This window comes from Papio anubis, chromosome 4, assembly GCF_008728515.1.
Source record: "Papio anubis isolate 15944 chromosome 4, Panubis1.0, whole genome shotgun sequence".
In the NCBI taxonomy this organism is placed as follows: Eukaryota; Metazoa; Chordata; class Mammalia; order Primates; family Cercopithecidae; genus Papio; species Papio anubis.
This window is the reverse complement of record NC_044979.1, coordinates 174,354,382-174,426,470: the sequence shown is the minus strand read 5'-3', so window position 1 is coordinate 174,426,470 and position 72,089 is coordinate 174,354,382. Positions and strand designations below refer to the sequence as shown.

Below are 72,089 nucleotides of genomic sequence, written 5' to 3'. Positions count from 1 at the left end.
CTCCTTGAATTTGCCCTGTGCCCTGAGGTGAGCGTTGACCTCTCCTCTCTGACAGGGAGAACCAAGCTGCCGCCCCAGCTGCCTCAGAGGTGTGGGTGGCTTAATGAGTCAATGCTGGTGAAGTTCTTTGAAGACACACAGTGCTCTGTAAAAGCTGGCTCCCTCATCTTGCCAGTATGCCTTTGTTTCCGGCCCTTCTGGCAGGAGAGGGCTCCATGTCTCTTTATGGTGGATGCCTCATTGGCTCCACGATGCAAACAGCTCTTCTCACTTACATTCTCCATGGGCGAGAACGCATGAGGAGAGACAGAGATGGGGAGAGAGAGAGAGGGGTGTGTGGTGTGTGGTATGTGTTTTTTGTGTTGTATGTTGTGTGTGTTGTATGGTTCCTGTGTTGTGTGTGTTGTGTGTGGTGTATGTTGTGTGTTGTATGTGGTGGTATGTTGTGTATGGTTTGTGTGTTGTATGTTTTGTGGTGTGCATGGTTTGTTGTAGTGTCTGTAATGTGTGTTGTGTTATATATTGTATGTTGTGTTGTCTGTAGTGTGTTGTGTGTGTTGTGTTTTGTGTTATATGTGTTGTGTATTGTGTGTAGTATATTGTGTGCTATTTGTAGTGTGTGTTGTATATTGTGTGTGGTCAGTTGTGTGTGTTGTATGTGTTGTATGTTGTTTGTGTTGTCTGTTGTGTGTGTTGTATGTGTTGTGTTGTCTGTTGTATGTGTTGTGTGTATGTGTTGTGTGTTTGTGTTGTGTGTGTTGTGTGTGTTGTCTGTTGTGTGTATGTGTTGTGTGTGTTGTGTGTGTTGTGTTGTATGTTGTGTGTATGTGTTGTGTGTGGTGTATGTGTTGTGTGTATGTGTTGTGTGTATGTGTTGTGTGTGTTGTATGTGTTGTGTGTGTTGTCTGTTGTGTTGTATGTGTTGTGTGTTTTTGTTGTCTGTTGTGTGTGTTGTATGTGTTGTGTTGTCTGTTGTGTGTATGTGTTGTGTGTGTTGTCTGTTGTGTGTATGTGTTGTGTGTGTTGTATGTGTTGTGTTGTATGTGTTGTGTGTTTTTGTTGTCTACCGCTGCTGCGTTCGTGCCACTCCAGCGAAATATATGTTGCTTGTGCGGCCTTTGTCTGTTGTATTTGTATGTGTTGTGTGTGTTGTGTTGTGTTGTCTGTTGTGTGTATGTGTTGTGTGTTTGTGTTGTATGTGTTGTGTGTGTTGTCTATTTGTATGTTGTATTAGCCATGTGCTTGTGTGGGGTGCATGTTTGCCCTCCCTGGCAGCAGGGCTACTACGCTGCTCACTGCCTGCCCTGGGCGGGTGGCGGGCGGTCCCTGATGGCGGGACAAATTGCTGGAGTGACTCTTAGCAGCCTGAACTTTGTTCTGGGGCCGCCCTGCGCTTCCTGACGTTGCGCCAGGAAGGAGCCAAACACACGCCGCGGGAATCAGTCAGGCCGACATGGCTGTCTGCAGCTAAGAGGGTTTAATTTACCAGAAACAGCCCCAGTCGCTTCTCTTTCTCCGGGCGTTTCTGCATGCTCGGAACCCCCTCCTTCAGCTGTCCAGTTTCTGGCTCCTCTTCCTGCCGCGCTCTGAGGCCAGCTGGGGTCCCCCCAGGTGACTGCTTATCGCTGGACCCTGACGCTGTGCCGCACCCGAATTCCTCCGAATGGAGCCTTGGCCAGAGCAAGGCGTGCCGTGTAGAGGAGTGGATCTGAGCCTGGCAGGAGATCGCTAAGACCTTTGCCCTTCACACAAACACGGAAACACGGGGTGGGTGCTGAAGAGCCAAGCAAGTGTCCCCCATTTCCTTCCAAGGCAGAGCAGTAGCCCAGGGAGGCCCAGTTCCCATCCGGCTCCAGGTGAAGGGCAGAAGAGTGGGGGAGGTCCCAGGACCGCAGCCCAGGGGACACTCAGAATGCGCTAGGAAGGACATGGCAGGCAGGCCCTGTAGGTGGAAAAGCAACCCCCGGCTGCCCAGAGAGTGGCCCCTCCAGGCCCTCCCTGCCGTTTGCAAAGCTCTTCAGCTGGGAGCAGAGGAAAGGGTTTGTTCTTGACCTCCTTCGTTTCCCTTCTTCTCCACTGTCCACGAGTGAGCTGGAAGACACACGGATGTTGTTGTTAAAAATGAAGGTATAATTCACATGCCATAAAATTCACCATTTTAACCATTTTAAGGTGTACAGTTCAGTGGTTTTGAGTGCATTACATTGTTGGGCGACCATCATCATGGTCTAATTCCAGAACACTTCTGTCACTCCAGAAAGAAATCTTGTACCCATTAGCAGTCACTCCCCATGTCCCTCTACCCCCCAGACCCTGGCACCCACGAAGGTGCTTTCTGTGTTTGGAGGGATCTGCCTATTGTGGCAAATCCTCTAAATTGAATCATGCAATATGTGGTCTTCTGCCACTGGCTTATTTCACTGACCATAATTTTTCAAGGTTCACTCACGTTGTAGCATGCGTCAGTGCTGCATTCCTTTTCATGGCTGGACCGTATTTCATTGTATGTCTGGACCACATTGTTTCTCTAGTCGTCAGTTGATTACTTGCTTTTCAGGGCCCACTTAGCCTTTCTTCCCAAGGGCAGGGGCTCTGTTGTCCTCTGTTTTGGAATCTTCCAGCAGACTGGATGCAGTGTACCAGTGGTTTCCTTGCTGGGCAAATAACCGAAGGGTCCTTGGGTATGGGAATCTCTGAGTCCTGATCTTTGGCTCTGCTGCAGAGCAGATCACTGTATAATCTTTTAGCAGCCCCTTTACCTCACCTGGCCTCAGTTTCTTCATCTGAAATATGAAGGGCTTGAAGCAGATGGTCTCTAACACTTCTCCTGGCCCAACACTTTAAGATGTTTCAGCAAAGCTGTGAACAAGCAGCCTTCTGTGACCTTTCTGAACAAGGCAGAGGGAAGCAAGCTGTAGGCTGACATGGTTAGGTGATTCCATAACGAAATTGCTCTGTAAACAATAATCCGGATCAATCGACAGAAGGCATTTGCAACAGGTTCCCAGATGACAGAAAACTATAGGAATGACAGGGAAGGAATGATGGGGCAGATTAAAACAGAGAAATGTAACAGGGACAAATGTAAAAGTCGGACATTTTGCTCCGAAGCTCAACAGAACAGCTACCTGCTTGGGGGCAGGGGTGGATGTGTCCAGGCAGTGTCCTTTATAAGAGTTTTGGTTGACTCCAAATGAACCTCATTATGAGTCACCATAGGGACAGGCTGCCAAAAGGCCAATGTGACTTTAGACTAAATCAATAGAGGTCTACTGGCTGAAACAAGGGAGGTGACATGATTGAATCCACCCCTGGTGTATGCAGCTGCTACATTCTGAGAAGGAGGCCCCCAGTAGGAAAAGCTAGAGGGAGGATGGATGAGACATGAAGAGTTCCAGAACCATGGTTTGGTAGTAGGAGGGGATCAGTGTTTGGGTCTTTAAAAAACAAGACAGAGAGAGCTGTTCACATCTGTGAAGCAACATGGCATGAGAAGGGGAGTTGACTTCCACCATGGGGACCTGCAGGATGACTGGGGCTGGAAGGTGGTCAGTTGGGACCCAGGACCAGGAAGAACTTCGCAGCAACAAAAGTCACAGAAAAGGGAAAAAAACTCCTGGTGAAGAACACAGACAGACACGGGGGACACGGGGCTCCATTCATGAGGGGCGTGACCGGGGAGACCAAATCACGACTTCGAGAGTCGTTTTCATCTTTGAAATAAAATGAACCGGGCTTAGATGGGATGGGGCAGGGAGATGAGGAGGGACCAATCACAGAAGAGTCGTAGGTATGTGGGGTCAGCCTTCACTGGGTCCTGCCAGCAAAAGAATGGCTGCCCCTGTCCCAGTTTAGGGTTTAAATGCAAACTCTAAGTGTTTAGTACCTGAAACTCCCAGAGGTAAATGACTTTCTGAGGCAATTGTGCATTAATCTGAGGCAATCAGCTATCTCTAAATCCACCTAAGCCCTCATTTGAATCAGATCGGTGAATCACAGCAATTTGATGTCACTTTGAAAGCTGGTTTGTTGCCAAAACACCAGGCTGGTGCCCTTGATGACAGCCAGGCACAGGGCTGGGTTCTGCCTGGAATTGAAGAGGCTGGTGGGTGGGGGTGTCTTTTGCACCTTAACAATTTTGACAGGAGGGAAGGGAGCCCTGTGGCTGCTTTTTGGTCTTAGGTCAAAAGGTCTTTGGTCTTCGGTCACCTAAGTTAGCACAGATGCCTCTCTTCATCTAGGTAAGCCTTGGGCTTTCTTCCGCAGGTGAAGTGTGCGGCCAGTGAGTCAGATGACCTGCCCCTTCTGGAGGTGGCTGGTGCCATTCTCAATGTCAGTGGTCGCTTCTTACAGATCCTGATGGATTCGGGCCTCAGGTGGCCAAACAGGGCATCCCATGGCCCTGGCCAGGTTCTGTAGAGGCAAATGCTCAAAAGGGAGTGTCTCTGACACCATTGTCCATGCTCCTCCCTGCCTTGCTTGATGTCAACAGAAGACAGGACCCAGCGGGGCCTGAGCGACAAGTGTGGCTGCTTATAGGAAGCAGGGCTTGCTCTGAGAGAGCTGCCTCTTGAAGGACTGACACCTACAGGAATTATATGCTGTTGTCTCTGGAAGTCTGCGGATGCCTGGTCCTTAGGGTGAAAAGCAGCCGGGGAGGCTGGAGCCACACATTCCAAAGGGCTTGACGGACAAAAGCACCCTGAATTTAGGAAACAAAAGACAGGCGGAGGAGGAAGCATCCAGCAACCCCCTTGTAATCTCAGAAAACTGACTCACACCTGTGCCGGCCACAGCGCTGCCACGGTACATGGCTCAAGGAAGCCCAGGCTCTCCTGGGAGGTTCTAGCCATTGTTGAGCCCCTGAAGGAAATGTGTCAGGCCCGCCCTGCCTCGTTTTCTTGGTTTAGCAGGCTGGAGCTAGCTGTAAATGCTGGTCAATTCCAGTTGCCACACACAGGCCTCACTGTGATTGTAGCAGCGGCCTGGGTGATCTCAGAGCCCCATCCCCTCATCTGTCACGGGAGAACTTGGCCCTGGAGCACACTCCAGATATCTCGCTCAGAATGTAGCTCCCATGGGCGTCCAACACACAGTTCATGTTCCTGACTGTCGGCTTTGGGACACTCTGTCGGCTTTGGGACACTCTGTTGGCTTTGGGACACTCTGTCAGCTTTGGGACACTCTGTCGGCTTTGGGACACTCTGTCGGCTTTGGGACACTCCCAGGATGTTCCTGCAAGCTACTCACTGTGGCCCTCAGCGTCTGACCTGTCCAGAACTGCTGGTCTGCAGCGGGGCCTGTTTTTTGGGGTTCCTGGGGACCCCCACCCCAGGGACCACCCAGTGGCTGAGGGAGGGAGAATCGCTCATGAACTGTGGATGATGCCAGCACAATGTCAGATGTCATCACCCTGCATGACCTAGGTACTCACCTAAACATCAGCACAGAATTTTGGGTGAGGGGGTCTTTCTGGCCACCCTTTCACTCCTCAGAAACTTCTACTGCTTGGCGCTCCTTCCTCAACTTGTCTCAGAAACGGTGGCGTCAGCTAAAGGGAAAGCGGGAAGACAGGTGCCTTCTGCAGGGATCTGGCGTTGGAACCTCCGGCCGGAACGTTGAAGCGCTGCTGTCACAATCACCTCATTCTGTCCCAGGACTTGCTCTTCAGCCTTCTCCAAGTCTGTTTCTGAGCTTTGTACCCCGTTCCCACTTCCCATAGCCTTTTTCCTCCTGCTGAGATAGGTGAACCGCCAGGAATGTAAACTCAATCTTCTCCTTTGGGGACTATGCTGCCTGCTACCAACAGCAGTCATCCCAGCACGTGGGATTTTCAGTGCTGAAACCAGGACAGTGATTCTGAAACTTTTTTTGATCCCAGGTTTCTCTGAAAATCTGAAGACCATGGGCCCTGTCTCCAGCACAGCCTCCATAAGCACAGACACACGCCATTGTGCATGCAATTCTAGGCGTGCTGGGATCCCCTTCCCAATCAAAGAGAGGACTTAGGGACCCATGGACCTGTACGGAGACCTAGGCTGAAGATGGTAGCACATAGGGAGGTGAGGGTGATGTCATGGTTAGTTGCATAAGCTCTGGAAGCGGACTGGCCATGCTGCCTAGCCAAGCGCTCCCACTATACAGCTGAGAACCCTTGGACAAGTTTCCTAGCCTCCCCAAGCCTCCCTTTCTGCATCTATAAAATGGGAATCACATCTGTTTCATGGGGCGTAAAAGACTTAATAATGACACATAGTGTGAAATACAGTCTCTGGCAGAACGACGACACGCACTCGCCTGTTCAAAATATGCATTGAGCTGCCATGTGCCAAGGCCTGTCTTGGGCTAGAGATCCCTTTGGGAACAAGACAGAGTCCTTGCCTTCTGAGTGCTTACATTTTAGTGGGTTAAGGCTGTGGGGGCCACAGGCTCTTGACCTCTACAGTTTTGCTGAGGGGCGTAAGGCAGATTGATTGATGGGAGAAAAGGCATAAAACTTATTTAATGTGTTCATGCAGGAGTCTTCAGAATGAAGTCCCAACTTCCCAATGAGTTACAGAAACTCATGTACCATTTTGGGGTTGCAGAATGTATGGGGGCTTGGATTCTGGTAAAACAGGTTACGGGAACGGGAAGAAGAGGAATTCTATTGAGGGACAATAAATGATTGCTAGGGAGAATGACTGGATGGGAGAACAGAAATAACCGTGTAACGTCAGGTCACATCTTGGTCTTCTTTTCTGCCATAGATAAGAAGATAAGTGGGAAGGAGAAGAAAGAATAATTGCTCTCCTTGGAAGGTCTGGATCTTAGACAGATAAAGAAACTTCAGCTTCTTTGGGAAAGACGGGGTGTTTGGGGGAAGGTCAGAGAGACCTTAAGGCTTCCTCAATTCGGCATTGGGGTATTGGTTTCTGAGTCTCAACAAGGCTAAATAAATGGTCGTTGTTATGATTACTTGTTATTTGTTGGTGGTGGTTTGATTTGGAACTTACGACGACATTCACTTTCAGGTCCTGCTTAACGGCCCGTTTCCCATCAGCATGATCCTCTGCAGGGCCAACGATGGGGAACTTTTTGATAAAAGGGAGAAGGCGCCTTTCACCCTTTATCAAAACACTGTAGTAGCCTCAGTGCTTAAGTGTCATCATTTTTGTTCTCGCCGATATTTTAAAAAACCAATTTGAGGGCCCATCCTCACATTTCTAATGAAGAGTTTTCACTTCTTTCTCTCAATAAATTATTTAGTCCTCCTGTGGACTGTTGCTGAACTGTGATTTTACAACCAAACCATTCTTAGGCCGAGACGGGCGGATCACGAGGTCAGGAGATCGAGACCATCCCAACATGGGCTAACATGGTGAAACCCCGTCTCCACTAAAAAATACAAAAAACTAGCCGGGCGAGGTGGCGGGCGCCTGTAGTCCCAGCTACTCGGGAGGCTGAGGCAGGAGAATGGCGTGAACCTGGGAGGCGGAGCTTGCAGTGAGCTGAGATTCAGCCACTGCACTCCAGCCTGGGCGACAGAGCGAGACTCCGTCTCAAAAAAAAAAAAAAAAAAAAAAAAAAACAAAAACAACCAAACCATTCTTATTTGTCATGAGTTGGCAAGGAGACCTTACATGGGACCAGTGTAGACAGGAGGAGACAGGAGACCTGTGTTACTGAGGCGCGAAATAAACGTTCCAGCCACCATTCACGCCATTTCAGTTTAGAGTCTCAATTTTCTGCATCTTTATCCATATTCTGGTTCAGTTTTTCTGCACAACCCCTGAAGGGAATGTGGTCGCCTGGGAGAACAACTGCCAGATCCCAGTTTTGAGTGTGGGAGCTCCAGAAGCCAGCAGGCAGGCAGGGCTGGCCCAGTGACAGGAGGGCTGCTGGAAAGGGCTTTGGCTTCCAGGCCTGGGCCCCGCCTTTGCTGACGTGAGAGCCCTGGAGCAGGGCTGCTGACGTGTGCACCGCCTGGGCTGGCTGTTTACTAGACTGTTTGTTAAGGGCTGTACTTCCAGTAAAACCTGAGAACACACCGTGACATCCTCATTTACAGCACTGAATGTGTCACTTGGGCAGCACGTGGGCCAAGAAAGGGAGAGTCTAGGAGAGGTGAGATTAGCTGACTGTCGGGTAAATCACCTGACACGAAGAACCGGGAGTTAATTGATCACCGTTGGAGGGCTGCCCTGGAGCACACAGCAGGCTGCACTTGGGAAAAGTCCATTTGAACAAGAATTTCTTCTTGAGAAGGTCCGAGTAGCCAAGGCACCTTGATCTAGGAGTAGGAACTGGTCTCAGGTCGCTGACTGCCAGGGTGGCCTGGGCAAATCATTTCTGCTCTTGGAGGCTCAGGGTCCCCACCCATGCAGTGAGGGCGTGCATGCACTGATGCCTTCATGACTGGCAGCACAGCACCATGTTAGGCACGGGGGCTCCAGAGCCTCATCCTTTGTCTTCCTGGCTGTGGGGAAGTAGAAAAGGCCTTACTCTGCTAAGATGCGTCTTCCCAAGTAAGCAGGGCATTTATGTACCCGGGACTGCTCAGGGCTACGGTGGGGTTTTGTGTGATGAGGCACATAGATAGCAGAATGGCAGAGGCGGCCAGGCACGGCGGTTCACGCCTGTAATCCCAGCACTTTGGGAGGCTGAGGTGGGCGGGTCACTAGGTCAGGAGATCGAGACCATCCTGGCTAACATGGTGAAACCCCATCTCTACTAAAAATACAAAAAATTAGCCGGGTGTCGTGGCAGGCACCTGTAGTCCCAGCTACTTGGGAGGCTGAGGCAGGAGAACGGCAGGAGCCCGGGAGGCGGAGCTTGCAGTGAGCCGAGATCACGCCACTGCACTCCAGCCTGGGTGACAGAGCGAGACTCCATCCCCCACCCCCACCAAAAAACAAAGAGAATGGCAGACGCCTAGGGAGGGCCAACACAGAAGCTCTTAGTGTTATAGGCCACTAGTGAGCATTTGTTGGGTGCTTTGTGGATAACCAGAGCTGTGTGCGGGGCAGGGGCCTTCTGCGGCGCCTTCCTTCAAACCTGTGGTCTCATAGCAAAAGGCCACTGGCTCTCTTCCTCCCTCCTGATGGAAGTTACCCAAATCCATTTTGCTAAGTCTCCAAAACATAATCACTTTTTATTTGAAAGCATTTCCCTAAGGGAAAGATCAAGCTGTCCATTTGGGATGAAAGAGAACAACAATAATAACAATAAATTTCTCTCTACCCAGTACTGTGGACTTGCAGCATTTTCCAGTATGTTATCGCGTGGAGATGCCGCTGACATCTCCATAGTGGGGGAGGACAAGAAAACTGAGGCTCAGGGAGGTTGCCAAAGGCCACGTGGATAATAAGGGGCAAAGAGGTTGCTAAAGGACTCTAGCTGGTTCTAAATCCAGCGTCTTTTCAAAGCAAAACAATATAGCTTATAGCTGACTCTTCAAAACCTGAAAAAAACACAAGAGGTTTGTGAGTTGTCTTCCCATTCTCCCGTGTGGCTGATTGAGAAGCGGTAAAGCCAAACAGGATAGGTGTGCTTTCTCTGGGAGGTGGGGGTGTGTGTGTGCTTATGACCATGGCCGCCCCCACATACCCCCACGTGTGGAGAACATCATGGTGCCCTGCATTTGCATATTAAAAGGCTGGGATGACAGGGCCAGTTTTTTTCTGCAGGCTACGTGAGTGACATGCCTGGTGAAACCAATCCCCTGAGCCCTGTGCACATCAGACATCACCTCCTCCAGCCTATTCATATAAGCAGCCATTTTTCCGTGGCACATGGGGTCTCCTCTCTTGGCTTCGGAGCTCCCCATTCCTCTGTGTCTGTACATGGGAGCTTCTTCCTCCTTTCTTCTCCCATCTTTCTTGCCTATTAAACTCTCTGCTCCTTAAAACCACTCCATGTATGTCCAGGTCATTTTATCTAATTTGACTGCAGACGAAAAACCCTGGTCTTCCTCTGCTCATCAGAGCTGTATCACCTGCAAGGGCCAGGATCCAGCACTAGGGCTGCCCTTTATGTTTGTGCACCCTCCTCTAGGAAGACCCTCCCCAGCTGTAAAGGGATCTATCTATCTATCGATCGATCGATCAATCGATCGATCAAGGTTTATTATAAGAAATTGACTCATGTGATTATGGAGGCTGAGAAGTTCCGCAGTCTGCTGTCTGCAAGCTGGAGACCCAGGAAGGCTGCTGGTGCAGTTCCAGTTTGATTCTGAAGGCCTGAGAACCAGAACTGATGGTATGAGGTCTAGTCCAAGTCCACAGGACTGAAACTGGAGAACCAAAGGTATAAGGCACGGTTTGAGGACAGGAGAACCCAATAACCCAGCTCAAGCAATTAGGCAGAAAGAAAGAATTTTCTCTCCCTCCACTTTTTTTGTTGTTGTTCTACTGAGGCCTTCAATGGATTGAAGGAGTTCCACTCATTAAGTCAATTAACTTCTGAAGTCTATTATTGTCATTGCTTCCCCAGGTAGGGAAAATGAGACGCCTGGGGACGTGGCTTACAGTGAAGTGTGCCTGGTCCTTTTAATTTTTTAATTTTTTTTGAGACGGAGTCTCACTCAGTTGCCCAGGCTGGAGTGCAGTGGCACTATCTCGGCTCACTGCAAGCTCCGCCTCCTGGGTTTACGCCATTCTCCTGCCTCAGCCTCCTGAGTAGCTGGGACTACAGGCGCCCGCTGCCACACCCGGCTAATTTTTTGTATTTTTAGTAGAGACGGGGTTTCACCGTGTTAGCCAGGATGGTCTCGATCTCCTGACCTAGTGACCTGCCCACCTCGGCCTCCCAAAGTGCTGGGATTACAGGCGTGAGCCACCGCGCCCGGCCGCCTGGTCGTTTTTTATTCTCTTGGCCAAGCTCCTTCCCTCTGCCAAGGTGCCGGTGGTCCAGGTGTCGGCTTTCAGATGTTTAGGTGTGGAAGGCACAGAAGGAAAGACTGCTTAGGGGGACTCTTGCTCCCGTTCCTACCTGCACCTTCTGGAGAGCTCTTCCCTCTGTACATTCACCTCAGCTCAACATCGGAATCCCTGCTCTTTCACTGCACACACACTGACCACCTCTGCAGGCTAGTGGTCCTAGGGGGTTTCACGCACTGCGCTGTCTCCAGCAGAGGAGGTCCTGCTACAACGCCGGCACTGTTAGCCCTTTCTGGGCTGTGCTCTGTGAGCCCTTGAGAGGACAATAAATCGCTGTCAAAATTGTGGAATGATCCCATTCAATTCTCATCAAGGAACAGAGAAGACATAAAATTCAGCAAATGGAGGAGGGAAATTTGCTTATTAAAGGTATTTGTGATGAGTGGAGTAGACAAAAAAACAAAACAAACAAACAAAAAACACAAACACAAACAGCTGAGCTTTAACTGGAAATTACCAAGCAAAAAAGGACAGGACAGCACCATGTGAGCGGGAGGCTGGTGGCACAGCGGGCTTTGCCCCGACGCGCACACGGGTAACAGGACCTCGGGAGGGAAGAGGTCGCCGGGACAAGTCCCATCAGGCTGCGGGGAGTACTTCCCGGACAGATGCTGCTGGCTCCTGGAACTGACTTGCCTCCTCATGCACAGGTAGGCAGCTTATCTCGGGTTTTGTTTTGGCTTCAAAATCTTTTAATCTCCCAGGATTGTTTGAGTGGATCAGCCCCTATTTTTATTCTTGGATAGAGAAGTGAATCAGAAATGCAGCCAACTTCATTGGACTTGTGGAGGCCTGTCCCCGAGCACTAAATTCCTTGCAGCTTCAAGCAAGTTGACAGAGCTGAGACTGAAATAAAAACACCAACAGGACTGGGCCTGCTCCTGACCGTGGAGTTTGGTGCATAGTAGGCATTCAGCAAGTATTTGTTGAAAACAAGTATCAAGGAATACTATTAATTCCAAATTGCTTTCTCTGTGCAGTGCGGACTGCACACAGTGGAATGCAAGGCAGTGTCAGCCAATAGATTGTTTTCTGAATTGGCAGGGTCCTCTGCCTGTAATTTTGCCAAAGAAAAATATTTGTGGGTGTGGCTACACGCAGTGGCACTTTCTAGGCTTCATGCAGGTTTGAAAACCTTCGTTTTCCTTTCCTTATACATGGCCACTACATTTACCTTCCACCTTCTTTCTGAGGGAAGCCCCAGGAAATGTAGGTGCCCTGTGGAGCCTACAGGCCCTTTCAGTGTTCCTGATGCTTATGAAAATCCACCCTGGATTTTGTGGAAATGGGAGTTTGGATTGTCCTGAATGCCTTAGTCTGGGAGCTGGGGAGTTTCTGGAAAACAGCAGGTTGTTTTGTGGTGAGATTGTTTTGAATTAAGCTGTCAATACCTCCCCACAATGAAGGTTAGAGGGTTAGAATGCTGGTAAGAAAAGATCAGGGGTAATGTGTTCTAAGTGGGGACAAAGACACAGTGACTGGCATTCTGGGTGCCTGGGGCAATGTATTGAGCTCGATATGATCCCAGGGGTCCTGCGGGGAATGGTCTCAAAGAGGAGTTGGCTATGATTATGGTGAAACGCAAGCCTACTGGGTTCCCCTTGATTAATGGTCCTACCCAAACCAAAGGTAGCCACTTTGTGGGTTGACTGATGACCTACAAGGGGCCATGGGGTAAGAGCCCTAAGCATGGACCGTGGTAATTAGCAAGTATGGTCACATTCTTTCTCCTGGAGACACGAATGGAGTCAGTTGGTACAAGAGGAGAAAAAAGAAGATGCCTAGAGAGGAGCAGAAATCAACAGACAGTAGGGGATCCATGCCAATGGGAGTGCCATAGTGAAGATCCAAGAATTCCTGATGTTAATGGGCAACAAGCTAACATGGAGCCCAGAGTCAGCTTCAGTCCTAAACAACCTCCCAAGTCTGTCCTCTATGGAGCCTGTACTACATTAGGTTCTGTCCTACCCCTATATAACTTATTACTAGATGGCTCCTTCAATAAATCATAAAACCCCAGTTCTTAAGATGACATGAATGTGCCTATTCCTTTCAAATGAGATGAACCAATGTATTTACCATACATGAAAAACTAATGCCAATGACCTAATCCCACGTGACTTTTCTGATTGATTAGAGTCCATGTTCACTAAAAGAGTCACTCAAAAGGTTTCTAATCTATTTCCTTACTTGTTGGCTGGGTAAGTGTTACATTAGGGAAATAGAAGAAAAAGGTGATTAGAGGATAGAGCTGGGGCCGTTGGCCTTGTGTAGATACAACTATTCACAGATTTCATAGGATAGGAAAATGTAGGGTTAAGGGTTACCTTCCAAATTGTTTCCCCCTGTTTGCCATTGTAGCTTTTCCAGACCACTTAATTTGATTTTCAGTGTTCAAAATCTTACTTATAAATCTCCCTTGAGTGGAGAGTTGGGTAGGTGGCAGGAAGAGATGAAGAGAGAATGTTCACAATGCTAATATCATGGTTATACAGTTGACCCTTGAACAACACAGGTTTAAACTCTGTGGGTCCACTTCTGGGCAGATTTTTTTTCACCTCTGCCACTCTTGAGACAGCAAGTCTAACTCCTCCTCCTCCTCCTCTTCCTCAGCCCACTCAACATGAAGATGACAGGGATGAAGACCTTTATGATGATCCACTCCCACTTACTGAATAGTAAGTACGTTTTCTCTTCCTTATGATTTTCTTAATAGTATTTTCTGTCCTCTAGTTTACTTTATTGTAAGAATACAGTGTATAATATAGATGACATACAAAATACATATCAATTGATTGTTCATGTTATTGGTAAGACTACTTGTAGGCTATTAGTAGTTAAGTTTGAAAGAGTCAAAAGTCGTATATGGATTTTTGATTGTGTATGGGGTCAGCACCCCTTACCTCGGCATTGTTCAAGGGTCAGCTGTATTTATCTAGAGAAGCATAGAACATAATACATTTGTTCACTTGATAGACATTTGTTGAAATACCTGCTGTGTGACAGGTCAAGTCGTACGTGCTTAAGAGAAGTTAATAAAACGAGTAAAGACACCGGCCATAGAGCACTTACATTGTAGCAGGAGGAGCAGGCAATAAACTAAAAATAATAATATAATAGATAATACATATAACACAATAAGGCAATAAACACAAAAAGATTTAAAAAGTCACAGTATGTCAAAGGTGATGAGTGCACTGGAAAGAAAGGAGGGCAGAGAAAGGAAGGAAGGCATAGGCCTTGCTTGTGAGAGGACAGATTGCAATTTTAAATAGGAATGGTCAAGGTTGGCCCTTCTAAGAGAATGACCTTTATGAGAAAGTGTGCAAGAGGTAAAGGAATCAGTCATTGGGGTATCTGGGAAAGGTGGTTCAGGTAAGTAGAACAGTCACTACAAAGGTGTTAAGGTAGGAGCATCTGACATGTTCAAGAAAGAGCAAGGAGGCCAGTGCAGTTGGAGTCTTAAGGGAGGGAGAAAGTAGGAGGCTGGGGCAAAGGAGGAATGTGGGGAACAGACCATATAACGTCTTGGGAAGAATGAGAAAAATCAAAGATTCCCTTGAACCTGAGCAAAAAACCAAAAGCAAAAACAAAAGCCATAATAAAGATATTGGCATTTGATTAATTTAATTCCTTATTGAATTAGTAATTCTCATCTTAAATGGATTAATTTAATTCCTTATTGAATTAGTAATTTAATTCCTTATGGAATTAGTAATGTGGGGGAGGGAAACTATATATCATATCCCCTACCCCTGCCACCAACCAGGGAACATCTTTATACCATTCCCCTCCTTTTAACACCACTGCCTTATGGAGTCACCTGTGCTAATGGGCAGATACTTACTGTGCTCCTTGCAAATATTAGGGCAGGGAAAATGTTGAAGACCAATGTAAACACATCAGGATTAACTGACATAATTATTGCCTAATATGTGTGTCTTCATCCATTTGGGCTGCTATAGCATAATACCTTAGATTAGGTAATTTATAAACAACAGAAATTTATTGCTTACAGTCCTGGAGGTTGGGAAGTCCAAGATCAAGGCAGATTTGTGTCTGGCAAGGGCTTGTTCTCTGCCTTGTTGCTGTGTCCTCACATGGCAAAAGGGCAAGGAGGCCCCCTCAGGCCTCTTTTATAAGGGCACTAATCCCATTCATGAGGGCAGAGCCTTCAAGAGCAAATCACCTCCAAAAGGCCCCACTTCTTAATACTATCACTCTGGGCATTGCATTAGTTCGTTTCCACCTGCTGATAAAGATATACCCGAGACTGAGTAATTTATAAGGAAAAAGAGGTTTAATGGACTCACAGTTCCACGTGGCTGGGGAGGCCTCACAATCATGGTGGAGGGTGAAAGGCATGTCTTACATGGCAGCAGGCAGGAGAGAATGAGAGCCAAGCAAAAGGGGTTTCCCCTTATAAAACCATCCTATCTTGTGAGACTTTTTCACTACCACGAGAACAGTCTGGGGAAACCACCCTCATGATTCAGTTATCTCCCAATGGGTCCCTCCCACATGTGGGAATTATGGGAACTATAATTCAAGATGAGATTTGGGTAGGGACACAGCCAAACTATATCAGGCATTAAGTTCCAACATACGAATTTTGGGAAGACACCAACATTTGGATCATAGCAATGTGCAAACCCTTTTCTAAGGCAATTTTACATTTTTGTCATTTATATTCCTACAAGGTATCCTGAGCAGAACTACACCAGATACATGGTAGAGTTTTGTTAAGGGGTGTGTCTTAATGTAGTTACTAAATATCCCAGTAGGGCTTTCCATGTGTTGGTTTCAAATCAAAGAACCAATTTAAACTCTGTCCCTTTTGGACGGGACCAGACTCATACGAGGAGTGGTGACTATATGAGTTAATGTGGTTTTACTACCCAGGAGGTGAGATTTGGCTATCATTTTAGACCTCATTTAAAATATTCTCTGTAACTTCCTTCTAGTGTTTCTAATATTCTATCTTGTACAGTAGTTACATTTTTTGGATTTAAAATCCCCCCTTTTGAGCCTTTGTAAGCTAGTGTAGAGGTTCATGATATGTGATGAGTTACAATTTTTCTGAGGCCCAACTTTGAGTCTCAGGCACTAAAGGAATGGGCCCCAGAGGTGGGTTCCTGTTTTCACCCAGCACCTGGCCTCACTGTGGCTTCATCATCCCACGATCATCCCAACCTCCTCCCTTTCTTGCCAAAGTGAACATTTTATTGTGAAGTCCTGTTCTATGGTGATATTAACAAATTTGAGGATTTTTGTAGTATTTGCAATGCAAACTCACAACTGTCAAATGTCTACTATTTCTATTTTCACCTTTTCTGAGTATTAAAAAATGAAGTATAATTTAAGTATAACAAAATGCACAGATCTTACACGCTTAGTTTGATAAGTTTAGACAATTGTATACCTGTGTAACCATCATCCCAATCAAGATTCAGAACACATCCACCACCCTACAACTTCCTCTTCTGTCCCTTTCCAGTGAATTGTTGATCCACCCCCACAATCTTGGAGGCAGTCACTTTTTGACTTCTATCACCACAGCTTTAATCTCATAGAACAGGTTTGCCTGTTCTAGAGTTTCAAACAAATGAATTCTTCCAACATGTATTTTTTGTGTGTGTGACTTCTGTCTCTCAAAGTGGAGTTTTTGAGATGTGCCCATGTTGTTGCACCTATTAGTAACTTGTTCTATTTGATTGTTCAATAGTATTCTACTGTATGACTATACCACAGTTTGTTTACCCATCCTCCTGTTGATGGACATTTGTCTTTGTGGGGAAGGAGGCTATTGTAAATAAAGCAGCTATAAACATTCTTGCATACGCTTTCTGTAGACATAGGTTTTCATTTCTTTTGGGTAAGTATTCATACCTAGAAATGGAATTGCTGGGCCATAGGGTAGCTTTAAGAGAATTGCCAAACAGATTTTCAACATGGTTGTACCATTACTCTCCCCTAGTAACATAAGATAGTTCTGGTTTCTCTGCGTCTTGGCCAACATTTGGCGTTGTCAATCATTTTTATTTGAGCTACTCTAGTGGGTGTGAAATGGCATCTTGCTGTAGTTTTAATTTCCGTTTCTCTGATGACTAATGGTGCTGAGCAACCTGTCATGTGCTTACTGACCATTCCTACATGTTCTTCTGTTAAATGTCTGTTCAAGTCTTTTGCCCATGTTTAAAATCAGGTTATTTCATTGCTCTCGTTAATTGGTAAGAGTTCTGTTATTTATTTTTGTACTTGTCCTTTTTCCTGGTTACCTTCTAAATTCCTTGAGATATTTTATCAGTTCTCTCTACAGTGTCTACCACAGTGCTTTGTAAATAGCAAGTGCTTAATAAACACTTATTGGATTATCAGCATAAAGTAGTAGCCCTGCCTGTACAGTGGAACAACCTGTTGATTTTATTAACAGAATTCAGTAAAGTTGGGGCATTCAATTTTTGGATTGGCAGCATCTCTTACTTTTCACTTTTTGAATTGGACATTACTCTTTTCCAGTATGTGACCTTTTGCAAACATCCAGGCTGTTCATTTCTAAATGCTTTAAGCCAATCTGGCATATAGTACTTGATTTTGGAAACTGTCATAAACTTTATAGTTAATTTTTATAAGACTTACTTAGGAAGATCTGAAGTTTTCATGATAGGTGGTCTCTTAGAGAAGTTAAAATATTTATAGTCTTAAAAATAGAACGTTCTGTACCATCACCTTCTGTTTTCCTCCTCTTCTGAAATTTATGAGACATTTCTTAACCAAGAACCAGAGCCCAAGGGGCAGACAGAAGAAATATAAATACTTTTATTTGAAGATAAAGATGGTGAGCGTCGACAAAGAGAATATCTGAGGCTTTTTAAACCTTGTCTCCTTTCCAATTTTGTCAGCCAGAAGCATTATAAATGTATGCTCCACTTTGAAAGAACACCTGCAATGATGTCATCTTTATGTTCTTAAATTAGTTCTAGGCAGACTGGCCAGCTTGGGTAAGCCAGAGAAACGTTTCCATTCTCATCCATTTGAACTTTGCCTCAGACCTATGGCTCCTGTGTGCTAACCCCAGGTTTTAGAAAAGCTCTCATCCCCACGGTGATTCAGAAATCTTGAAAATCGTATGTAGCCAGTGAATGTATTGGTTAATTTTTATCTCAAGTCAACTCAACAAATTAAAATTCTTTTCTGATCTGATCTCAAAAGTATACTTGCTTGTTGTAGATAATATAGCATGAATACATACAGAAAACAAGGTTGATCTAAAAATTGATCTCACAAAACTACTATTAAAATCTCATAGGTTTACTTGCCATTATTTTTGTTTTTATTTTCTAACATTGTATTTAACTTGTAGTCAAAGAAAAGAATCATAGTAAATATATTCATGGATACTGGGCTTTGTTTATGTATTTATTTTTTCCAGAGTGATTTTCACTCACTGTTACAGATTTTTACCGGCTATGTAGCATTTCATTTTGTTCTGTTTGTCGATTATGTTTGTATTGTGTCTCAATAGTTTTTTTCTTCATGTTCTGAGTAAGAATGAAATGTTTTTCACCAATGAGAGTATATTTTTGTTTGCTTCATGTTGGTATATGGAGAAGCAATGGACTGTTGTACATTTATTATCATTTTTAAATCTGGTCCCTTTACTGTGTTTTTTAAAAATTCAAAGTGCTTAGAATTGATTCCCTTGGGTGTTTAGGTTATCCAGTCATATCGTTAGTTTATAATGAACTTTTAATCACCTCCTTTCTCTTAGTTGTGGTTCATATTTCTACTTCCAGTCTTATTACATGACTCTGATCTTCTTGAGCAATGTGAAATAGTAGACACACCTGCTTTGTTTCTGGTTTTAACAGGAATACTTTTAATGTTTCATATGCTGGCCACTTGTTTACATAATTATGATGTGAAAGAAGTATCCTTGAGCTCTCATTTTCCCTAAGGATTTTTAACAATGTGAGAAAGTGTTTGAGGTGTTATTTAATGCCCTTTAAATCACTAATAAATGTGGGGACCGCTGACATAAAGTATTACAACGTTGGATTTTCTTGTATTGAACGCTTTTGCATTCCCAAGATAAGGTACACTTTCCTTGATCATGCTAGAAAATTCCTTTAGTATACTATTTATTTTGCGGTTACTTTATTTAGGATTTTAAAATTACTCCTAAGTGAGACTGGCTCACGATTTTCTTTTCTTTATTGCATTATCTTTGCTAGGTACAGAAATCAAGATTAATTTAGCTTCATGAAATCGATTGTGTAGCTTTCCATCTTTTTCTGTGTTCTAGAAGAGTTGATAAACCTAATTCCTTAAATTTGTGAAAGAAACTTTTGAGATATGTTAATTGTATTTTAAATTGCTTTTGTGGCTAGTAATATATTCACATTTAAATTTTTCTCTTATGTCAATTTTGGTAACATGCCCAGAAAAGTGTCCTTAATTTTAGGATTTTAAATTATATTTTGCAAGGTAGAATATCATAATCTCCTATCCCTTTTGTTCTCAGCTCAGTTTAATTTTAAACACTTTTTATTATATAAAATTAGAGAAGATAGTACAATGAACTATTGTCCCATCTTCTAGCTTCAACATTAGTCAGTTCAAGAAAACTTCATACTACTTATATCCCCATTCATTTTGTCATTCACTGCCACCCCCTCTCCCATTATTTTGAACAAATTCTGCCATGATAATTTCATCTTTAAATATTTCATCCTGTAGCTCTAAAATATATGGACTCTAAAAATAGTGAAAATATCACTGCCTACCTAAAACGTTAACAATAATTTCTTGATGTCATCAAATATTCATTCAATGTTCATGTTTCTCCAATGATCTTTTGCTTTTATACAGTTTGAGTACATACATTACAATCAGTTGCTATGTCACCTCCATTTCTGTTATTATACATTTCTCCCACCAACTCTTTTTTCCCTTGACGTTTCTTATTTCTCATTTATTTGCCCATTTTTCCTGCTTATGTTTATCAGAAGCTTATCATTTTGTCTTTCTCATTTTTTTATTTGTTCATTTTTTCTGTTTTCTTAATTATATTTGCTTAGAGTTTATTATACTTTTTTAAAGAGCCAAATATTGTACTACATCAAATTTGACACTATACTCCCAGCCTCCTCTAAAACATATTTATCTGATTGCAATTGTTGTTTCCTTAGAATGCTTTCTTATCTCAACAGCCTTGTTTATCTTCTCATCTGGTTGTCTTGGCTCCTCTTACTTTTTAAAAAACTGATATTAATTTTCCATTCACCTTTTTTCTGTTTCCTGTGTAAAAACCTGTGGAAAAACAGTTAAGACCCCTCAGTGGCTGGGCAGTGAGGGCTACAGATCAGCCCTCAGTGGGAGACTGAGCCCCCCAGACTTAAGTAAGGATCAGCTGAATGGGCCCAGAAGCCACCTGCACCTATAGCCCAGTCTGTGGCCTCAGCTTGGAGGGCAGTCAACTCAGGAACTGGAGTAGTCCATTCTCCTTGAAATTCCTCCCTGGCCACAACTTTTCAGCAGTGGCTGCTCTTCCCTTTCAGTCTCTTCAGGATCTCTGTGGAATTGGAGATCAGGCATGGCCTCCCATGGATGTCACAGGGGTGCCACCATGCACAGAACTTCCTGGGCCAGCATCCCTCACATCAGACCTGTGGAGTGAGCTCCTATCCATTTTTCACATGTTTTAATCCCTCCTCAAAACTCTCAGACATTTAAACTACCATCAATCCCCATTCATTGAGCCAGACTCTTGTGGTGTTAGTGCAAAAGGTGCTCCTTGTGGAGCACACGACCTGCCATCTTTCTGTCTTTAATGCTCTTCTTCTTTCCCCTTCCTTTGCAGCCTGTTCTTTGGTTTTGGCTTCTGATCTTGTTTCATGGAGTTGCTGTCTTTGTGTATTCTATTAGTGATGGCACACTGTTTCCAAAATAATTTACTTCTGGTGTCTCTAGTGAATTATTTTGAGTTTCCAAAATAATTTATTTCTGGTTTATGTAGTAAATCATCTTCAGAAGTCTCTCCACCCCCTTCTGAGTTGTTGGAGTTGTTTTTCTTTCAGTTTTTAAAAAATATTTTATTCCCATTGGCACATATCAATGTTTTCCTTTTAGATTTACTCTTAGAAGAAACATTTATCAAGCCTTGATGATGGCCTACGTAAGAATGTGTTAACTTCCCTATCTTTGTTAAGGAGGTCACTGATTATGGCTCATAGTGGCAGACAACGGAATGCACCTTAGTTACTCAGAAGAAAATGATTTATCAGATGATATGCTGAATCTTACAGAACTTCACCAGGACCCAGGGAATAAGATTTGATTGCCACACACTTAGAAACAATGGCAATCAAGAGAAATGCCCCATCTTACATGGAGCTCTTCTAGTGGAAATACCACAGTTGCCACCACATACTGCTCTGTACCTAAGTTTCTAGGAACCAGACTCTGGAAACTCTTCCAGAACTGCCCCAGGAGAACCAACATGTCTATTGCTTGCAAAGACCTCCAGTGTCCCTGAGCCTGGCCACTGCCTCCCATTGCTCAAACCCTCCTAGTCTCATGTGTGGACATCTGCTTGGAAGAGTCTCATCTACATACAAAATCCTGGCTCTGGTAAGTGGGATTCTTAGTTTTCTAGCATTGTTATATCAGAAGCCTCACTAGAAGCAAGCAGGAATGGCAGTGAAGTCAGTGAAAAATCTGCTGCACTAAAGAAGTTTAGTGATGGATAGAACTCCTACAATCCCAGGTCTAGAAGGCCTTCATCCATGGTAGCTTTGCTATACAGGAGTGGGTCTCCTGTCACACCTCTGATTTCCTAGAACTCTGTGCCAAAGAATAATATTTTAAAAATCACAATCCCTTCTTGCTTCCTATCTAGTGCTCCTCTTGCCTTCATCTTCCCTAACAGAAATGTATTTTCTCAAATGAAATGTGTTACTAACAATTTCTCCCTAAACCCTTCACACCACATCACTCCCCTGATCCCTGCACATCTACTAGTTTTCTGAGAGTTTTAGTATCAAGGTGGAAATAAAAATATATAGGAGAAAAAGGAGAAGGGAATTCTGATCATCAACACAGTAGAGGACCAGCTGCACAGTTTCTAGGTTGGTATAGATCCTGAGCACATGAGCTGGGGGCAGAATCGATGCTCTCAGTAAACTAGTTGACCCGTTTGAGGACATTTGAAATAAATTACTTCTAAGCAGAATTCTAGAGGCAATGTCCTATGATTTCATAAAATTATAGCCATTTATATATTAGAGATTTTTTTCTTTGACAAAAATGCTGCATGGCTTTTCAACAAATGGTGCTGGAACAATTAGATATCTACATACAAAAGAATGAAGTTGGGGCCTTACCTCATAGCATACACAAAAGTTAATTCAAAATGGATCATAGGCCTCTTACAGAGGTCTAGATGTAAGAATTGAAAATGTAAGATATACAAATAGTCAATAGCACATTGGAAAGATACACACCATTGGTCTTTTGAGAAATGCAAATCAAAACCTCAATGTGATACATGTCATACCACTAGGATGGTTAAACATCCTGAACTAAAAACTAAACTAAAAAAAGTTTAGTTTAACCAAAAAAAAAAAAAAAAAGACAATAATAAGTGTTGACAAACATGTGGAGAAACTGGACCCCTCATTCATTGTTGGTGGGAATTTGAATTATGCAGTTGTTTTGGAAACAAGTTTGGCAGTTCCTCAACAAGTTACAGTTACCATATGACCCAGCAATTCGGCCCCATGAGTATTGAAAACATATGTCGATGCAAAAACATCTACACAAATGTTCAAAGCAGCATTATTCATAATAGCCAAAGAGTCAAAAAGCCCAAATATGCATCAACTGATAGAAGATAAACAAATATTGTACATCATTCACCATAAAAAGGAAGGCAGTACTGATATATACTGAACATGGATGAATCTTGAAAACAGTACATTACGTGAAAGGAACGAGTCACAAAATATCACAAATTGTATAATCCCATTCCTATTGCATGTCCATAAAAGGCAAGTCCACTGGGACATAAAACAGATTAGTGGTTGCCCAGAACTGAGGGTGAGATGTGGAAAGACTGCTGATGGGTGTGGTTTTTCCTTTTGGGGTGACAAAAATGTTCTAAAATGAGAGAGTGGTGAGGTTGTATAACTCTGTGAGTAAATTAAAAACCACTGAATTATAAACTTTAAAAAGGTGAATTAAACCTCAATAAAGCTGTTATTTAAAAAAGCAATGCATGAGATTCCTGTTTGAATGTCACCAAGAGCATTGTTCACTTGACACAGATTTATTCATGGTACACCCATTATATGAAGTATAGTCCTAGCCTCAGCAAAAAGTAAAAAAAAAATTAAAAACAGAAAATATAAGAGTTTCAAACTCAACAGATTTTAGGAAACAAACTCAAAAAAAAATCAGAAAAGAGATAATAGATAAAAGCAACAATTAATGAGTTAGAAACTTAACAAACCGTAGATGTAATACATTCAAATTTAGTTCATTAAAAAAACAAAGCAGACAAACCTATTTAAGAAAAAAAAAGGGAGAAAACACAAATATAAACAAATGATAATGGAGAAATAATTATGCTAACAAAGGAAGTGAACAAAATAAGGAGCATTTCACCTCAGGCCATGAGGAAATAGCAAGGCCTGAACTTCTTTTACTATAAAAAGCTTCAAAACAGGACAAAATAGATTAGACAACTGTATTCAGACTTTGAACAATAGACAGCACAGTACTGTGATCCCTAACAACAGATAAACACCTTTCTACCTGGAGGCATTTTTCAGACTGTGGTCCGGGCCCAGTGGCCTCAGAGTTGAAAGAGGATAGAAATCAGAGTTCAAGGAGGCTGAAGCTGTAAGACATTCTAAAGATGATTTCCAAAGTGGAGGGAACTACCCAGAAAAACCGCTGCAGAAATTTGCAGAGGATCTTCATGAGTGTTTGCTGAGTTTTAGCCTGTTCCTGTATAGGGTGAACGTCAACAAAGATGGGCAAAGCATGACCAGCGAGCTGTGAGCTGACTGAATGCCCATCACACAAGGAAGGCAGATGTTTATGGTCTGGTTTGTTAGAGTGGTCACTGAGTACCCCAGGGCAGTCACACAGTACTAATAGGACCAAATTATTGATGGAGCAACATTATTCTAGATCTACCCTAGAAAAGCTTTAAAATAAAAAACCAGGCCTCCAAAGGATCGGTTTAATCTTCGAATGACTAAGCTACTTTTCAAAACAAAGCCCACCGCTCTATAAAGGGAAATGGTAAAATTTAACCCCCCAAACATACCATTTATAGTATCCTTCTAAAAACTACAAGAAGCAAAAAGAAAATATGAGTAAGATAACTAGGAGAAATATTAATCATTAGAAGCAAATCAGAAAGGACAGAGTGATATGGTTTGGTTTCCTACCCAAATCTCATCTTGAATTGTAGTTCACATAACCCCCATGTGTTGTGGGAGGGACCAGGTGGAGATAATTGAATCATGGGAGTGGTTTGCCCCATCCTGTTTTCATGATAGTAAATTCTCATGAGATCTGATGGTTTTATAAGGGGCTACCCCCTTTACTTGGCTCTCATTCTTCTTCTCCCTGCCATCATGTGAAGAAGGATATGTTTGCTTTCCCTTCTGCTATGACTGTAAGTTTCCTGAGGCTTCCCCAGCCATGCTGAACTGTGAGTCAATTAAATCTCTTTCCTTTATAAATTGCCCAGTCTTGGGTATATCCTCATAGCAGTGTGAGAATGGACTAATACACAGAGATTATGGAATTAGCAGACAAGGACCCTACAACACATATTATAAATACATTTAAGTACTTAAAAGAAAATAAAAACATAGTGAGGACAGAATTGGATAAATTTAAAAGAATCGAATGCAACTTCAAGTGATGAAAAATACAATAGATGAAATTAAAAAATTGGTGGAAGTAATATGAGTAAATTCAATACTACAGAAGAAAAAATTATAGATTCACTGAAAGTTCACTGCAAATCAACTGACAAAAGGCAGATTAGTAGGAGAAAAAGGCATACAAACTTTATTTTAATGTGCATAGCACAGGGGAACTGCAGGAGAATCATTACCCAATAACCCAATGGGGTACAGATACTTATAGCCCCTTCTTAATAGGGGAAGGGAAAATGATGGAAATGTGACAATCTGAGGGATAATGAATGATTTTTAGGGGGAAATAAATGGGCCTAATGCTCCAACAATTGTTAGTAAGTAATTTTCTTTGGAAATTGAATGGGCCAGAGAGAAGAAATGGTCTGGGATTCTTCCTCTGTGCTATGAGTTTTAATCTTCTCTGGTTAATAAAATTTCAAGGCAGGCAATTGTGTTCGTCTTTGGTAGGTCCAGTTTCCAGATGGGATAAGGGAATTTTAGAGAACAGCTTTATCCTATGCTTTGGGAAGGACAGAGGACTGAGAGATGGGGGAAGGACTTAGACCTTGAGCTGCTTCTTTAGATCAGCAATATTTTGGGGGTGAAATACTGATTTTTTAGTCTCCTATTTGAAAATTTATTTTCAAAAGGTTTCACATATTAAAGTAGGATTGGTAACTATGGAAAGAGAAATCGGGTTAGTAATCCAGTGGCAAAGGATCTGTAAAGGGAGAAAAGAACATAGATTATGATGAGAATGAATACATAAAAAAAGAACAAATCTAAGCACTTTAAAAAATCCAATTAAACTAGTCTCCTATTTCTGGAAATTGGCCAGTCCAATCAAACAAATGTGTTTCATTTTAAAAGATGGCATTGTAGATAGGTTCTCAAAGCTAGGCCACTATATATGATGTAGGCAAATAGAGCTTTAATACGAGGGCTTTTATGGAAACAGAAACAAAAAACAAATGTTAACGGGTGAAATAATTTATAAACTAGTTTCTTTAGAGTCTGGAGAGCAGTCAGTTGAGAAGATTAGTGGCAATCTGACAGATTTTTGTAGTCTGCATTTTGCATGTAGAAAGTTTGTCCAAATATAAGCTGTTGCAATAATATTTCTTCAAAGCCAAGTTGACTAGTTTCAGCCTCAGGAAAAAAGCAGTTTTAGTTTCTAATAATTCCAAGTCAGAAGGGTGGAAGAAATATTGGAAACGTTAGTCTGAGTGTCTCAGCCAGATATTGGAGGAAAATAAAAATGTGTGATTCAGTCCACATACAAAGCTCAGAAACAAATGGACAGGACTAGAATCTAATAACAGGTATATGTGAGGTTTTTTTCTGTGACATAATTTTTTTCTCTCCAATCCTCCCATTTCGACCAAAGATAATCATAATTTTTTTTTTTTTGTTTTAGTTTAGTTTTGTTTAAGTTTAGTCTGACTTGATTATTTACAAAAGTTTAGTAAGAATGATGAATGAGCATATAGGCTTGTTCTAAGTTGGCTTTGCTGGGATATTTTCATAAAGAATCTCAGATCAGACTTCTAGAAAAGCTCCTTGGCTTCCTAGCTATGTTAAGAAGTCCACTGTGTCTGTAATACCTGTATAAATGGGTGAATACCTCTTTTCTCAAGGCCCCTCAAATAACTTGAGGTTCATGGGCCTATCATAAGGTGACATTCATTACTCACCACAAAATCAGGAAGCTTCAAGGGAACCATGTAGACAAGGTACAAGGCTAGTCTCTCCAAGGGACACTTTATTGGCTCCACAAAAGTCAACCTCAGCCCCTCAAAGCAATCTGATCATACCTAAAAATATTGCATTTCAGTCAGGGCCTTGGTAAAATAACCAGTGTTTCCAGTGGTGTCCTGTTATAAAAGAGAATGAGTTCTTATTGAACTTATGAGATAATTGTATTGCCATAAAGTAAGAATATTCATGAAGAATTTCTGAATTCTGAAGGGATCAGGTAGAGAGAAAGGTAAATATTTCAACTTTTTTTCACAGAAATATACTTTGTCTATAGCTTTTGCTGTAAAGCTATAGAAAGCTTAGGAGAAAAATGTTTTCTTAACTCTGGAAAACAAAACTTGAAAAGGATAAGCAATGTTTCAAACAAAAGAATCATAAAAAATTATTTCAGTCCTTTATCATTTCAGCTCTATGTAATTAATTCTTGTTCTGCTTGACGTTAGGTTAGCAATTTTATAAGTCCATTTTTTTTTTCATTAGAGTTCTGGAATTTTAACCAGTCCAATGAATGGTATGGTCTCAAAGTTTTCTAAAAACTTTTTAACTTACTAAAAAGGTGTTTGAAATGATGACAACTTTATTCTTGTTTATTCCATTTACATTTACCTAATTTATTCATTCTTAACAATTATATTTGGATCACTCATAGAAAATAAAGCTAGCCATTTAAGTGAGTTTTAATTTTAATTTATTATTTATTTTATTTCATTTTTTTTAGACAGGGTCTCACTCTGTCACCCAGACTGCAGTGCAGTGGCATGATCATGGCTTACTGCAGCCTTGATTCCAAAGGCGAAGTGATCTTTCCACCTCAGCTTCCCAAGTAGCTGGGACCGTAGGTGCACACCATCACATTCAGCTAATATTTTTCTTTTTACTCACTCAGCTAATTTTAAAATTTTCTGTAGACATGGTGTCTCACCATGTTGTCCAGGCTGATTTTGAACTCCTGGGCTCAAGGGATCCTCCTGCCTTGGCCTCTCAAAGTCTTGAGATTACAGGTGTGAGCCACTATGTCTGGTCTATTTTTTAAAAGGCAACACGAGGCTAATCCTGTGCTGGCAAGGAGTTTATCCTACCAAGGCCTTTGAGATACTGGAAACAGATACCGTCCCCCCCCCACCCAGTGTCCCTCCCACAGCCATCCTGGGTATCTAGGAAGGCTATGAAGGGCAGGGCCCATCTTGGTCCTAGAGTTACATATCAGATGTAGAGCCCAGGACAGAGGATAGACTTTTGAAGACAATGTCTAGAGGATCCAACCCCACCGAGCATGGCCAGGAGGTATAGCTGGGCCAGGGAAGACGGAGCCATATTGGGCTTGGCTCTGCCCTGCAGCTGGTGGCTTAGGCACTGTAGACCCACATGTCCCCAGGCCTCGCCATAGCCACCTGTCCAGACCCCAGAATCCGGAGGCTGAAAACCAAAGATATAAGCTCACAGTAAGATGTATGTAAGGTTAGGGGGAACCCAGTAGCCAGCCCACAGCACAGTTTTACCTCACAGACAAATCAAGCAAGTATTAAAAGTATCACAGAAGCAATAATTTTATAACCTTAAAATGTCTTTAAGAGACAGCATAAATCTGTCTGACCTGTAGACCCAGGCAAAAACATCTGCATTAATAATGACAATTCTGAAGGCATTTCCTTTTTATTTTACCAACAATTTAAAAATTAGCTTTATTTACCAAAGATTTATTACAGTCATGTAAACTTGAAAAGCATTTGAGCTTATCTACTTAATTTAGGAGTGTTTATTTTAAAATCAATTTGGTATTATGTAGACAATATAGAAACACAGGTATAGTAATCTACATACATGTAGACACAACATACACCAGCACATGCTTACATGATATGTATCTAAAAACCAAAGAGATCCAGGAATTCAGTGCAAAAGAGAGCAGACCTTTAGACCTGAGAAGAAGCTGATTATGACTTTTGAGGCTCATGAGGAAGACAGAGGACCCCAAAAGAGAGGGTCAATAGTGCCTTCTCTGTGTTCCTCTCAGGTTCTCAGCATTGCTAAAAGTTTCCTTTAATCTTTGTGGTGGTCAGAGTGCTGTTGCTTCCTTTTAGTAATTTTTACCAACTGATTACCAAATGAAGGAGGGGAGGGGGTTAACTGGACGAAAGATTGAAGGTGCCAAAAGGAAAGAGGAAAAGTAAATGGACCAAGTCTTAGAGGAGTCAGTTTGGGGGTATCTTAAGTTTCTGAAACAGTCAATGAAGTTCTAGTTAGCAGGGGTTCAAAATAGAGGGGTCTTGTTGAATAAGAAGTTTCCATAGGAGAAATAGAATTTAAAAAAGAAAAGAGAAGAAGATTAGCTTTTAATTAAACTGACTTTCGACCATAGAGCTCTGTAAATTAAAAAAAAAAAAAAAAATACAAGCAGCAAACTTTCTGTTATGTGAGCAGCCAGCCTTTTGTGAGAGCTGAGAGACTGAGGAGGGGGGCTTTGGCAGTGGTGGTGGGAGCAGCACCTCTCTTTTGCCACCTAACAGGGTCTTTGGTTCTCAGTGGTGGTGGGAGATATATCTCTCTGATCCAGTAGAGGATGCAAGATAAACAGAAAAAAAGTTACTATCACACTCTAAAAATAGAGTTTTAAATCAGAAGTATTCCTAAGTAAATTACTCAAAACCAAAACAAATAAGCATACATGAGAATAAAACCAAGAAGCCCTTTATGGCTTTAACCAAAGTCTCCAAAAGAGAAGCAAAAGTTACAACCCTTCCAAGATCTAGACCCCTCCCAGTGACAGTTTAAAGCAAGGAAAATGTCACCAGTCACAAATGAAGTACAGCCCACATATCTGTCTGGTCATATTTTCTAGAGACCCAACTTCCCAGCTGGCCATCTACATACAAAGGGCCAGCAATCTGTGTGCTCCATAGATGGAAAATTAAATGTGACAGTCAGTGAGACAGCAGAAAATCACAAGTTGTCTATGTGAGAAGAAAGAATCCAAACAAATGGGTACCTCAAATGTTGAGGCATACAAATATAAATTCAAAACGAATAATTCAAACTAATTTTTATAAATGTTTCCCCCTGAGTTAAAGGATTTACATTTTCAAGGGGCTGATTCCCTGACCAGAGAACTAAATGAAACCCAGACTGCAGTGGTAAATGCACAGAATCTTAAACACCAGACCAGAGGCTGGAGTGACTTTTTTACAAATCCCCTTGGAAATTCAAAGTTGGCAGTTTGAGTGTTCAAAGAATTTTAACTTCTGTTTCAGGCCAAATTTTTGCTTTTTAATTTTGTCAGAATAATTTTTAAGACTAGCCATCCCAATATTATGTGTCTTTCTTTTAATTTGGTTCTCTCATCAATACAAATAAGGCAACTGCTTAGGGCAAGAGATCTTCAAATTTTGTTTTCAAATATAGAGGTCTTTCTAATTCAAAAAACGTTTATGTGGCCATTGATGATTAGAATTTCCAATGGTGTACTTATTTTAATAGCGACCCAATCTAATAAGCCTCTTTATGGGAAGATCAGGAGGCATAGAAGATGCAGCCTCCATGATCCTCAAAAATTTACACCCAGAAATAGGCTAAGATAGCAAAAGATCTTTGTTGCTACAGGTGATTAAGGATGGTATTTGCGTGAATGATGTCTCTGTTCTCCACACAAGCACATGGGCACGTGGACACTCGGTCGTACCTCCAGTTATAGATCCACCAACTTCTGGGATTGGACTTGCCCAGCACTAACCAGGCAACAAAGATTGAGACAACAAAGCCCCTTGTGGATGAGGCTCCTTATTAAGGCAAACCATCCTGAGAGCCTGGCATGTTAGCAACAGAGTACGCTGCTTAAAATTTTATACATCTTGGGTCTCCCAGTCCTTTCAGACTGGCCACCAGACATAATTTGAAAAATCACACACCCTGGATAGCAGAGACCAAGATAAATGCTCCCCCTTTGTCACAAGGCAAGCTTTCAAGGACATAAAACAAGAAGAGAGGGCAACCTTATTCCATTTTTATTTTGGAGTCCCACAGCACAGTTTGTCTAAATAGATGTTGGAGGTCTGCTGAGAACTGTAAAACTCTCTGGTCTGTGGAAGCTGGGTTGAACAACAGGCTTATGTCTTAGGCCCATGTTCTACCCTATGGTACCCCTTTTTATGACAAAGTCACACGGGAAGACAAAGATAAAGAAAAAGCAAAGACTATTTCTGGGCATAAACGGATCAGACAACATGAATATTCATGCCAAAAATACACCAGAGTCACTGCGCCTAACACTAGTCATACAAATGCTTTTCTCCCATTAATCTTAAATGTAAAAAGGAAAAATAGACAAACAGTAATTTTTACCATCTGCTCAACCAGATTCCACAGAGAGAGACTGGGAGTCTGGTAGCAGATTCCACAGAAAAAGACTGGGAGTCTGGTAACAATTTCTTACTCTTATATTGGCCTCTCAGGTCCTGAGTTCCTTTGATTGTGGCTTCCAGAAAAACAGAGCAGTTTTGGTTATGCTGCTTACAGCACCAAATATGTAAGAGTAAACGGGGAACATTTTCCTCTTCATCCTCTGACAGTTTGCTGAAAATGAACAGAGAAAAAGCAGACTAATAAGAGAAAAAAGGCATACAAACTTTATTTTAATGTGCATAGCACAGGGGAATTGCAGGAAAATGACTACCCAATGGGGTATGGATGCGTATATACTCTTCTTCATAGCAGAAGGGAACATGGCGGAAATGTGGATGGTTTGAGGGGTAGTAAGTGATTTTCAGGGAGGAAATGAATGGACCTCATACTTAGACAATGGCTAGTAAATAATTGTCTTTGGAAATTGGAGAGGACGGAGAGCAGACAACGTTTTGGGATGAGTTCATCTAGTGTTTAATTTTCAGTCTCTTCCTTTTGATAGGAGTTTTAATCTTCTCTGGTTAATGAAATTTTAGGGAAGAAAAGTGTGTTCCTCTTTGGTAGGTCCAGTTTCTAGGTAGATAAGGGAACTTTGGAGAGTAGCTTCATCCTGTGCTTTGGGAGAGACAGAGAATTGAGAGACAGGAGAAGGGGTCAAAGAGACCTTGAGATTGCTTCTTTACTTCAGCCACATTTTGGGGTGAAATATTCTGGTTTCCTTTAAGATCAATGAACTTGTAGATATAGCAATGGGATCTATCCAAAATGAAGCATAGAGAGAAAAATGACTAACAAAAATTGAATGGAGCTACAGAGATCTGTGGAAAAACGTAAAGTCCTCTAACATAATGGTAACTGAAATTCCTAAAAGAGAAAAGACAAAAATATTTGAAGAAATAATGTCTGAAATGTCTCCAAATCAGATGAAAATTATAGAGCTAGAGATCCAAGAAGCACAACAAACCCAAAATAGAATAAACACACACATGCAACCCCCCGCCACACCCCATAATAAAGCATTATAATAAATAGCTAAAAACCAGTGGTAGAAATATTCTTAAAAGCAGAGAGGGAAAATAGACATATATATGTTCAGAGGAGCAGAGTAGAAATGACTGCAGACTTCTTGTCAGAAACTATGCAGACCAGAATACTTTAAAGAACAATAGATAGATAGACAATAAATCCTGCTAACCTGTAATTATACATTCATGAAAAATAATTATTTGAAAGTGGAAGTCAAATAAAATATCCTTCAGACAAATACAAGCTACAAGAAATCACTTCCAGCAGACCTACACTACATTTAAATCAAGTCCTTTAAATCACAGGAATATAAAACCTACGATCACATAGAAACTTGGATGTATACACAAGAATGGAAAGGGCCAATATTGATACATACATGAGTAAATATGAAGGTTTTTTTGCCTCATTTAAACATTTGGTTAAAAGATTAATGATTTTTTTTTTTTTTTTTTTTTGAGACAGAGTCTTGCTCTGTCACCCAGGCTGGAATGCAGTGATGTGATCTTGGCTCACTGCAGCCTCTGCCTCATGGGTTCAAGCGGTTCTCCTGCCTCAAACTTTGGAGATCTGGGACCACAGGCATGCACCACCATGCCAGGCTAAGTTTTGTATTTTTAGGAGAGATGGGGTTTCACTCTGTTGGCCAGGCTGGTCTCAAACTCCTGATCTCAAGAGATCTGCCCACTTGGCCTCCCAAAGTGCTGGGGTTACATATGTGAGCCACCATGCCTGGCCCATTATTTGCCTTAAATAATGTAATATTTAAGGCAAAAAGAGTAGAAATGTATTTTGCAGTTAAAATAAGGTGAGAAATAAAATGTATGACGATAATAGCACAAAAGATAGCAGGCAAAAATAGAAATATAATGTCCTAAGGATTATACATTTTACATGAAGTAGCATAATATTATATCTATATGGACTGTGAAAAGTTAAATTTGAATATTGTAAATCTTAGAAGAATTACTTAAAATAATAAAAGAGTATAAGCTTATCAGCCAATAGTGTCTATAAATAGAGTAGAAAAAAAATATTCCAAAAGAAAGTTGAAATTGAGGGGAAAAGAAATAAAAAAGGGATGAGACAAATAGAAAAACATAGGAAGATGGTAGATTTAAATTCAACCATGTTGATAATTACATGACATGTAATGATCTATACCCCAATCAAAAGACAGAGCTTGTGAGATAAAGGAAAGACAAAACTGTGTGTGATTTGCAAGAAACTTACTTTATTATTAATATTGTTTAAATTTTTAAATTTAAATTTTAGATTCCAGTGGTATGTGTTTGTTACAAGGTTTGTCACAGGTTTGTTTCAAGGTTAGTTATATCGTGTGATGCTGAGGCTTAGTCTTCTATTGATCCCGTCATCCAGATAGCGAACATAGTACCAATAAAAAGTTTTTCCGCCCTTGCCACCCTTCTGTCTTCCCTCCTTTTGTAGTTCCCAGTATCTCTTGTTCCCATATTTATGTTCATGTGTATCTGAGGTTTAGCTCCCACTTATAAATGAGAATATGCAATATTTATTTTTTTTCTGAATTAATTTGCTTATAATAATGGCCTCCAGCTGCATCCATGTTGCTGCAAAGATCGTTATTTCATTCTTTCTTTATGGCCGTATGGTATTCCATGGTGTATATGTACCACATTTTCTTTATCCAAGAAATTCACTTTACATGTGATGATAAAAATAGGTAAAAGGATAGAAACAGATATTTCATGCAAATAATCAAAATAAAGTAAGACTGGCTATATTAACATCAGAGAAAACAGAAATCAGAAAAATGATTATTAGCAGGGTCATACTGACAAAGGGTCAATGCCTCACAAAGACATAACGATCTTAAATGTGTAAGCACACAATAAATGGAGCAAAAACTGAAGAACTGGGAAGAATGGGTAAATCAACAATTATAGTTGGAAATTTCTGCATTCTTTTCCTAATAACTTATAGAAGTAAACAGAAACTCAGCAACACTATCTACCAAATAATGAATAACACTATTTACCAACTTGACTAGTTGATGTAAATATGTCCATATAATAGCAACAGAATGTTCACTCTTTTCCAGTGCACATGGAACATTTGCCAAGATAGACCTTGTGCTGAGCCAAAGACCAAGCCTCAACAAATTTAAAAGAATTGAAATCATAGAAAGTTTATGTTCTGCCTATAATAGAATTTAATAAGAAGTCAACAACAGAAGAATCTGGAAAGTCCCCAAATATGTGGAAATTAAACAGCATACTTCTAAATCACCCATGGGTCAAAGCAGAAATAGCAAGGAGGATTAAAAATATTTTGAACTAACTAAGAACAAAAACACAGCATATTAAAATAGGTAAGATCTGGCTAAAAACAGATCAAAACTTTCACTTCAAGATGCTAGAAAAGAAAAAGAAGCATATTAAATCCAAAATAGGAAAAAGGAAACAATAAACATAAAAGCAGACATGAATTAAATTTACAAAACTAAAAAAATGAATGAAACCCACAACAAGTTCTTTGGGGAAAAATTAATAAAATTTAAAAACCTAATTAGACTTATGCAGTAAAAAAGAGAAAAGACACAAATTCCCAAATCAGGAATGAAAGTGACACATCACTACAGATCATATAGACTTTAAGAGGATAATAAGAAAATATTATGAACAACTTTATTCTGACTACTTTGACAACTTAAATGAAATAATTCTTTGTTACAGTGTTACTTTGCATTGGAGAGAATGTTTTTATTCTCAGGTGATAGATGCAAAAATATTTCAAGTACAGCTCACTTTCAAATGGGTCAGCCAAATGTCGATGATTGTTGAATCTAAGTGGTGAGTATACAGATGTTCCTCATATTCATCTTTTATCTTTTTTTTTATATTTGAACATTTTTGGAATACAAAGTTGGAAAAAATAAATCATGCACAAAAAATTGCCAGAAGAGCGGCTGCCATTCAAGATGAGTCATTTGAAACAGGGCTTATGATGGGAAGAATAGTGTCATGATCTTTCAACCACGAGATCAGGGTTTGTGACCTTCTTTTTGTTTCAGGTTAAAGCTTCTTGGTGACGTGACAGTCTGTGGAAACTCCCACAGGACAAATGCAGAAAGTAAGGACCTAGATCACTGGATGGTCAATGTTGCCCCTTGCACTAGCAGCAAAGGCCTATAAAATTTTTTTGAGTAGCTTTATCTAGTTGTCCAGTTACTGGGAATAACTCGTAAAATCCCCTAGAAAGTCAACAGCATTGGGGCTTGCTTTGTAAACAGAGACCTGACCTACTTAATTCTTCCCAGAGGTTGGAAAAAGAGGCTTGACTCACACAGACATGAAACCTTGGCTTAATTGGACACTAATTACTCATAAGAGATCTGTTTACCCAAACTTCCCGTAGACCAAGCTCAGTATAAAATGAGAGCATGCATAAAGAAGCAAGATATTTAGAGGAAAATGTCACAAATACATTTATCAGTCCCAAAAGTCCTTTTTTTCCCTCAGAAGTGATGTTACTAATTGTACAAAAATAAACAATACAGGAGTTGATAAATTCCACATTTAAGGGCTGAGAATAGTGTCCCTACATTTCAAAGAAGCTGTATATTTGGAAATGAATACAACTGAAAGTAAGGATAATTGGCATTCTAAAGCCAATTGGATAACTTGGATGAACAAGCAGAATTTGCCATATTTTGATACGTCTCTTTGTGATTAAAGTATCTAAAGGAAAAATTGCTACAAATTCTATTACTGAACAAGAAAAAAAGGCCTGATGTTGTGAATTTCCTTTTGGCCTTGGGTCCTGGCTGATGTTGGGCATCTGATGAGCTTCTCTGTCTCGAGTGAAGACTTAAGAGGGAGTGAAAAGTAGGAAGAGCATCAAAACTTCTTTGCAGGATGTAATTGAACCACTTACTACTTATTTTCTTATGATCCATTTATTCAACAAATGAAACATCTCAATTACTTGATGCTATCACAGACACTAGGTATAGTCTTAGAACAAATTGCTGTTTTTATACAGCTTGTATTATGGTTGATGTAGTAAAGTCAAAATTATTTAAATAAAGGAAGATATGGGGAAGACATTGAACATAGAAATCTGGGTTCTCATCCAAGCTTTGCTGCTAGCTTGTTGGGGAAACCTTGGGTGATGAGTTCGTTGACTCCTTCTGGATCTCAGCGTTCATCCATCAAGTGAGGGAACTTGACCAGATATTCAATAATGGCCCTTCCAGCCCCATCTTTATATGAAAGGGAAACCACAGTATGGGCCCATGGGGAAGATCATGGACTTTGGAGTCAAACATTTCTGGCTTGGTCAATTCTTTAATCTCTTGATATCGATCAACTCATGTAACTACTCTGAACCTCAGTTTCCTTGCTGCAAAATGAGATACTAATATTTACTCAAATAAGATAACAGGCAAAACAATCATGAGGGCTCCTGGCACATCACTGTGCATGGCTTTTGCTCCCTTGGGGAGCTTATAAATGAAAAAAAGATTTTACAATGCAAAGATAGTAATCATTTTGTTAGTGAAGCAACAAAATAATTGGGCAATTTCCTTTCAATGGCACCATCAACTGATGCCCAACCTAGAAAGCATTTGGCTAAGAATGGAAAAGGAATCTTTGCCCAGATCCTTCAATTTTGAGCATCGCTGGTCTGAAGGACTGGAATTTTATTTTTAATTCAAAAAACTTCCCAATGGCATATACATGAATTGGCAGACTAAATTTATGCTCCTTTTGAAAACTGTGTCCATTCCAAAAAGTCAGGATATTTTCACTCAGCCTGGCCTAGGCAGTGGGACTCCCCAAGGGTACAAGCAGAGCCACAGTGCTCTGGGCTGGGCTGCCACACTGTCGTGCTGGGGCAAAGATGGCAGCAGACAGCTCTCGGGTAACAGCAGAAAGCTCTTGTCACAAGAGTGATCTCATCTCTTAGGGGACCATGGTAGAAACACAGGGCAAAAGCTATAGGAGTGGTCCAACATAATAACTATGTTTTTTTTTTTTTTTAAATTTTCAAAGCGTGATAAATGATTAAGAATATAAAACTGGAATTTAGAACTTACAGAGAATGTGTATGAATACATTAAAAAAAACCCCTAATTTAAAAATGGGCAGAAGTCTTGAGCAGACACATTACAATTCAGCAGGGGTCACCAAATTAAAGCCTCACCAGCAAAATCCACCCTCTCATCCCAGCCTGTTTTTATAAATAAGCTGTGTTGGAACACAGCCAATCCCATTCATTCACACATTGCCCTTGGCTGTTTTTGCTTGACAACAGCATAGTTGAGTAGTGGGGACAAGACCATATGACCTCCAAAGCCAGAGATATTAACTATCAGGCCCTTTACAGAGTGATTCACAGAGACCGCCATAATAGAGGAAAATACAAGGGCCAATAGCAGATAAGAAGGTGCCCAGCATTAGAGCCAACAGGAAAATGCAAATTACACCCACAGTAAGATACCATTATGCATGCCTTAGAAAGGCTAAAATTAAAAGGATTGACAACAACAAGTGTTAGCAATGGTGGGCAACAGCGAGAGCTCTCATACACTGATGGCTGAAGTGTAAATTGATTCAGTTTTGGAAAACAGCTTGGCAGTGTCTACTACAGTTAAACATACATACATATCTCCATGCCCCAGAAATTCCTGGGCATATTCTCAAAAGAAACGAGGGCTGTGGCCACCAAGAGACATGTATGAGAAATGTCCTAGCACCTTTATATATCATAGTCCCAAACAGAAAACAACAAATACCTATCCACATTAGGATGGACTAAATAAATTGGGGCATATGCACTCAGTGGAATAGTATATAGCGATGAAAAAAATAAATCGTTGCCCCATGCAAAGATGTTTTACAGACATAACATTAAGCAGAAGAAAGCAGATCTCAAGAAGGCCACGTTGTATGATTTCAATCTATGTGAAGCTCAATAACACGTGGTACTAGAAGTTGTAATAGGAGTTACCTGTAGGACCAGAGATCTGTATTGAAAGAGAAGGAACGTCAGGAAGTCTGTGGGGCCTGGGAATGTCTGAGATGTTGCTCTGGGAGGCGGTTACATGGCTGTAGACATATGTAAGATGTTATTGAATGGTGTACCTGAGATTGGAGCGCCTACAATAGAAGGTACAGTATTATATCTCAGTGAAAAAGAGAAAACATTAAAGAAGAAAAAGACCGTGGATCATTTTGGACTTGAACCTTATGCAGTAGTGGCTACTACAGACTCATGTCTCAACTACAATTCAAACTGCAATACCTTTTAAGCTTTGTGTTGAAAAGAATGAATATTTGGGAATGTAATTCTGCATTTGTGATAAAGTCCTTCATAATAACAGATTCAGAGTGAAGGAGACTACAGTTTCCCCTGGTGCCCTGCCCCTGTCTCTGATGGGTGCATGTTTTTTGGGACATCTACCAGAGGGAATTAATGCCCCAGGCTAATGCCACTCTGTGCTCAACTCATGTCAGGTGGCTGGGGGGCAGGTAATCCAGAGCCTTCCTGCTTCCCCAGTGAGGGATGCACAGGAGGAAGCGCCCTCCAAAGGGCCGGCCTGTCCCATGGATTGTCGAGGAGGAGGACAACACAAAGGCAAGATCATTTCTCAGTGAGCCCATGCCTGGCCTTGCAGAGCAAATACTGGGGATCAGGCGTCATGCCTCCAACAGGCAAGTGGCCCCACGCCCATGAGCCACAGGATTCTGGGGATGTGGAATTGCAGCTGCCCTGTGGGTTTTCTCAATGAAGTAAATACTTCCTCTGAGGAAATTTGGGTCCTCTACCTCTCAGTCAGTTGCTTCTTGACTGGTCCACACGTGCTGGAATTCTGGGTTCAATTGGATCACACTATCGTGGAGGGCTGGAGCCACATCAGAAATGTCCCCGTAGCTCCCGCCTCCACCACTACAGGCCTGTAACACTGCTCGCTCTAAGTGGTTAGTTAACACAGTGCATGAATGGTCTGGTCCAAGAATGCCTTTTCCAGTTGTGTTTGACTTACAGCCATCTCTGTTCTCACTATGGAGAGAGGAGAGGAGCTTCATAGAGGTGAAGTCAGTGGAAGATCCTCCAACCCTCCTTTGAACACACCTGCAACAAGGAAACCTGCCTGATTTCCCCACCTTTCCTCCCTCCTGTCTTGTGGCAGAGCAGTCTCCCTGCAGCTGACTTAGAGCAAACCAAACACAACTGGACCTGTTTTCACCGAGCAACTTGCAGTGTTTTGCCCAGATTCCAGCAATGAAGTCAATATCATTGGATGGGTTCATGATGCGTGCATTTGTTCATACCAGGGAATTCCCTGGAAGGTTACTTGTAAAATAACTATCTAACGGCGGAATTAATTTGCATTCTTTTTCTTATTAGTTCTGTCTCCTTAAAAATATGGAGAATGGCTATCAGATGTACATAACTTTTTCTTTTAATGGCAGGTTCAGGCTAATTGGATTCCAGCTTTGAGGTTTTGTAATGGCTGTATTTTGAAGTGTTTATGTGGCCCTGTGTGCGTTTCCTGTGGCTGACTTAGTAAGCACCACAAATGGCGTGGCTTAAAACACCAGAAATGTATTCTCTCACAGTTCTGGAGGTCAGAAGTGTGAAATCCAGAAGTCGGCAAGATTGGCTCCTTCTAGTAGCTTCTATGCCTCTAAGCTCCTGGTAGTTGCTGCAGTCCTTGGCATTCCTCGGCTTGTAGCTGCATCCCTCCAACCTCTGCGTTGGCCTTCACATGGCTTCTTCCCTGTGCGTCTCTGTGTCTCTGTTTTCTTTCCTTATAGAGTACACAAGTCATTGGATTTAGGGCCCACTTTGATTCAGAATGATGTTTTACTAACTCATTACATCTGTAAAGACCCTTTTTCCAAATAAGGTCCCATTCCGAGGATCCAGGAAGGCCATGGATTTTGGAGTGATAACTCTGAAACCCAGTCCAAGCACCACGCATCCAATGCTCATTTCCATCAGCCCACTCTTTGCCAGTGGGTAGAGAGATCTGCCTGTGACCACATGATAGGAAGTGGATGGATGTCAGGCGTTATATTCTGGAAGGAGAGTGTCTGGATCAAGTGATGAGGAGGAGAATGAAGGCTGGAGAGCTGGTTGCCATAGTGACTCCTTCTTCACTCTCCAGGGCTCTCCCAGCTTCCATAAAATCCTGTTCCTCCTGCCATAGGCTTGGATTATTCCTAAGTCAACATGCTGTACTTACAGGGCCCTGTGAGTGGCCAGCCGCCTTCCCTCCTCACTTGATAGTTTGGGGACCAAGGATGTGGCAGCTCTGGAGGGGGTTAGGACAGGGCTGTCTTTCAAGGAGGGTGAAGATCACATGAGTCCCAGCTGAAGGAGGGGACTTGATTTGTTATTCTAGCTATGGGTAGAAGACCGGCTGGAGCCTGACTCAACATACAACAGCTCACATAGCTTTGTTGGGGCTTAGCCTTCAGTGGTAAGGCAAGAGTACTCACTGGAGTTTTATGTCAACTGATGGCGAGGCCTTTAACATATTTAACTAATACGTTATGGAACCTGAAGAACTAGGTGAGGGCTTTGCTCTGAAAACCGCACCTGGAGACTTCACCTAGGGCATTTTCTATGGGAATATTTAGGTGGAACGGTCTAGTCTATGGCTAGGCAGTCCTGGGCACTCTTGCAAGTCTCAAATTTCACAACCACTGTTCCCCTTTTTCTCCTCCAGAGAGTTAACTGAGATAGCTTGGTGCTAACTTTGCCAAGGGAAAAATGTATTTTTTTAAAATCCTCAGGCAATTTTAATAATAAATCTTAATAGATGGGGTGAGAGCTGCCTTTATCTCATACAGAGAATATAATGGTGCTAGACTAAGTAGAGATTTTATTTCAGCTTAAAGATTCTGTTTGATGTCTAAAATTACATGTTTAGGTGGCATGGGGAACAGGACTGTTCTTTAGCATCAGTTTCACAATTACTTTAATCTACTAGGTTTCATTCACCTTATAAATCGAAATTTCATCAGCAGTGGGAACAGAAAAGGATATTCACGTATAAAGCCAGCCACAAATTGGCTGTGATTGAAACGAATGATACAATTACAGCAATGAGTGTTTGCAACGGTCGATGATCAGGTACCAGTGTGGGATGAAACGGCAGAGAAGTGGTGCTTGTGGGTGACGTGAGACTCCATTGATCTGTTGAATTGGGTGCCTCTTCCTCCGGCATCACTGACAATTCTTGACTGGGCCCAAAGATGGGGGTGGGTTACACTCTGGGCCAATTTCGTCTCCTCTCTCTGACATGCTGAGGCCCATGGATTCCGTGAACAAGTGTGGGCTGTTTGTTCAAACCTTGAGAAAGCTCAAGGGGAGATGTCTCCTAGGGAGTGGCAGCTCCTTCCAGTTTCTGGGATGGGAGATTCTCCCTGCTTATGGGACCCCAGAGCCCCAGGCTCTGGATCTTCTCCCAGGAGAAGCCTGCAGTGGGCCTGATGACCCATTGCCAAGGCTGAGCCTTCAACTCTGTCCCTGAGAAGGCTTAGAAGTAGGGCAAAAGCCATGCACTCCTCTACAGCCCCACAGAGAGAGTATCAGGACAATGGAAAGGGAGTGACCCCCCAGAGGGAGAACGCCTTGTGGACTCACACAGAGGAAGTTTGTTATGACTTTGATACTTGGAAGGCATGAGCCCAGTTGTAGCTGTGAGCTGTCTGACCTTATTTGTTCCGATGGACTCCACTTGTGACTCTGAACAGAGCATTCTATTGAAGACAGTTTGCACATCAGCAGGATTATCATATAATATACCAATAAGATTCTTCCTCCTGAAAGTGGCGGAAACTCAGATCAAACTGGCTTAAGCTTCTAAGGGGACTCATTGACTTGGGTAATTGACCAGATTAGGGTATGGGGCTTTATGGAGAGCTGGATCCAGAGTCTCAGATGCTATCAGGATTCTGTCTCTTTCTTTTAGCTCTACTACTTTCTCTGTGATAGGCTAGTTCTCCAAAAGGATCAAGACGGCCACTGGGGCCCAGGATTACAGGATTCTTTGTGCTTGGGATCTTACGGAATCCTGGACCTGCTTGGGTCACATGCCCACCCCTGTGCTGAGGAGTTGGAAGTCATTTTCACGTTGAGGAGGGCATCCCCAGGAAAACAAAGAAGGGGGCAGAAATGCAGGGTGGGCTCAACACCAGGCCTATGCTACCGAATGTTAGGAGACCAGCCTTCCTGAAGTGACATGTTAAGTGGACACCAAGCGAAAGCCTGTGATAGTGACCAGCAGCAGTTGGAGGAGGGCTGGGTGTGGTGGCTCACGCCTGTAATACCAGCACTTTGGGAGGCCGAGGTAGGTGGGTCACTTGAGCGCAGGAGTTTGAGACCAGTCTAGGCGACATCGTGAGACCACATCTCTACTAAAAAAAATAAAGAAAAATGAGCTGCGTGTGATAGTGTGTATTCATCATCACTGCTGTGAAGAACTCCTGAGACTGGGTAATTTATGAAGAAAAGGGGTTTAATTAACTCACAGTTCCATAGGCTGTACAGGAAAGATGACTGAGAGGCTTCAGGAAACTTACAATCATGACAGAAGGTGAAGGAGAAGCAAGGACCTTCCTCACAAGGTGGCAGGAGACAGGGAGCGGGGGGGAAGTGTCACACACTTTTAAACCATCAGATCTCATGAGAACTCACTCACTATCACAAAAATAGCAAGAGAGAAATCTGCCCCCATGATCCAGTCACCTCCCACCAGGCCCTTCCCGTAACATTGGGAATTACAATTCAACGTGAGATTTGGGTGGGGACACAGAGCCAAACTGCACCACAGTGCGTGCCTATAGTCCCAGCTACTTGGGAGGCTGAGGCAGGAGGATCATTTGAGCCTGGCAGTTCAAGGCCACATTGCATTCCAGCATCCTGGGTGACAGAGCGAGACCCTGGATTTTTCAAAAAAAAAAATAATAATAATAATAAAAAATAATAATAATAAAAGAAAATAAAAATTGGAGGAAAAAAATTTAATAGCAGAAAAAATAACAGTCTCCATACTGACAGCCTCACAACTCAGAGAACTTGAAAAATGTTGTGTAGATAATGGCAATAAAGGACTGGCAGGTCCCTGTGCACTGGTGAATACAGAGCCTTCTTGAGGCTGTACCCTTCAGCTTCGTTCGGAATTTGACATTTTAAAAAACACTCCACCCACAGGTTTCCTTTGAGAGACTAAAGTATCTTTGAACTTAATATTCAGGTAAATAAAGAGACCACTTGGGAGAAAATTACCTCCTCTGAGAAGCTTGTCACTTAACACTTGTTCCTTAGGAGAACTGCAAAAAAAGTCAGTAAAATGGCAGAACTTTTCTCTGACATTTAAAGCTTTCCACGTGGTTTGCCACTGAGAACAAGGTGTATGTTCTTTTCAATTGCCTAAATCTTGCTGCCCCAGCTGGGAACTTTGCTGCAGAATCCAGAGAAGTGACTCTTCAGGGTCTGCGAATGAACTTGGATGGAAAAAAATACATTTTTATTTTTACTAATTTCCAACAGATATCAAGCATTTTATTGAACTATTGAATGGAAGCAACAGATTACACAGATTACAGCAGCATTAACAGGACCTGGGATATCATCAGCAATCAAAATCATGGATATTTCATAGCACAAGAACATTGTTTCAGAATCTCAAAGTGCTCCTCCTACTCAACATGACTTTGAAATTGCAGTAGTTGTTAGACCTGCCACTGCAGTTTAATATATGATGTGTTTAGAAAGAGGCACATGCATTAATCTTCCACAATTATAACTCTGTATGCATTTCAATGTAATTGGTTTCCTTTGTCATCTTCTGAATTTTGTGTATTTAAAAATATTATTCTGATGTTAAGAATACACAACAAAGAAAGGATAGAATTTTCAATAAATGGTGTTGGGGAAATTGGATATCCATATACAAAAAATAAAAATAAAATTGGATTCTTATCTTAAACCCTATACAAAATTAACTCAAAATGGATAAAGACATAGACCTGAAACTTTAAAATTCCTAGAAGAAAACATAGGGGATGACATTGGTCTGGGCAATAACTTTTTGGATATGACCCTAAAAGTACAAGCAACAAAAGCAAAAATAGACAAACACAATTATATCAAACTAAAAAAGCTTTCACACAGTAAAGAAAGCAATCGACAGAGTGAAGAGACAACTTACAGAATGCAAGGATATATCTGTAAACCATACAGCTGAGAAGGATTTAATATCTAAAATATACAAGGAACTCAACTCAATAGCAAAAACAACAGCAACAAACCAAAACCAACTCACATATAACTCAGTTAACAACGGGCAAAAGATCTGAATAAATATTTCTCAAAGGAAGATATACGAATGACCAACAGGTATATGAAAAGATGCTCTACGCCACTAATCATCAGGAAAATACAAATTAAAATCACAATGAGATATCACCTCACACCTGCTAGAATGGCTATTATCAAAAAGATAAGTGATAACAAATGTTGGCAAGGCTATGTAGAAAATGGGACCCTTGTACACTGTTGATGGGAATGTAGATTGCTAAATCATTATGAAAAACAGTATGGAAATTCATCAAGATACTAAAAATAGAACTATCATATGATCCAGCAGCCCCACTTCTGGGCATATATTTAAAGGAAATGAAATCAGTATCTTGAAGGGGTATCTGGATTCATTTGTTTATTGCGGCATTATTCACAATAGCCAAGATATGGAATCAACCTTAGTGCTTAGTGTCCATTGATGGATGAATGGATAAAGAAAATGTGATACACACACACGCACGCATGCACACACATGGATATTATTCAGTCTTTAACAAGAAGAAGATTCTGCCATTTGCAACAACATGGGTGGATCTGGAGGACATTATGCTAAGTGAAAGCAAGCCAGACACAGAAAAACAAGCACTGCACAGCATGATCTCACTCATATGTGGACTCTAAGAAGGTTGGGCTCAGAAACAGAGCAGAAGGCTGGTTACCAGAGGTGACAGTAGGGATGAGAGTGTGAAATTAGGAGATGCTGGATAAAGGGTACCGACTTTTAGGTATAAAAATAATAAGGTCCTCAAAACTAACGTACGGCAAAGTGACTGTTAATAACATATTTTAGACTTGAAAATTGCTAAGAGAGTAGATCTTCAGTATTCTCAGCACAAAAAAAGGTTGAACTGTGTGACATGATAGATAACATTAATTAGCTGGATTGTGGTCATCATTTCACAATGGATATATGCATCAGAGCTTCATGGTGTACATCTTAAATATATTCCATTTCTATTTTTTCAATTATAACTCAACCTAGAAAAAAGTAAAAATAATATCACTCTGAAAAGTGGTCTGCAGGTTTCACTACTGTTGAAGGGGGCTGTGGCACTTCCTAGATGCTGGGCTGTATTCTATGGTTTTCCATATATTATTAAGTGAATCCTCACAGTCACATTATGAGGTGGGTATTAATAATTAAGATGAAAAAAACTGAGGGTCACAGAGTAGATAAATTCCCCAAGGGGTAAAGCCAGTAAGTGGCATAGTTGGCACTGAAATCTAGAAATCCAAGCCCCTAAGCTTTCTGCACCTCTCCTTGATGAGGTAGCAACCTTGTCATGGTCCAGTGAGAGGGCCACGGCCAGCCCTGTCCCAAGCCCAGTGCTTCCTTCCCCCAGTGCTTCCTTCCTCGAGTGTTCCCTTTCCCCAGTGATGTTCAGAAAGAGTCCCAAAGTGAGCAGATGCCCCAGGGCCTACTGAGGGGCCCCAAGGCACACTCAAGAGGAAACTGCTATTGCAAGAACAAAGGAAATCCACCAGGGGCTGTGCAGGGTTTCCTTTCCCCAAACTTTTACTTTCTGTGATCACTTAAAGAACATTTAACTTACCCAGAGACAAATCTCAGGTAAATTTTTTAAAGGTATCATCAGAAATTTCCCAACAACAAAGAGAAAACGTAGTGTTCTAGGTTAGTAATAATAAAATCTGTTTCTTACAGTGAGGGGGTGATATTTTCTCTTTCCGTGAAACCTCTCCATCCCCTGTTGATGATAGAGAACTCAATCCAACAAGACGGTTTTTTTTCTTCATTTTTCTTTTTTTTTTTTCAAATTGAAAAGTAGAAATTGTACATATTTATGGTGTGCAACATGATGTTTTGATATTTGTGTACATTTTGGAATGGCTAAATCAAGCTTTTTAACATATGCATTACCTCATATACTTATTTTTGGAGTGAGAACACTTAAAACTCTGCCTTTCTAGAAATTTTCCAGTGTGTAGTATATTATTATTAACTGTAGTTTCATTATGTATAATAGATCTCTTGAACTTATTCTTCCTGTCTAACTGGAATTTTGTGTCCGTTGACCATCATCTCCTCAATCCTCCAACCTCTACCTTCTGGCAGCCACCATTCTATTCCTTGTTTCTATGAGTCCTACTTTTTTCGATTCCACATATAAGTGAGATTATGCAGTATTTATCTTTCTGTGTCTGGCTTATTTCACTTAGCCTAATGCCCTCCAGCTTCAGCCATGTTGTCACAAATGACAGAACTTACTTCTTTTAAAGAGCCCTCACACTCTTGCTCTCTCAAGCTATCTTGCCCTTCTGCCTTCTGCCATGGGATGAGTAGCAAAAAGGCCCTCACCAGATGCAGCCCCTTGACCTTGGACTTCCCAGCCTCTAGAACCATAAGAAATAAATTTTTCTAAATAAATTAGCATGAGGGCTAATTTAATCCATTTCTTTATCCATTCATCCATTAATGGATACTTAAGTTGATTCCATATCTTGGCTATTGTGAATAATGCTGCAATGAACATGAAAGTATAGATATCTCTTCAAGCTACCAGTTTTATTTCCTTTAAATATATACCCAGAAATTAAATTGCTGGATCATATGGTAGTTCTATTTTTAATTCCTTAAGAAATCTCCATATTGTTTTCCATAATGGTTGTATTAATCTATATCCCCACCAACAGTGTACAAGGGTTCCATTTTCTACACAGCCTTGCCAACATCTGTTATCTTTCATCTTTTTGATACTAGTCATTTTAACAGATGTGAAGTGATATTAATATCTTATTGTGATTTTAATTTGCATTTCTCTGATGATCAGTGATGTTGAATATCTTTTCATATACCCATTGGCCACTCGTATGTCTTTTTTGAGAAATATTTATTCAGATCCTTTGACCATTTCAACTGAGTTATATTTGGGTATTTTTGTTTGTTTGTTTTTGTTTTTGCTATTGAGTTGTTTGAGTTCCCTGTATATTTTGGATATTAACTTTTTATCAGATGTGTGATTTGCAAATATATTCTCCCATACAATATGTTGTTTCTTCACTCTATGGTCATTTCCTTTGCTGTGTGGAAGCTTTTTTGGTTTGATTGAATTTCATTTGTGCATTTTTATTTATTTATTTATTTATTTTTGTATTTTGAGATGCAGTCTTGCTCTGTTGCCCAGGTTGGAGTGCAGTGGTGCAATCTTGGCTCACTGCAACCTCCCACTCCCGGGTTCAAGTATTCTCCTGCCTCAGCCTCCTGAGTAGCTGAGATTACAAGTGCCCACCACCACGCCCAGCTAATTTTTGTATTTTTAGTAGAGACGGAGTTTCACCATGTAGGTCAGGCTGGTCTTGAACTCCTGACCTCATGATCCACCTGCCTCAGCCTCCCAAAGTGCTGGGATTACAGGCATGAGCCACTGTGCCTGGTTGCATTTTTAGTTTTGGGTTTATATCCAAAAATTCATTGCCCAGACCAATGTCATAGAGCTTTTTCTCTATGTTTTCTTCCAGTATTTATAAGGTTCTAGGTCTTATATTCAAGTCTCTTATCTACTGTGAGTGGATTTTTGTGTGTCATGTGAGATAAGGGTCTAATTTTATTTATTTGCATCCGGATATCCAATGTTTTCAGCACCATTTACTGAAGGACTGTTCTTTCCCTATTGTATGTTCTTGGAATCTTTGTCAAAGCTCAATTGACCATAAATTCATGAATTAATTTCTGGGCTGTTTATTCAGCTCCACTTGTCTGTGTCTGTTTTGTGGTAGTTTTATGCTGTTTAGATTACTATAGCTTTGTAATAGATTTTAAAATCAGGTAGTGTAACGCCTCTAGCTTTGTTCTTTTTGCTCAAGATTTCTTTGGCCATTCATGGTCTTTTGTGGTTCCATACACATTTTAGGATTGTTTTTTTCCATTTATGTTTAAAAATGTCATTGGAATTTTGATAGGATTGTATGTGACTCTTAGATCACTTTGGACAGTATCGACATTTTAACAATATTAAATCTTCCAATTCTTTTTTTTTTTTTTGAGTCGGAGCCTTGCTCTGTTGCCAAAGTTGGAGTGCAGTGGCATGATCTTGGCTCACTGCAACCTCTGCCCCCGGGGTTCAAGCAATTCTCTACCTGGGATTACAGGCATCTGCCACCACAGGTGGCAGGGTAATTTTTTGTATTTTTAGTAGAGACTGGGTTTCACCATCTTCGCCAGGCTGGTCTTGAACTCCTGACCTCGTGTAACACCTGCCTCGGTCTCCCAAAGTGCTGGGATTATAGGCCTGAGCCACTGCATGCACCCAGCCTTAAATCTTCCAATTCTTCAACACAGAGTATCTTTCTGTTTATTTGTGTCTTCTTCAACTTCTTTCATTCATGTTTTATAGTTTTCAGTGTACAGATCTTTCATTAACTTGGTTAAATTTATATCTAAGTAATTTTGGGGGGAGGTGCTACTGTAAATGGGATTGTTTTCTTGATTTCTTTTTCAGATAGCTAATTGTTCTTATATAGAAATGCTACCGATTTTTGCATATTGATTTTGTATCCTGCAATATTATTGAATTTATTAGTTCTACCAGTTCTTTGGTAGAGTCTTTAGGATATTTTATATATTAAATCATGTTGTCTGCAAATAGAGACAATGTAACTTTTTCCTTTCCAATTCAAATGCGTTTTATTTATGTCTCTTCTAGTTGCTCTGGCTAGAACATCCAGAACTATGTTTAATAGAAGTGGTAAGAGTAGACATCCTTGTCTTCTTATTGATCTTAAAGGAAAAGATCCCAACTTGTCACTGTAGAGTGTGATGTTAGTTATGAGCTTTTTATATGTAGCCTTTATTGTATTGAGGTACATTCCTTCTATATCTCACCTATTGGGACTTTTCACCATGAAAAATTTGGAACTTTGTCTGGTGACTTTTCTATATCTCTTGAGATGATCACATGGTTTTCATCCTTCTTTCTTTTAATGTAGTGTATCACATTTATTGATTTAATTATGTGAAGCCATCTTTGTCTCCTAGGAATAAATCCCTCATTAGTCCTTAAACTGGAAAATCTTAGCTCACAGTTAAAGGTCAGAAGGACTGTCAGTAAATAGTCAGTGGCTCAGAAAGGATTTAAATTCAAGGTTGACTTCAATATTAGGGAAAGATTTCTCATTGCAGAAGGCTCTACTTTCCTGAAAGATTATAGAAACTACCAGGAAAACCTTGAGTCATGCTGGGGAATGCTAAATTTTCTTCCCTTCCCCTTTCCTTTGTTTCCATTTCCCTTGCCTTTCCTCCCCACCCCCAGTACATCCTCAGTCTCCCAGCATGTTCCTCTCTCCTTTGAAACTCCTCTCCCTGAATTAGGTATTCACAGAGTTCATTTGAAAGAATTAATTAAATGTTACATAAAAGTTAAAACCAACCAAAAAGAGATGAGTAAAATATTCACCTCACCTGAATTTTTCAATGAAAAACCCAGAGCACAGTTTTCACGGGGTTTAGTAAGCAGATTTGTAAGGGTTCCAGGTCAGGGCAAATATTCAGGTACCACCATGTGCCTGGGACCCAGTAACATACTTAGTCTATGTGCAACTGGTACTCAGTCTATGTGCAACTGGTACTCAGTCTATGTGCAACTGAGTTGGGCAGTGAAAGTTGATTGAGGTGGGAAGAGCATCTTGTGTTGTTATAATAGAATATCACAGACTGGGTCATTTATAAATTAAAAAAAATTATTTCTTATGGTTCTGGAGGCTGGGAAGTCCAAGGTCAAGGGGCTGCATCTGGTGAGGACCTTCTTGCTACTCATCCCATGGCAGAAGGCAGAAGGACAAGAGGGTTTGGGAGAGCAAGAGCTTGAGGGCTGCACTTGCTTTTATAACAATTCCACTCTCACAATAACTAACAATTTTATAATTTTATAACAACTCCACTCTCACAGTAACTAACCTGCTCCCTCAATAATGACTGCTCCCTCAATAATGACCTAATCCCTTCATGAGGGCAGGGTTTCATGACCGGATCATCACTTACTAAGGCCCCACCTCTTAACGCTTGCACATTGGAGGTTCAATTTCTAACACTTGAACTTTGGAGGACACATTCAAACCATGGAGGAAAAGGAGAAAAAAAGGGGAAAAAGAGAAAGGAGGGACAGAGGAGGGAAAGAAAAGGGAGAGAGAAAGAGACAGGAAAGATAAAGAATGATAGAGGGGAGGCAAGCAGAGACAAAGATTGAACGAATTAGAGAAGAGGGAAAGGGGCCTGGGGTTTGCTTCTCTGTAAACGTGAGTTCAAGCCCTGTTCTAGCCTCACCAGCTTTCTGAATCTGATTTACTTCTCAACTATAGACTAAGGACCACACACAAACCCCAGAGAATTAAGGAATGCCAAGGGTGGCTTGTAGAGCACAGAGCCAGGCCCGGCCCTCCACAGGCACTCAATGAATACACATGCAAGTGGCATAGGGCCTGGCATCACTCTGTCACCAAGAGACGCTATTCACTTGGGCTTAGAGGATGGAGTCCTCCTCCATGTCTTAGTCACAAATGCTTCTGCTGAAAACTGCTCCTGTTCTCCAACCACTCTTTCCTCTGGAACCATAGTGGTCCTTTTGGATCAGAGAACACAGGTGCCACCACCAAGGAGCTGCAGTCGCCGCCACCAAGAAGCTGTAGCAACAGAGACCAGCGTGGTGGTACTGTGAGGACCCAAGAAAACCCAGCTGCGAGCCAGGAGCTTTCCTCCCTGAAGCTTTCAACACAGAGTCCGTGGCCCTCTCCCGTGGGAATTGATTCACAGCCCTGTCATTTCATCTCATTCCTCATGGACTCTCAGCATCTTTAGAATGACCTGAACATTGTGGAGGGAGTCCAGAATCCCTACCCCTGGGCTCTGAGGCAATGCCTTGGGTTTTGTATTTTCCCTTTTCTAATAATGGCAACAACAACAACAACAAAAACTCCAGCTCAATCCATTCCCCTCCTAGCTCTCTCTTCCCTGGTATCTTCACTTGCACAGCTTAAAAACTGTAAATAGTAAGGCCCTTTTCCAAACATCCTTTGGTATTCTGTGCCTGACCCTGAAAACAAGGCCACCATCTTCCAGGTGGGAGCGGCCTGTGAGATTATAACCTCAGTCCTCTTTCCTAATAACCAGCTGCTGTGACCTACCTTGCCTGTGTGGCCCCATCCTTTGATTGACATGCTGGTTGGGGTGGAAGGTGAAGAGTCTGCCATGTTACAACCATAGAAGGAGAGTGAGCGGTCCCCAGACCAGTGCCTGGGGCAGAACATCTTTTCCTTGTGACTCACCCAGACTCATGAGGGTTCCAGCAATAACTGGACAGCAGGTAGGCCCTGGATGGCCAAGGAGGAGACAGGCTCTTCACACAGACACCCTCAGGGTGGATGCTGAAACCTGTGAGTAGGCTGGGGTGGGGGAGACGCCCACGTCAGAACACCTGGGAGAGGCTATATTTAAAAGGGAACTTCCCTGCTGCTTGTGTGGGTATGGCCTAATATTAAGATGTTTTATGACTCCAGATTAGCTAAGAAAGGGGAACTAGAGAGAGGCAGTGATTAACCCTCCCACAGAAGAGCACAGGACGGGGGAGAGCAGATCTTGATCACACAGTGGCTTCTCCATGGACCCCAACATATCCCTCCATGTAGATAGAGAGGGGTCAGAGCAGCAGTGCAGGGTCTGCCCAACCCCTGAGGAGCCCGGTTACACCCTGCAAGTTCAACAGAGGGCCTTTCTGGCACTGGTTTGTGTTGCTGGGAGGAGTGCAAAATGCACAGGACCCAGGGCCTACCCTTTGGGTGGAGTAGGTGAACAGCACAGGCAGGCGACATTATCACATCAGACAGACCAGAAATGTGTCCTGGGAGGTAGGGCCTGTGTGCTGGGAGCCATGGGGAGCCTATATCCCTCTCTCAGGGCTTTCCCCATGGGGGCCTCGGAAGCTGCAGTGCTTGTCATATGCAGTGGCATAAGAAAGAGTCACATCGAGACCTAGTCCATGACATTCCTCAGGGGCCCCTGAGTGGATTTCACAAGGAAAAGCTCTTTTAAAGCCCAGCCCTAAGCACATGTGTTTCTCCCAAGGAAGGGACATGCTTCAGCCCTGATCTTGTTTCCCTTGTTCTTGGCCCAGAAAGCTTGGCCTTAGCTGGGGACTCAACTTTGTGAACTGTTGAAGTCCCATGGCCCACGGGGTACTTTCTAAGCCCCTCCCGGCCCAGCCTGCTCCTGGGTCCTCTTGGCCCTGACCCCTTGTACATTCACATTTCCAGTTTTCAGTTTTCCGGTGCAGTGTGCGCCTTCTTGTGCGCCACCTTGGGTCTGCGGTGGAAGGAGGTAGAGGGTGACGGTGTGCACATCCGTCTGTCTTTTCTAGTCGGAGGTGTCCTAGTGTCTCCATTCATTGGACTCTCAGTGTCCCCAGATGGAGTCTTGTCTCAAAGTCCTCCAGGAGAAGACACAAGCAGGATCAGATGCCGCAGACACACAGTTATGAAAAGAGCCCAGCTGGCCAGCAGGGGATGGGTCAGTGGGGCTCCTCCCACACTGGAACACTCTGTAAGCTTCAATGCAACTGCTTAAAAATGCAAAGCAGTTTTTGTGGGTTGGCTGGTTTGCATATTGGGTGCACGTGTCTGTGGTAAAAGTCTAAAGCCACGTGTTTCCTGGTGGTTAAGAACACAGGCTCTAACATTCTATAGCCTGGATTGGAACTCTGGCTGCTTAGCTGTGTGGCCTTCAAGTTACTTAATGTCTTGGTGCCTCCATGCCCTCATCTGTAAAATGAGGATAACGATGACCATTTCATGGGGGAGGAGGGGACTGTGAGAGCTGAAAGCCACAGTCCCTGAAAGATTACTTAGAGTGTGGGTAGCATGAAGGAAGACAGCAACATATTCAGCTGTTATTATTGTTACTCTTATCATAGATGGCCACAATGAACATAATGTGTAATAACAGTTACCTCTGGGGGGCAGGCAGAGAAAGGGAGATGGGACTTTAGCAAGAATCACAGGAACTGTCCATTTTATTGTTGGTGATTCCTGTTTTCCTAGATGCTGAAGTAAATATGCATCCCACTAAGATTGGGTAAACCTGAGTGGTGCGGATATGTTTATCTTATTTATTTTCATATCCGTGTTTGAGATACCTGATAGCAGAAAAATAAAGTTGCGGGGGGGAAGGAAACAGAAAAGAACAAAAACCCCAAACCATTGCATTGGTCTTGAAGATCTTTTTTTTTTTTTTTTTTTTTTAAATTTTATTTATTATTATTATACTTTAAGTTCTAGGGTACATGTGCATAACGTGCAGGTTTGTTACATATGTATACTTGTGCCATGTTGCTGTGCTGCACCCATCAACTCGTCATTTACATCAGGTATAACTCCCAATGCAATCCCTCCCCCCTCCCCCCTCCCCATGATAGGCCCCGGTGTGTGATGTTCCCCTTCCTGAGTCCAAGTGATCTCATTGTTCAGTTCCCACCTATGAGGAGAACACGGTGTTTGGTTTTCAGTTCTGTGATAGTTTGCTAAGAATGATGGTTTCCAGCTGCATCCATGTCCCTACAAAGGACACAAACTCATCCTTTTTATGGCTGCATAGTATTCGGGTATATGTGCCACATTTTCTTAATCCAATCTGTCACTGATGGACATTTGGGCTGATTCCAGTCTTGCTATTAGAATAGGTGCTGCAATAAACACAATGCGGTGCATGTGTCTTTATATAAGTATACTTATAATCCTTTGGGTATATACCCAGCAATGGGATGGCTGGGTCATGGTACATCTAGTTCTAGATCCTTGAGGAATCACACTGTTTTCCATAATGGTTGAACTAGTTTACAGTCCCACCAACAGTGTAAAGTGTTCCTATTTCTCCACATCCTCTCCAGCACCTGTTGTTTTCTGACTTTTTAATGATTGCCATTCTAACTGGTGTGAGATGGTATCTCATTGTGGTTTTGATTTGCATTTGATGGCCAGTGATGAGCATTTTTTTCATGTGTCTGTTGGCTGTATGAATGTCTTCTTTGAGAAATGTCTGTTCATATCCTTTGCCCACTTTTGATGGGGTTGTTTGTTTTTTCTTGTAAATTTGTTTGAGTTCTTTGTAGGTTCTGGATATTGGGGCCCTTTGTCAGATGAGTAGATTGCAAAAATTTTCTCCCATTCTGTGGCTGCCTGTTCACTTGATGGTAGTTTCTTTTGCTGTGCAGAAGCTCTTTAGTTTAACAATGAGATCCCATTTGTCAATTCTTTTTGGCTTTTGCTGCCATTGCTTTTGGTGTTTCAAGATGAAGTTCTTTGCCCATGCCTATGTCCTGAATGGTACTACCTAGGTTTTCCTCTAGGATTTTATGGTATTAGGTCTAACATTTAAGTCTCTAATCCATCTTGAATTAATTTTCGATAAGGGAGTAAGAAAGGATCCAGTTTCAGCTTTCTACTTTATGGCTAGCCAATTTTCCCAGCACTATTTATTAAATAGGGAATCCTTTCCCATTTCTTCTTTTTGTTTTCTCAGGTTTGTCACAAAGATCAGATGGCTGTAGATGTGTGGTATTATTTCTGAGGACTCTGTTCTGTTCCATTGGTCTATATCTCTGTTTTGGCACCAGTACTCATGCTGTTTTGGTTACTGTAGCCTTGTAGTATAGTTTGAAGTCAGGTAGCGTGATGCCTCCAGCTTTGTTCTTTTGACTTAGGATTGTCTTGGAGATGCGGTCTTGAAGATCTTATAGGTAGGTCTAAGACAGAAAGAAGTGGAAGGGGTGGCCATGGAAACTCCTCCCAAAGACAGGCTCTTCCCAGCCAACCAATCAGATGAGCAGCAGCCCGGCTGGTCACACCCTCCTGTGTGATGTCACGGCTGCCCAGGCCGTCTCCCTGTCCCTGCTGGAGGACACCTGGAGGGCACCCAGAGACGTGGCATCCGCCTCTCAGGGTAGGGGGCCATTGCCCCAGTGTCCTGCCTGATTGTATCCCAGACTCCTCCGGCCGCCTTGGGAATAATGGGATTCCTTTACCCCTCCCCTGAAACCCACAGCTTTCTTCAGGGAAGTTATAGGGGAAACTACACACATGCAAATTTCGAGTATTTAGAATCACCTTGGTCGTGCCTTGGAGGGAGGGAGAGACCTTTCTTAGTGTGTTTTCTAGTGCGCCCGTGCAGCTCTGTGCTGGTGAAATGCAGGGACCCACAGGGGACGAGAACAAATAACCATCCGTGAGGCTTGGGTGGGAGGCAGGGGTGGCCATAGGAATGTGAGGGTAAAGAGCAGGGATGGCATGTGGGGCAGTGGGGCCCAGGGGAGAGCGGTGTCCCAGGTTCATCTGAATCAGCTCTGTGGGTGACAGAGTATGACCACCTTGAGCTGACATGTGGAGCTGCTATGGTCTCAACATTTGTGTCCTCCGGAATCCATGTGTTGAAACCTAATCTCCAATGCAATAGTTTCAACAGGTAGAGCCCTTGGGAGGTGATTAGGTCATGAGGTCTCTGGGGTTAGAGATAAGATCAGTGCTCTTATAAATGAGGCCTGGGGAGCATGTTCACCCTCTGCCAGGTGAGGACACATGGATAGTGTGGTCCCTGAGAGGTGGTCTCTCAGCACATGCTGAATCGGCTGGCACTTTGGTCTTGTACTTTCCAGACTCCAGAACTGTGACCTTATAACTTTGAATCTTTATAAGTTACTCATTTGAAGGTATTTTGTTATAGTAACTGGGACTACGAAGCTCACTCTCTCAGGTGCTGACCTAAACGCAGTCTAAGCATGAGCTCGTTTCCTCTTCCTGTCACCCCGTAAGGCACCCTCTCTTACCAGCTCCTCCCTTGTTCAGATGAAGGTAGAAAGGTTTAGAGGTTAAGTCTGTTGCCTTGGAGGCTCCACAGGTCTATATTGTTTCCCAGTGAACACGGGGTTGAGTTTCTTGGTTTACTTTGGAGGAAAGTGTGTGCTCAGAGTGGATTGTTCCAGATGGACCAGGTCACTTGGGTCACACTGTGACTGCCAACCATCCCCCCCAGCCCCACTCCTCCTTCCCTGCCTCCAGGGCGTGTGCAGGTGCTAACCCTGTCCAAACTCACACTCCCTCCTGTGAACATCCCTGCAGAGGAAGGCCCAGCACCTCCAAACTCTTGGTCTCCCAGCTCTTGTAGCAGCCCTTGGTTTACATTGAAATGATCTCTAGGTTGAAAGACAGGAATTCCTTTTTTGTCTTTCTTCAGACACAGAAGTCCAAGCCCCCCTCCCCAGCGATGGACCCCACAGATGACTCCCTGCAGGCATCAGGTGATTGTTTAGTGAATACACACAGGGAGCAGAGAACCCAGAAGTGTGGGGAAGACCAGATGTCCACAGGTGGGGCCGTGCCTTAAAGAATAAACAATGCCTGACTGTCATTCAAATGCTATTTATTTGCTTGACCCAGAGGTGTTTTTGAATACTCATCTAAACGAGGCAGTGCATTAGGCACTGGACCTCACCAGTTCCAGTCTCCCTGAGTGTTTGATCAGTGACCCCTACGTGAGAAAGACAGTTTGGGGAAGAAAAACAGACAAGTGAAACTAACAAATTACTGAGTCTTACTGTCCAACCTTATTTCTGAAAAGACACTGCTGCCCCACATGCCAAGGGTGTTTTCCATCTGTAGAAACAGGTCACACACATGTGGACTCTCACCCAGATTCAAGGCGGTGAGTGCTGAGGCATGACAGAGCCATTCTCCACGTGGATATTGCTGTAGGAGGGGTTTGCAGGACTCCTGCCTTCAGCCCCACAGCCCCGTGGCCCCCATGACACCACGGACCAGAGCGTTCAGGACCTTTCCTTAGAGTCTGGGACAATGAGCTCTGAGGGTCCCCCTTGAAAGAAGACCAGCCTTTCTCTGCTTCCCCAGGCAAAGCCAGTCACAGGGAGAGAAAACAGCATTTCTGATGACCAAGTCATGCCACCCTTGGGAGATGGGGAAAGGCCAGGACTGAATGAGGTGAGAGACGTGATCACCTCAGCTGCAAAACTTAATGGGTGCCCCATTTCACACTCACTAGGATGGTTCTGATTAAAAAAATAAAACCAACCAACAAAAAAAAATAACAAGTGTTGGTGAGGATATGAGAAATGGAAACCCTTGTACATTGCTATGGGAATGTAAAATGACGGGGTTGCTGTGGAAAACAGTATGGCGACTCCATCTTCTTCTTCCTTCCTCTTCCTCCTCCTCCTCCTCCTCCTCCTCTTCTTCTTCCGCTTCCTCCCCCTCCCCCTCCCTTCCTCCTCCTCCTCCTCTTCTTGTTCTTCTTTCTTCTTCTTCTTCTTCTTCCTTCCTTTTTGACAGGTTCACAGTCTGTTGCCCAGGCTGGAGTACAATAAAGTAACCACAGCTCACTGCTGTCTCAATCTCCTGGGCTTAAGGAGGAGGAAGCCTTCTCCCTCTTCAGCCTCCAGAGTAGCTGGAACCACAGGTGCATGCCACCGTGCCCAGCTAATTTTTAAAATTTTTTGTAGAGATGGGACCCCGCTATGTCACCCAGGCGGATCTCGAACTCCTGGGCTCAAGTGATCTGCCTGCCTCGGCCTCCCAAAGGGCTGGGATTACAGGCATGAACCACTGCACCCAGCTAGTATGACCCTTCTTGGAAAAATTAAACAATACTATATGACACAACAATTCTGCTTCTGTGTATGTACTCTAAAGAACTGAAGGCAGGGACCCCTGCAGGTATTTCTACACTAATGTTCATGGCAGCATTATTCACAACAGCCAAAATGTAGAAATAACCCAAATGTCCATTGATGGATAGACTGATGAACAAAATCTGGTATATCCATATAATGGAATATTATTCAGACTTAAAAAAGAAGGAAACTTTCATCTATGCTGCAGCATGGATGAACCTTGAAAACACTATGCTGAATAAGCCAGACCCAAAAGGGCAAGTACTGTATGATTCCACTTATGTGATATCTTTAGAGCAGCCAAATTCATAGAGACAGAAAGAAGAATGATGGTTGCCAGAAACTGAGGATAACTGGGAAATAGGAGTTACTGTTTAGTGGGTACAGAGTTTAAATTTGGGAAGATAAAAACGTTCTGGAATGGGATGGTGGTGATGGCTGTACAACAGTGTGAGTGTGTTAATGGCACTGGCCACACACTTCAAATGGTTGAAATGGTAAATTTTATGTTATGTTTATTCTACCAAAATAAAAAAAAAAATTTAAGGAGATTCCAAAAATCTCAGTAATCAAGATAGATAGTATTTTTATTTCATTTTTATTCCTTTTTTGAGTCAAGGTCTCATTCTGTCGCCCAGCCTGGGATGCAGTGGTGCAATCATGGCTCACTGCAGCCTTGAGCTCCTGGGAACAAGTGATCCTCCCACCTTAGCCTCCTAAGTAGCTAGGACTATAGGCGCGTGCCACCACCCTTGGCTAATTTCTAAAAACTTTTTGTAGAGATTGGGTCTTGCTATGCTGCCCCTATGTTGGTCTTGAATTCCTGGCTGCAAGCGATCCTCCTGCATTGGCCTCCCAAAGTGTTGGGATTAAAGGCCTGAGCCACCTTGCCCAGCCAAGATAGATACTATTTTAATGCTATATATATAATCAAAATGAATGCAATACATTCCATGATGGCAAAATAGCAACATTTTAAATGAAGAGGATCTGTATTTCCGAACTTTCCTTTTGCTGCAGGCTCTAACATGGCTTGGCCTACCACAGACCGGCAGTTACCTCTCTTTGAGAATGTATGTGCTGGTCACAACACAGGTGTGATTTCTCAACCATATGGTCGTATGGCCAGCCTGCAAGGCAGGAATTATTACAGATAAGTAAACTGAGGCTCCTGGAGATTAAGTCATTTGCCCAAGGCCAAACCACGGCCCTTGGCCTCTGCAAAGCTGCCTCCCAGCTATACACACAGCTGGGTAAAAGATGGCCCCAGGCTCAAGACTAGAGATTTGATCGGTCTCTTCTAGCTAAAAATGCCTAAGCAAATCAGAGGCTAAGGTGGAGATTTCAATCATGTAACTGCAATCTGTAATAGCCGGCGATTGCATGGGTTTTTCTCCTGTGGTTTTTGCTTAACCTCTTTTTTAATTTCATTGTTCCTTTAACGACGTGATTCTTTTGGCTCTCTAATCTGTCCTAATAAATGCTGTAATTACAAGTTTCCCTGACCATGCTGTGCAGCAGGCGAGCTCCCTCCCTGGCTCCTGGGAAACTGAACTGGAGAGGGATCTTGGCAGGGAGCCGCTGCATCCACGAGGCCGCAGTTACCACCCGCCTCTCAGTCAGGTTCAGCTCTTTCAAGCCAGGACCTTGTCTCTCTTGTTCACAGTAGTATCTCCCAAATCTGCCTGTGCCTGGCACATAGAAGAGGCTTAATAAATTTCTGTTGAATGAATAAATGAAAAAATAGAAGTCTAACTGGCATAGAACCCTTGAAAAAGTACATGCAACCTATACAGCATCTTTTCTTGAACCTTGTACCCCATGTGGTGGTTGGAGTTCACTAAGGATATTTGTAGAATGAAATAAAAAAGCATACAGGTGTTGTGCTGCATTGTTTAATGTGCTTATACCTACACACACAATTATATATATGTGTGTATATGTATACATATATATATATATGATTGTATGTATATATACACCTCTTCAGTTGAGAAAAGCACAGCAGAATACACATTATTTTATCCCAAAGGGGATAAAAATGCTCATTTGTCATCAAATCCTTAGACATAAGGTGTATTTGCATTTGATGTGTTCACTAAGATTCACTGAGGCCTCAGACATCCTGCTCATGGGACCAATGAGCTTTTCTGGAGCTCGTGAGTTGGTTCGTGATTTGAAGCCTTTGACCTTGTCTTCAGGCTATTCCTTGTACAAGCTGTTTCTGTGTTTAGGCAGAGTGTGTTCTCCAGGGCTGCTTCCCCACTGTGACCTCCAGTCTGTGGTCCTTCGTATTCCTCTGAAAAATGAAGTGTTCTGGGACTAAAGATCACCCATGGTAGATAGGGGCATTGGAGAGGATGACGGGAAGAGCTCATCTGTGTGGGTTGGGAATCTGTTCTGCTGCCTGGTCCTGCCCTCCCTCCTGGGTCCCTGGCTCCCGAGCACAAACTCTCCTGCTCCCCTAGACCAAGCTGTGTGCACCCTTGTGTCTTTGCCTGTGCCTTGTCCTGGCCAGAAATCTTTCCTTCTCTGTCCCTTCATCTTTCCTTGACTCCTGCCCTGTAATGATCTAAAGAGCCTCACTATTTTGTATCTCATCCCAGCACAGGCATCACCTGGGAGCAAAGTGGGGATCAGGCCCCTGGCAGATGAATCAGACTCTACTTAGTAACAAGCTCTCCAAGCGATTCATCTGCTCCTTCAATTTTGAAAAGCACTGGAGATAGCTCCTACTCATCTTTCGGTGTTCAGCTCAGGGGCCGCCTCCTCCAGAGAGCCTGCCCGGATCTTCCCACCCACCACAGTTGGCTGCTGGGACAATCAAATAGCCAGGCACAGCCCCAACATGTACACCCATCACATTCATGAGCACTTCTAGTTCACAAGTCTTTCTCATTTAATGGTGGTGCACTCTGGTGGAATAAACTTAAAATTCCTCTTGGAATCTCCAAACGAGGGGCATCATACAGCCTCCATGCAGGCTGTGAGCGCGTCGTACCTGAGAACCACCCCCCTTCACTCCACACTCTCTTTTTACTTGCATGGTTTTCGAGGAGAAGTCTGATGTAGTCTTACCCTTGATCCTCCAGACGTAAGGTAGGTCCTTTTTCCACCTCTGAATTCTTTCATTATTTTCTCTGCATCTTTGATTTTCTGCAATTTGAATATATGTTATATACCAAGGTATACATTTTAAAATATCCATCCTGCTTGGTGTTCTCGTTAGTTTCCTGAATCTGTGGTTTGGTGTCTCATTAATTTTGGAACATTCTCAGTCATTATTACTTCAAATATTTTTTCTGTTCCTTTCTCCCTTTCTTCATTTTTGGTATTCCCACTACATGTATGTTACACCTTTTGTAATTGTCCTGTCATTTTTAAACATGGTGCTCCTTTTTTTTTTTTTTTTCAGTCTTTCTTCCCTTCGTCTTTCAGTTTGAGAATTTTCTATGCATGTATCTTCAAGCTCACTGACATAGAGCTTGTATTGTATTCCAGTCACTGTAAAAGAGCACTGCTGATGTGCTGGGCAGAAATGGGGGAGGGGAATAATTCTATAGAGAGTCCAATGGTTAGGTTTCAGGTTTTTAGTGAGCCTGTGTCTCTGGGCTGTGAACTTCACCTGGGAGTCTCAGTTATTATCCCATCGTATATTAGGTGAGACAGGAACGCCAGCTGAGATGGGGCTGGGATGTCTTCTTTTCCCTGGGTGTCAGGTTGAAGGAAGCTGAGGTACGGCATTTCCCTCCACAAAGATGAGGTGGTGCTTCTCCCCCTGTCCACCAGGATAATGGAGGTAGTGCAGCCTGGTAGACGGCAAGCAGGGTGATGGCACGGATGTGATGCCCCCGCCCAGGATGGAATCGGAGAGCCAGCCTGGGATCCTACCTCCACCAATTCCCAGCTTTGTGATCCTGAGCAAATTAGTTACTGTCACTGCAGTTTCATTTCCTCATCTTAAAAGAAGGTAATAACAGTCATCACATAGCACACTTGTGAGAGTTAAACCAAATGATGCAAGGGAAATGCCTGCAACACTGCTTGGCAGATAACAGAGTCTCAACAGATGGTAGAGGTCATTCTGAAGAGAATGCCATTTGACCTAATCGGGGTGACGAAGGCAGTTAAGAGTAGGCGAGAGGAGTGGTAGGGCTTGGGGAAAGCAGGTCAGGCAGCTGGTGGGATTTGCAGAGCTGAGGAGAGCCTTCTGGGTGCATTTAGTTGTTGACAGAGTCTGGCCCAAGCCCAGGCCACAGGCACAGTCCCAGGAGACATGCTCATGAGCTGTCATCTCAGTCCAGCCGCTGACTCACCCCACAGGCGGGCACCCAGGGAGCAGGTGCTGCAGCTGTTCCGTCAGTAGACCTCTGAGGCTGTAAGAGCTGACCGTCTTCTGGCTGATGGAGTAACTTGCCCACAGGTGGGGATGGGAAGGGTGAAGGCCCAGCCTCTCTCTCTTGTGTGTCTGGGATGAGAGGGTCAGTATCCTCACCTTGGTCTAGACTTTGTTGTTTAAAAGGTAAGCTGGGGAGCAGCAGGCTCAACATCACTTGGGCGCGTGTTACAGATGCAAACCTCTGGTCCAGTCCCAAACTTGCTGAGTCTTAATATGCATTGGGCGAGCTCTCCAGGTGATTCCTTTGTATGTAAAAGTCTGAGAAGCACTGGCTACAGCATCTTTGTGGTTCACATGCACGTTAAAGCTTGAGAGGTGTTGGCCTAGGGGTCTTCATGGATTCCAAATAGAAGTCAGAATACCAACAACCTGCATGAATTTCTGATTGTAATATCAGCAGCTGGAGGATCAAGGTGTTTGGGACCCAGGAATCACAATCAGACTTTTTCAGGCCACAAATGGATTGATAAAACAATGGTGGTCTCTCTGATAAGGTGACATTTCAGCTGAGCATGGAAGTAAGTGAAGACATGACCATAGGAGTATCTGGGGATTGAGTAGCAAGTGCAAAGGTCCTGGGGCTGGAACACACTCAGTGTGTGTGAAAAATGGCAAGGAGTTCAGTGTGCCTGATGCAGATTAAGCGAAGAAGCCAGGAATAGGAGACGATGTGGAAAGATTGTGTTGACTCTGCAGTTCATGGTAAGGCCTTAGGATATTGTCATGAGTGAAATGGGAAGCTGTCGGAGGGTTTAGAGTGAAGGGGTCATATTATCTGACTTTTGTTTTAACAGGAATCTCTCCACCTGAGTCTAATGTGCTGAGAATAGACTGAAGAGGGCACAGCAGGGCAGTCTGGTCAGAGATGCCTGCAGGAATCCCAGACGGATGGTAGTGAAGGTAGTGAAGGAAGTGGAGAGATGAGCTTTGAGCCTGGTCCTGTTTAAAGCAGAGCTGACAGGACTTGCTGGGGATGGGTGCATGCTGTTGGGGAAAGAGAAGAAGCTCCTGGGTTGGCTCTGTGCACCTCTGTGAGTCAGCTTTCCTGGAAGGTGCTTTGCGTTTTCCCTTCAGTGTCTATGGCAGGCATGGGCAGAAGAGTCTTTGTTTTTGGGGAGGCTTTTTTGTTTGTTTGTTTTTTTGGTGACGGAGTTTCACTCTTGTCACCCAGGCTGGAGTGCAGTGGCCCGATCTCGGCTCACTGTACCCTCTGCCTCCTGGGTTCAAGCGATTCTCATGCCTCAGGCTCCCAAGTAGCTAGGATTAAAGGCGCCCACCACCACTCCCAGCTAATTTTTGTATTTTTTAGTAGAAGACAGGGTTTCGCCATGTTGGCCAGGCTGGTCTTGAACTCCCAACCTCAGGTGGTCCACTCACCTCAGACTCCCAAAGTGCTGGGATTACAGGCATGAACAACCATGCCCAGCCCAGGCAGAAGAGCCTTAAACATGGCCAGTAGCACATGCACTTTCATCTCTGTTTCTTCCCACCCCCCGCTAAAATGTGAGTAAAAGCATGAAAACAGGGAACCTACAGGATGAAGAACCAAGGACTGGGGATTAAAGAAGATGAATGACAATGTAAGTTATGTCTGAAGAGGAAAGCAAACACAGCCATAGGTGGGAGGTGACTTAGCTGAGGGAAGGAAGCTGACTACCAAGTGTCTCAGTCAGAGGTGCAAGCAGAAGACCTTGAGGATCCACCCAAGAGCTCAGGAATCAGACTCCAGGCCCTCTGAAAGGTCGGGGTGAGATGGGGCTGGCAAGAGCTGGGTTATTGAATGCTGTCCAAGGGTTGTTAGATCTGCTGCTCAGGCAGACACTAGCTCCTTGATCCCAGGAGAGACTCGAGGGTGATCCTCTGGGAAATCGAGGCAGCTGACACTCCAATGCAGGGTGAGATGGGGGTATGAATTCTGCACACTGAATGGTGGACTTCCAGCCCCTTCTCCATGTCTGCTCCAGGGCAGCCATAGCCAAACCTATAACCAGCAAGCAGGAAAACAGATGACCTCTGAGGACAACATCACCCAGAGGACAGCCTCCAGATGCCAACAATGCAGGCTCCTCTGAACATGTACTTTGCCTCTCGCTGCATAGGCAAATCCTGCCCCAGCACACCAGTTTCTGATCAATATTTTAGTGCCTCACTCTTAACCATGAATAGATAGCCAAGGATCACCAGACAGGAAGTCCTCTAACACACACAAACATAAAGACAAGAAAGAAAGCATTTCAGAGAAAACAGGCAATTCAGGGAGCAGAGGGAAACTTTCTGGACAAACCCACAATTAAAATCTTCCAGGACTTAAGAGGAACTGTATACTTGTGATTCAAGATCAGGCTCCTAGGAGGAACATTCGTAGCTCCAAGATTGGGGGCAGGAAAGAGGACAGAGCTGAAACAAAATTCTACAGAAGGATTAGAAGATAACACTGAGAAATTTTGCAAAAAAATATACCACAAAAGGCCAAAGAGTCAACAATAGGAGAGGAAAGATGAAAAGATAAGAGAATAAGCCCTGAAGGCTGAACTCCTGACAAACAGGAATTCCAAAAGAGAGAAGAGGAAAAAATATACAGAGAATAAGTTATTTTTAAAAATGCAAGAAAATTCCCTAGAGCTAAGTGGTATAAATCGCTTGATAGATGCTCAGGCCAAGGCAAATCATCATGGACTATCACTGCAGCAGAGATAAAGAGAAGGCCTTAGAAGCTTCCAGAGGCCACTTAGCAAATATCAGCAATCAGGAGGCCCTTAGAATTCTCAACAGCAACACAGGGAGCTAGAAGACAACGGCCTTCCAAATTCTGGAAGGGCAATGAATTTCTAATATGGAATTCTTGGTTTATGAAACTACTGATCAATTATGAAAATGAAATACAGGCATTTTCAAGCACTCAAGATCTCAAGAAACTTTTCTTGTCTGTGCCCTTTCTCAGGCAGTTACTGGGCACATGCTCATCCAAGATAAGAGAGAGAACCAAGAAAGAGGGGTCTCAGCGGGGAAACCAATGAAGCAGAGCAGGACAGAAGGGATTGTCAGCCTGGCAGTCATGCAGGGGACCCAGGGAGCTATTGGTCCAGGTGCGAGCTGGGAGACCAGGGTTTCCCGGAGGGATTCCTCCAGGAAAAACATGAACTGAACGTTTTTTTTTTATATACAGGCTGTGCAGAAAATAGAATTGAGAAAGGATTTTACAAGTAAATCACGACTGTTGAAAATTAGCCAGAGGTGCATCAGGGAAAATCCAAAGTAATTATAAGCTTGAAAACATACACATGTACGAGACAGAAATGCAATCTTACTTCTTGATGTGGCTCAGTGGAAAATATTTACATGATCATAGTACTGACTTCACTGAAGACCCAGATAAACAACATTGGGAAGATGAAGAAAGAGAAGCGAATGTCTGTTGGGGCAACAGAGTGGTAATTTGGGGGAGTATTAAAGAGCTGTATTGGCTTCCTGTTGCTTCTGTAACTCATTACCGAACATTCAGTGGCTTAAGACAACACAAGTGAGACCTTGCAGTTCTAGAGTTCAGAAGTCTGAAATGAGTCTTCCCTGCACTAAAATCAAGGCGTCCTCCCTTCCGGAAGCTCCCAGGAGAATCTTCCCTTTCCAGGTTCCAGAGGCCTTGCCAGCTTCCAGAGGCTGCCACGTTCCTCAGCTTTGGCCTCTTCCTCTGTCTTCACGGTGAATTGTTCCAACCTCTGCTTCCATGGTGACCTCTCTTTTTTCTGACTCCAGGCTGGCTCATCCCTCCCTTTCATATGGATCCTTACGATGCTATTGGACCAGGCTGGATAATCCCTCCCTTTCATATGGATCCTCACGATGCTATTGGACCAGGCTGGATAATCCAGGAAAATCTCCCCATCTCAAGATGCTTACTTGAATCACACATGCGAAGTCCCTTCTGCCATGGAAAGTGACATGTTCACAGGATCCTGCGTTCCTGAGATTAGGATGCAGACATCTTTAGGGGGGAAAAGCTGTGGTTTTGCAGACCCCAAAGGTTAATGTGCTCAATGGAGGATCAGGATTTAGTCCTATGAGCATGTTATTAACAAGTGTAGAGGTAAATTCCCAAAAGCATCACTAAGTGCACTGGTGGTCGTAGTCTCATGGCTATGAGCAGGGTGGGGTAGGCAGAGCCAGGGGCTAGTTGTTTCCATTATAAACCTTGTGATATTTTAGACCATGTGTATCTAATGCTGTGATAAAGAGTAAAATGTCCAGTCAGGTGCAGTGACTCAAGCCTGTAATCCCAGCACTTTGGGAGCCCAAGGCCGGAGAACCACTTGTGTACAGGAGTTCCTGGCCAGCCTCGGCAACATTGTGAGACCCTGTCTCTATGAAAAATGAAATATGAGCTAGGCGTGGTGGTGTGCCTATAGTCCCACCTACTTGTGGGGCTGTGGTAGGAGGATCGCTTGAGCCCGGGTGGTTGAGACTGCAGTGAACCATGATCGTGCCACTGCACTCAGCCTGGGTGACAGTTAAGACCCTGTCTCAAAAACAAACAAACAAACAAGAGTAAAATGCTATCATTAGGCCCAGCTCATACCTAATCAATCAAAACGTAACTTAAGTTCTGGAGATCTAATGTCCCTCATGGTGACTGCAATGAACATTACTGTATTGTACACTTGGAATTTGCTAAGAGGTCAGATCTTGAGTGTTCTCATCACATACTAAAAAGGTAACTGTGAGGCGATGGATATGTTAATTAGCATAATTGTGTATACATATTTCAAATCATCAAATAGTACACCTTAAATGCATACCTTTTAATTTGTCAATTCTGCCTGAATAAAGCCAAAAAATCTAGGTAGGAGATCTGAGCGCCGTAGTTTTGTAGACTTAGCCTAGGCTCCACCAGGCTGTTGGATGCAGAGCCAGGCAGGAGCCGCTGTCACCCCTCGTGACTACTCCTGGAGTTTATCTCTGACATGTCTCCCAAGCAGGATGCAAGCAGATAGGTTGCAGGGCCTGTGCCGGGGACTTCCGGCTGCCTCTTGCCCACATCTGTTTCTTACATTTTCAAGGCACACAGAAGGATGTGTGAATGCACAGGAAGTCTCAAAGGGGAGGATTTCAGAGGTTCCACCCCTTGTTCTTCACAGGCGCGAGGTTTCCAAGTGCCTGCTTTCTGACTGGGGTTGGTCCACATAAAAACCTTTTCACTGGCCTGCAAACAAAAGTAGAAAAATAAGGAATGTATAGCAAGTTTTCATCCTTCAAATGAATTTAATTGAGAAACTGTCTTTAAGATAACTTTCTTTACTACCCTTTTTTTCTGCTAAAACTATCCTTTTATAAAATGATAGCAAAAAGGAGTGTTACCTATTTCTTCAAATTGCTTATTTGGCAAAGTGGAAGGTTGAAAGACCAGTATGCTTGATCCTTACATTTTCATTGTTGTTGAAATTGTACAGGGCTTTGAAATTTACAGTCTGGAAGCCTCTGAAAGGAGCTGGTTTCTCTGTCCTGCCAGGGTCCTGCCTCTCATCACATGCGGTTATGTGCCCAGGACAGGTCACTGGTCAATTTCCTTTCTCTGGTTTGGACGATGACTTTTTCTTGTGGTCTTTGTGCAATACCTATGTGGTGAATAACATAGTGAGTGACTGGGTGACTTCCAGAAGCTTGGGGTGTGTGCTAGATGAGAAATCATCTTTGAATGGCATTTAAGAATCCCCTTTTCATTTATCTTGGCATATAAGTAAGCCCGAACTGGGAATCTATCCAAATTTGCATTTCAAAAAGGGCTCTTGCACTGTGGAGGTTCACAGAAGTTCAGTAATGAATTTCTGAACTAATGACCTACAAATGGTTGTAGTTCATCATGGTTTTGTAGACATCATGGTTGTGATCCTTAAACTGGGCTCGTTTAAACTTGTCCTGTGAGTGGCATGCAGAGGGACCATACCCCACAGTGAAGGCTGCACTGGGAAGGGGCCCTGCACAGCCCTGCAGTGCTGGAGAAAGTTCCCTCATTCTGAGAGGGGCTGGGGTGCCTGAGGCTATTCCAGATCAGGCTGGAGGAGTAGGTAATGCTTTCCAATGCAATGCTTTAAAAGTCCCTTTTTTTTTTTTTTTTTAAAGTAGAGATGGGCGAGGTGGTGGGCGCCTGTAGTCCCAGCTACTCGGGAGGCTGAGCCAGGAGAATGGCGTGAACCCGGGAGGCGGGGCTTGCAGTGAGCTGAGATCGCACCACTGCACTCCAGCCTGGGCGACAGAGTGAGACTCCGAGATTTCGTGGAGGGAAGAAAGGAAGGGAGGGAGGGAGGGAGGGAGGGAGGGCCCGCCCATTGTTTTTCACTAAGTAGAGGGCAGGTATGATGGCACTGTGCTGAAGGAGCTGTCTTCACAGCCAGGTGGATTTTATTTCATGTGAGCCTGGCTGACCAGGACTAGGATGACCTTAGAACAACGACACTTCCTAACAGTTTATAGGTAAATTGTGTTTATACAATTTTATACAATTTATAGTTTTAATATTTGCTATAGTCTGAATGTGTCCCCCAGAATTCATGTATTGGAAGCTTAATCCCCGGTGTAACGCTGTTCAGGGGGAATTGGGCCTTTTGGGAGGTGTTTAAGTCATGAGGATGGAGTCTGTATAAAACTTGGTATAATCATGAACAAAATTGAAAGGGAAAAATACTTTCTATAAATGTAATGTGCAGCTAGTTACTCTCCACAATCCACTAAACATCATTAAATACAAATATTTTAAAATCAAAATAGAAAATTTGCAGAGTAGGAAAAACTACTGTCTAATAAAATGTGAATAATGCAAAAATTAAGTGTCACTCATTATATTTAACAAAGTTAAAAAATATTTGATAAATTTTGGCAAAGTTAACTCTGAAGTGGGCATTCTTGTCTTGCTGGTGAAAGAGTTAATTGATACAAGCACTCTGGAAATTTTTTGCTAAAATCTATCAAGAATCTTAAAATGTTCATGCCCTTTGATGTACTTGAGCATGGGAATTCCAGTTATAAAAACACATCCCAAGAATAAAATCAGTGTTTGAACCAAATATACCACACAAAAAATACTTATTACGAATTAAATGTGACAGCAAAAACCTGGAAACATCACCACAAAATCCATGAACAGGGAAATGATTCGATGAATTCAGACATTGATTTGGGATGATGATACTTGACTATGGAGACCAGGGGATAAGCCTTAAGTGGAGGGAACCATGTAATTAGACATAGATTACTGTCAGTTAAGTTTTTGCTTGGAAGGTGAAATAGAGGGTGCCTCTTACATTGTTAAAATTACATACATATGTATGAAATGCACCTACCATGCATAGATCAATACTGAGATTGTTCCATGAATTGAGGAGTAGAGTTTGCCCAAGTCTGAAAATAGAGACTCAAACAAAGATAGATATAGATATAGACATTAATATAAACATATAGCTGTAGTGATAGATATATAAATACACTCATATGTATGTGTTTTTATATACACACATATTTTTATATAGCATTTAAAATGAAAAGTTTTAAAATACTCTTTACAGTAGTACCCCAAAATATGAAATACTTAGAGATAAATTTAATAAAAGGTATGTAATACCTCTATAATAAAAACTGTAAGATGTCATGGAGAAATAAAAGAAAACCTAAATAAATATAAATATATACAATGTTTATGGATTGGGAGACAATTTTCTTATGATATCAGTTATCTCCAAATGTATGTATAGTTGCAATGCAATCCCAGTCTATATCCCAGATGGTTTTTAAAAATAGAAATAAATGAGCAGATTCTAAAATTTATGTGAAAATTCAAAGCAGACAGAATGGCAAAAATAATTTTGAAAAAGAACAAATTAGGAGGACTTATACTACCTGATTTCAAATTTTAACCTAAAACTATAGTAATGAAAACAGTACTTGATATGGTTTGGCTGTGTCCCCACCCAAATCTCACCTTGAATTGTAATAATCCGCATGTGTCAAAGGCAGAGCCAGGTGGAAATAACCAAACCATGGAGGTGGTTTCCCCATACTGTTCTCATGGTAGTGAATAAGTCTCATGAGATCTGATGGTTTTATAAAGGTGAGTTCTCCTGAACACTCTCTCTTGCCTTGCACAATGATTGTGAGGCCTCCCCAGCCATGTGGAACTGTGAGTCAATTAAACTTTCCTTTATAAATTGCCCAGTCTTGTGTATGTCTTTATTAGCAGAATGAGAACAGACTAATACAGTACTGTACTGCTGAAGGAACAGACAAAAAAAGATCAAGGGAGCAAAGTAGAAATTCTAGAAATAAGTTCCCAACTGTATGGTCAAATGGTATTTTCAACAAAGCAATTCAATGAGAAAAAAAGGAAATTTCCAAAAACAGATGCAGAAGTAAGTGGATATCCATATGAGGAGAGGGAAGAACCTCAATCCCTACCTCATACCATACAAAAAATTTATTCCAAGGTGGACCATAGGCCTTATCGTAATACTAAACCTGTAAAACCTCTAGAAGAAAACTTTAAAAATAAATTTATGAATTTGGGGGTGGACACATTTGTTAGTCGAGTTACAGAAAAAAATTTTCTGGAATTCACCAAAATTTGGAATTGGAATTCAACAAAATTGGAATTGGAATTTGTATTAGTCCATTTTCACACTGCTATAAAGATACTACCTGAGACTGGGTAAGTTATAAAGAAAAAGGGTTTAATTGACTCACAGTTCTGCATGGCTGGAGAGGCCTCACAAAGATGAAGGGGAAGCAAGGCACATCTTACATGGTAGCAGGAGAGAAAGAGAGAGAAGGAGGTAGCACCAGATCCTTATCAAACAACCAGATCTTGTGAGAACTCACTATCACAGGAACAGCATGGGAGAAACTGCCCCCATGATCCAATCACGTCCCACCAGTTCCTTTCCTCAACATATGGGGATTACAATTCAGATTACAATTCAAGATGATATTTGGATGAGAACCCACAGCCAAACCATATGAGAATTCACCAAAATTAAAAACTGCTGCCCATCAAAAGATGTTATTAAGAAATGAAATAGGCAAGCCACAGACTGGGAGAAAACATCCATTCTTATGATTTTTTGACTTTATAATGGCTTTATTGGAGTGTGAAATACATTTTCAACTTATGATAGTTTCGACTTACAATGGGTTTATCAGGATGTATCTCCATTGCAAGTCAGGGAGCATCTGCATATATTTGTAAAAACTGCTACAATTTAATAATAAAAAGACAAACAACCCTAATTAAAATTAGGTAAAAGACTAAAAAGAGACTTTACCAAATAAGATATGTGACCAATAAGCACATGAACATCATTGTTCATCAAGGAAATGCATATTAAAACTGAGATAGACTTCAGCCCTCTAGCATGGCTAAAATGAAAGATTGACCATTCCAAGTACAGCAGAGGAAGTTGAACTACTGGAACTCTTATATGTTACTGGTGAGCATGTAAAATGATATAACCATTTTGAAAAATGGTTTGGAAGTATCTTCCAATTTTAAACATATATCTATCCTATGACTCACAATTCAGTTCCTAGAGAAATGAAAACACATGCCCACAAAAATCCTTGCACAAAAATGTTC

General features: G+C 42.4%; 2 long non-coding RNA genes and 1 pseudogene across 4 annotated transcripts; 2 read left to right on the top strand and 1 right to left on the bottom strand.

The window, feature by feature from the left end:
• Window positions 1-1,770: 1,770 nt before the first annotated feature.
• On the bottom strand, window positions 1,771-5,620 carry LOC103882592. 2 transcript variants are annotated; one of them, XR_001900446.3, is made up of 3 exons: window positions 5,435-5,620; window positions 2,450-3,019; window positions 1,771-2,091 (listed from the first exon to the last, which is right to left on the bottom strand). It is a non-coding gene; the product is annotated as an uncharacterized LOC103882592 (long non-coding RNA). The 2 variants fall into 2 exon arrangements; XR_002520812.2 differs by lacking the exon at window positions 5,435-5,620 and adding an exon at window positions 3,887-3,974.
• Window positions 5,621-34,521: 28,901 nt separating this feature from the next.
• Window positions 34,522-42,613, top strand: LOC110742766 (annotated as a pseudogene). Its single transcript, XR_002520814.2, has one exon. The product of XR_002520814.2 is annotated as an uncharacterized LOC110742766 (transcript).
• Window positions 42,614-55,035: 12,422 nt separating this feature from the next.
• On the top strand, window positions 55,036-56,801 carry LOC110742767. The gene is made up of 2 exons (XR_002520815.2): window positions 55,036-55,340; window positions 56,628-56,801. It is a non-coding gene; the product is annotated as an uncharacterized LOC110742767 (long non-coding RNA).
• Window positions 56,802-72,089: the final 15,288 nt, after the last annotated feature.